The 60,948-nt window shown below is 45.3% G+C and overlaps 2 protein-coding genes across 2 annotated transcripts in view; one reads left to right on the top strand and one right to left on the bottom strand.

Moving 5' to 3' along the window:
* Positions 1–13,577: 13,577 nt before the first annotated feature.
* On the bottom strand, positions 13,578–44,795 carry LOC106568229 (leucine-rich repeat-containing protein 75B). Its single transcript, XM_014138385.2, has 3 exons — positions 44,223–44,795; positions 15,308–15,436; positions 13,578–13,905 (listed from the first exon to the last, which is right to left on the bottom strand). Exons 1-3 carry the CDS (start codon positions 44,565–44,567, stop codon positions 13,789–13,791), a joined length of 591 nt encoding a protein of 196 aa, XP_013993860.2. The 5' UTR covers positions 44,568–44,795; the 3' UTR covers positions 13,578–13,788.
* An 11,714-nt stretch (positions 44,796–56,509) lies between these two features.
* The window catches only part of LOC106568230 (glutathione hydrolase 1 proenzyme), a 13,759-nt gene continuing 9,320 nt past the window's right edge, over positions 56,510–60,948 (top strand). The window contains exons 1-4 of the mRNA XM_014138386.2: positions 56,510–56,848; positions 59,026–59,196; positions 59,641–59,771; positions 59,934–60,023. Coding sequence (XP_013993861.1) covers positions 59,030–59,196; positions 59,641–59,771; positions 59,934–60,023 — 388 coding nt within the window. The 5' untranslated portion in view covers positions 56,510–56,848; positions 59,026–59,029. The remainder of the gene's footprint in view (positions 56,849–59,025; positions 59,197–59,640; positions 59,772–59,933; positions 60,024–60,948) is intronic.

The following is a 60,948-nucleotide window of genomic DNA, read 5'->3' as shown; positions in this document are numbered from 1 at the left end:
TTTGCACAATGCGATTCAAACCAGAGCATACCGGACCTATTTTCTCTCCATATCCCCGGATTCCTATCGCAAGCTGTGAACCTTTTCACCTGGATCATCGGAGCAAGCCAGGAGTAGCCACTCGGATAATGTCTCTGTCCCGAAGCAAGCACCAGTTAGCCTGGAGCTAGCCCATGCTAGGCCCATCTCCCGGCTAGCTGAAGAGGACCATCAGCCACTCCGGGGCTACAATACCAATTTGGCCAATTGGCCTGGACCCCTTTTACTGCCGGTACGGAGCTCCTTCACGACTGGACTACCGATGTAATCTGCCCGAGGGGGTTATTCAACTGGCTCCTACATCATGAAGTCCCCTGAATGCCCATCTGCTAGCCTGCTAGCCGCGGCCCGCTAGCTGTCTAGAGCATATTGGACTGTTTAGCTGAAGAGATCCATCGGCCAATTTCTTGCGCCACTATACCTATTTTGCCAATTGGCTTGGACCCCTTTTACTACACGAAGCCCTGCTTATCCATCACGACTGGACTACCGATGTAATCTGCCTGAGGGCTGTTTTTTTTCCAACAGGCCCCTCCGTCGCGACGTCCCCTGAATGCCCATCTGCTAGCCTGCTAGCCACGGCCCGCTAGCTGTCTAGAGCTAGCTGAAGAGATCCATCGGCCAATTTCTTGGGCCACTATACCTATTTTGCCAATTGGACTGGACCCCTTTGATACACGGAACCTTACTAATCCACACGAGGAGGCTATAACAGACATCCTCCGTCACGACGTCCCTCTAAGGCCCTTCTGCTAGCCCCGGCCTGCTAGCTGTCTGAATCGCCGTGTATCCAGCCAGCCTAACTACTCACTGGACCCCTATGATCACTCGGCTACGCATGCCTCTCCCTAATGTCAGTATGCCTTGTCCATTGCTGTTCTGGTTAGTGATATTGTCTTATTTCACTGTAGAGCCTCTAGCCCTGCTCAATATGCCTTAGCCAACCCTTTAGTTCCACCTCAAACACATGCGGTGACATCAGCTGGTTTAAATGTTTCTAGAGACAATCTCTCATCAATCAATAAATGCCTAGGTTTACATCCAATATATTCACATCCCACCATACCTTTGTCTGTACATTATGCCTTGAATCTATTCTATCGCGCCCAGAAACCTGCTCCTTTTACTCTCTGTTACGAACGTACTAGACGGCCAGTTCTTATAGCCTTTAGCCGTACCCTTAGCCTACGCCTCCTCTGTTCCTCTGGTGATGTAGAGGTTAATCCAGGCCCTGCAGTGCCTAGCTCCACTCCTATTCCCCAGGTGCTCTCATTTGTTGACTTCTGTAACCGTAAAAGCCTTGGTTTCATGCATGTTAACATTAGAAGCCTCCTCCCTAAGTTTGTTTTATTCACTGCTTTAGCAAACTCTGCTAACCCGGATGTCCTAGCCATGTCTGAATCCTGGCTTAGGAAGACCACCAAAAACCCTGACATTTCCATCCCTAACTATAACATTTTCCGACAAGATAGAACTGCCAAAGGGGGCGGAGTAAGCCTGCAGAGTTTTGTCTTACTATCCAAGTCTGTACCCAAACAATTCGAGCTTCTACTTTAAAAAAATTCACCTTTCCAGAAACAAGTCTCTCACCGTTGCCGCTTGCTATAGACCACCCTCGGCCCCCAGCTGTGCCCTGGACACCATATGTGAATTGATAGCCCCCCATCTATCTTCAGAGCTCGTGCTGCTAGGTGACCTAAATTTGGACATGCTTAACACCCTGGCCATTCTACAATCTAAGCTCGATGCCCTCAATCTCACACAAATTATCAATGAACCTACCAGGTACAACCCCCAAATCTGTAAACACGGGCACCCTCATAGATATCATCCTAACTAACTTGCCCTCCAAATACACCTCTGCTGTTTTCAGCAAAGATCTCAGCGATCACTGCCTCATTGCCTACATCCGTAATGGGTCTGCGGTCAAACGACCAAACGACCACCCCAAACGCTCCCTAAAACACTTCAGCAAGCAGGCCTTTCTAATCGACCTGGCCCGGGTATCCTGGAAGGATATTGACCTAATAGCTTCCCTGTGGTAGAGCATGGTGTTTGCAATGCCAGGGTTGTGGGTTTGATTCCCACGGGGGGCCAGTACAAAAAAGAAAAAATGTATGAAATGAAATGTATGCATTCACTACTGTAAGTCGCTCTGGATAAGAGCGTCTGCTAAATGACTAAAATGTAAAATGTATATCCCGTCAGTAGAGGATGCCTGGCTATTCTTTAAAAGTGCCTTCCTCACCATCTTAAATAAGCATGCCCCATTCAAAAAATGTAGAACCAGGAACAGATTTAGCCCTTGGTTCACTCCAGACCTGATTGCCCTTGACCAGTACAAAAACATCTTGTGGCGTACTGAATTAGCATCGAATAGCCCCCGTGATATGCAACTTTCAGGGAAGTCAGGAACCAATATACACAGGCAGTTAGGAAAGCTAAGGCTAGCTTTTTCAAACAGAAATTTGCATCCTGTAGCACAAACCCCAAAAAGTTCTGGGACACTGTAAAGTCCATGGAGAATAAGAGCACCTCCACCCAGCTGCCCACTGCACTGAGGCTAGGAAACACTGTCACCACCGATAAATCCACTATAATTGAGAATTTCAATAAGCATTTTTCTATGGCTGGCCATGCTTTCCACCTGGCTACCCCTACCCCGGTCAACTGCCCTGCACCCCCCACAGCAACTCGCCCAAGCCTCCCCATTTCACCCAAATCCAGATAGCTGATGTTCTGAAAGAGCTGCAAAATCTGGACCCCTACAAATCAGCCGGGCTAGACAATCTGGACCCTCTCTTTCTAAAATTATCTGCCGAAATTGTTGCAACCCCTATTACTAGCCTGTTCAACCTCTCTTTCGTATCGTCTGAGATTCCTAAAGATTGGAAAGCTGCCACGATCATCCCCCTCTTCAAAGGGGGAGACACTCTAGACCCAAACTGCTACAGACCTACACTGAGCACCATAATTAATTGGACAGTGACCATTTTTTTGTTATTTTGGTTCTGTATTCTAGCACTTAATGTTGAAAGGATACAATGACAATGAGGGTGAAGTGCAGACTGTCAGCTTTAATTTGAGGGTATTTTCATACATATCGGATGAACCGTTTAGAAATTATAGAAGCTTTTGTATATAGTCCCCCCCATTTTCGGGCATCAAAAAACATTGGACAGTTTAACATAACGTAGAATAAAGCAATCATTATTCATATTTGGTCGCATATCCTTTGCATGCAATGACTGCTTGAAGTCTGCGATACATCGACATCACCAGACGCTGGGTATCTTCCCTGGTGATGCTCTGCCAGGCCTGTACTGTAGCCATCTTCAGTTCCTGTTTGTTTCGGGGACTTATTGCCTTCAGTCTCCTCTTCAGCATGTAAAATGCATGTTCAATTGGATTCAGATCCGGTGATTGACTTGGCCAGTCAAGGATTTTCCACTTTTTGGCCATCAAAAACCCCTTCGTTTACTCTAGCAGTATGTTTAGGGTCATTGTCTTGTTGCATGATGAAGTGCCATCCAATTAGTTGAGGCATTTGGTTTTATCTGAGCAGATAAAATATTTCTGCAGACTTCAGAATTCATTGTGCTACTTCTGTCTGCAGTCACATCATTGATGAAGACAAGTGAGCCTGTTCCACTGGCAGCCAAACAGGCCCAAGCCATAACACCCCCTCCACCATGTTTCACAGATGAGATGGTATGCTTTGGATCATGGGCATGTCTTTTTTTTTCTCCACACTTTCCTCTTTCCATCACTCGGGTACATGTTAATCTTTGTCTCATCTGTCCACAATACTTTTTTCCAGAACTCTTGGGGCTCTTTCAGGTGCTTTTTAGCAAACTGTAATCTCGCCTCTCTGTTCTTCAGGCTTATCAGTGGTTTGCATCTTGTAGTGTACCCTCTGTAGTCCTGCTGGTGTAGTCTTCTACGTATGGTAGACTTCGACACATCTACAACTGCATCCAGGAGAGTGTTTTTGATCTTTTGGGCTGTTGTCAGGGGGGTTTTCTTCACCATAGAGAGTATTCTCCGGTCATCCACTACAGTGGTCTTCCTCAGTCTGCCGGGTCTTTTGACATAAATGAGTTCACTGGTTGTTTTTTTCTTGTTAATGATGAACCAAACTGTTGATTTGGGTATTGTGACGGCCCTGAATGTTTCTGAACCGTCTCAGTGCTTCTCCTTCCAATAGGGCGCTTTCCCTTTAATTCTTAATTAATTTGTGCTTCTTCCAATAGGGCGCTTCCCCTTTAATTCCCAATTAAATAGCCAGCAGCAGCTGTGCAAAAGAGGAGTTGTGATGGAAACATGAATGAGGATGTGCTCGACCCTCAGTTTTGAAGTGTCTCTCTTCCGTTTGTTGTGCTGCTTTAAAAGTGTGCTTTGTGTAGCCTAATAGAAAATCTACCCAAGATCGGCTCCACTCTTGCATCTGTGGACTACACCTCTCCGTTGGTTTTCGTGGCCTTTCTCCGCTGGAGATCTGTCGGCGGATTGGCTTCTCTGACTGACCGACGGACTACAACCTTTTTTGTATACGGTATTTCATTTGTTTTGGTGTGATGTATACTGTGATGATTTAGGTAGTTAGTTGTAGTTGAGGATTTATTGAAATGTGTGGTAAAATATTTGTTCTTTTCATTGTATGATTGACACTGGGTTTACGCTACACTGTATGAACGGACAACCATTGCGTGACTAAGGTCACTTGAGTTCCCTGAACTTGTTTACCGGGCTGGACTCTTTTTAGGCCCGAGGTACAGGACATTTCTGGAGGAACCAGAGCTGTTTAAAGCTCATTATTGTTATATTGTTGTGTGTGTGTGTGTGTGTGTGTGTGATCATTTAGGTTGTTAATACAACCACGCAAAAGAATACAGTTGTTTTGAAGTTATTTCCATTGTTTTAAGGGTTTATGAAAAGTGTATTTCCATCCTGACTTTTACATGAGTCCTTTGTATTGGTGTAGACTTGACGGACCAGATGGGACTCATTCCCTATCAAACTAAAAGGAGAAACTAATATTTTCTCTGGTAGGCACAACCTACCTGGCACCCCTATAAATTATAACCTCAAGTCAAAACCGTTACAGTATGCTCAGGGTTTTTGCAATGCTCCTGCTTATGCATGCTTTTGCATGCTTTTGCAATTGATTTTCATTTCTGAGCCATATGACGGCCAGCTTCATTTGCATCGACACTGCTCATGTTGTCACACCCTAACAACAAACTCCAAAGGCATTAGCAAAGTCTAGAATCAATACTATTTATCAACAGCTCTCCTGCATTCACTAACGACACAAATGAATACACCTGCCTAACGACACACATCTGTGAAGCCAATTCAACAAATACTTGTAGTACCTTAAAATGGGGGGCCGATGTACAAAAGGTGCTGTCATTTCTAAACGGGTTCATCCGATATGTATGAAAATACCCTCAAATTAAAGCTGACAGTCTGTACTTCACCCTCATTGTATCTTTTCAAACTCAAAGTGCTAGAGTGCAAAACCAAAATAACAAAACAATGGTCACTGTCCAACGAATTATGTTGCTCACTGTATATCTATCCTACCCTGGCCTTCTAAGGTCTTCGAAAGCCAAGTTAACAAACAGATTACCGACCTTTTCGAATCCCACCGTACCTTCTCCACTATGCAATCTGGTTTCAGAGCTGGTCATGGGTGCACCTCAGCCACGCTCAAGGTCCTAAACGATATCATAACCACCATCGATTAGATACATTACTGTGCAGCCATACTCATCGACCTGGCCAAGGCTTTCGACTCTGTCAATCACCACATTCTTATCGGCAAACTGAATAGCCTTGGCTTCTCAAATGACTGCCTCGCCTGGTTCCCCAACTACTTCTCTGATAGAGTTCAGTGTGTCAAATCGGAGGGCCTGTGGTCCGGACCTCTGGCAGTCTCTATGGGGGTACCACAGGGTTCAATTCTCGGGCCGACTCTCTTCTCTGTATACATCAATGATGTCACTTTTGCTGCTGGTGATTCTCTGATCCACCTCTACGTAGACGACACCATTCTGTATACTTCTGGCCCTTCTTTGGACACTGTGTTAACTAACCTACAGACGAACTTCAATGCCATACAACTCTCCTTCCGTGGCCTCCAACTGCTCTTAAATGCAAGTAAAACTAAATGCATGCTCTTCAACCGATCACTGCCCGCACCTGCCCGCCCGTCCAGCATCACTACTCTGGACGGTTCTGACTTAGAATATGTGGACAACTACAAATACCTAGGTGAGTGGCTAGACTGTAAACTCTCCTTCCAGACTCACATTAAGCATCTCCAATCCAAAATGAAATCTAGAATTGGCTTCCTATTTCGCATCAAAGCATCCTTCATTCATGCTGCCAAACATTCCCTCGTAAAACTGACCATCCTACCGATCCTCGACTTTGGCGTTGTCATTTACAAAATAGCCTCCAACACTCTACTCAACAAATTGGATGCAGTCTATCACAGTGCAATCCGTTTTGTCACCAAAGCCCCATATACTACCCACCACCTCGACCTGTATGCTCTCGTTGGCTGGCCCTCTATTCATACTCGTCGCCAAACCCACTGGCTCCAGGTCATCTACTAGTCTTTGCTAGGTAAAGCCCCGCCTTATCTCAGCTCAATGGTCACCATAGCAGCACCCACCTGTAGCACGCGCTCCAGCAGGTATATCTCACTAGTCACCTCCAAAGCCAATTCCTCATTTGGCCGCCTTTCCTTCCAGTTCTCTGCTGCCAATGACTGGAACGAACTGCAAAAATCACTGAAGCTGGAGACTCTTACCTCCCTCACTAGCTTTAAGCACAAGCTGTCAGAGCAGCTCACAGATCACTGCACCTTTACATAGCCCATCTGTAAATAGCCCATCCAACTACCTCATCCCCATACTGTATTTATTTATTTATTAACCTTTGCACCCCAGTATCTCTACTTGCACATTCGAAGACCCAGAGTTAGCTCTGCTGCAGAGGAAAAGTTCATTAGAGTTACCAGCCTTAGAAATTGCAGCCAAATAAATGCTTCACAGAGTTCAAGTAACAGACACATCTCAACCTCCACTGTTCAGAGAAGCCTGCGTGAATCAGGCCTTCATGGTCGGATTGCTGCAAAGAAACCACTACTAAAGGACACCAATAAGAAGATACTTGCTTTGGCCAAGAAACACAGGCAATGGACATTAGACCAGTGGAAATCTGTCCATTGGTCTGAGTCCAGATTTTTATTTTTGGTTCCAACCGCTGTGTCTTTGTGAGAAGCAGAGTAGGTGAACAGATGATCTCCACAGTGTGGTTCCCACCACGAAGCATGGAGGAAGAGGTGTGATGGTGCTTTGCTGGTGACAGTGTCAGTGCTTTATTTATAATTCATGGCACACTTAACCAGCATGGCTACCACAGCATTCTGCAGCGATATGCCATACCATCTGGTTTGCACGTAGTGGGACTATCATTTGTTTTTCAACAGGACAATGACCCAACACACCTTCAGGTTGCGTATGGGCTATTTGACAAAGGAGAGTGATGGAGTGTATCAGATGACCTGGCCTACACAATCACCCGACCTCAACCCAATTGAGATGGTTTGGGATGAGTTTTACCGGAGAGTGAAGGAAAAGCAGCCACAAGTGCTCAGCATATGTGGGAACTCCAAGACTGTTGGAAAAGCATTCCAGGTGAAGCTGGTTGAGAGAATGCCAAGCGTGTGATTTGTTTAACACTTTTTGTTTACTACATGATTCCATGTGTTATTTCATAGTTTTGATGTCTTCACTATAATTCTACCATGTAGAAAATAGTAAAAATAAAGAAACCCTTGAATGAGTAGTTGTGTCCAAACAAACTGGTACTGTACATCATAACTGTAGCAGTGTTGACTAAATACATTTCCATTGGGGTGGAGGCAGAGTAAACTGTTGAGAGGGTGGGGGGAATGACTATAGGGGGAGCAGCATGACCATTGAGGTGGTTTGGGGACCAAGTGAAATTAAAAACAAAAATGGTAATAAAAAAAGTACTAATATATATTTTAACAACGACAACATTGATGCCTGTCGTTGGGGTGGGGGCAGAGTAAAAGTCAGTTGGGGGGAATGTCCATAGGGGGAGTAGCGGGGGGGGGGCGACGATGACGACAGAAGCTGTTTCTCTCTCCTATCTCAAGGCCACCAGACTTAACTAGCCGGCTTCCTCCCGGTTACGCAACCCTGCACCTTAGAGGCTGCTGCCCTATATACATAGACTTGGACTCACTGGCCACCTTAATAATGGAGTACTAGTCACTCGTAATGTTTACATACTGCTTTACTCATCTCATATGTATATACTGTATTCTATTCTACATTTTTTTTTGTCAATACCACTCCAACATTGAGCAATCTAATATTTATATATTTCTTAATTCCACTATTTTACTTTTAGATTTGTGTGCATTGCTGTGAATTGTTAGATACTACTGCACTGTTGGAGCTAGGAACACAAGCATTTCGCTACACCCGCAATAACATCTGCTAAATATGTGTACGTGACTGATCAAATTTGACTGTCGTCAGGGAACTTGATGATGAAGTTGGAACTGTGTCGTGGGTATACCCACACAGTCGTGGGTATACAGGGAATGCAGGAGGGGACTGATGACGCACCCTTGTGGGCCCCCGTGTTGAGGAGGTAATGTTGCCTACCATCACCACCTGGGAGCGGCCCGTCAGGAAGTCCAGGACCCAGTTGCATAGGGAGGAGACCCAGGGCCTTGAGTTTTGAAATTAGCTTATAGGGCACTATGGTATTGCAGGCAGAGCTGGAGTCGATGAACAGTATCCTCACATATGCATTCCATTTGTCCAGGTGAGTAAGGGCAATGTGCAGCGCAATGGCAATTGTGTCGTCATTGGATCTGTCAGGGCCGTAGGTGTGTCGGAGAGGGAGGAGGTGATATGGTCTTTGACTAGCCTCTTGAAGCACTTTATGATGACGTAAGTCAGTGCATCTGGTCGGTAGTCGTTCAGTTACTTTCGTTTTGGGCACAGGGATGATAGCGGATATCTTGAAGCAGATGGGATAGCGGCCTGAGCTAGGGAGAGATTTAAAAATGTCAGAGAACACAACAGCCAGCTGGTCTGAACATGCTCTGAGGGCATGGCTAGGGATGCCGTCTGGGCCTGCAGCCTGCGAGGGTTAACACGTTTGCATGACTTACAGTTGAAGTCGGAAGTTTACATACACTTAGGTTGGAGTCATTAAAACTAGTTTTTCAATCACTCCACAAATTTCTTGTTAACAAACTATAGTTTTGGCAAGTCGGTTAGGACTTCTACTTTGTGCATGACACAAGTAATTTTTCTAACAATTATTTACAGATTATTTCACAACTCCAGTGGGTCAGAAGTTTACACACTAAATTGACTGTGCCTTTAAACAGCTTGGAAAATTCTAGAAAATGATGTCATGGCTTTAGAAGCTTCTGATAGGCTAATTGACATCAGTTGAGTCAATTGGAGGTATACCTGTAGATGTATTTCAAGGCCTACCTTCAAATTCAGTGCCTCTTTGCTTGACATCATGGGAAAATCAAAAGAAATCAGCCAAGACCTCTATTTCTTTTTTAGACTTGGTAGATTGTAGACTGGTTCATCCTTGGGAGCATTTTCCAAATGCCTGAAGGTACCATCTTCATCTGTACAAACAATAGTACTCAAGTATAAACACCATGGGACCACACAACCATCATACCGCTCAGGAAGGAGACATGTTCTGTCTCCTAGAGATGAACGTACTTTGGTGCGAAAAGTGCAAATCAATCCCACAACAACAGCAAAGGCCCTTGTGAAGATGCTGGAGGAAACAGGTACAAAAGTATCTATATCCACAGTAAAACGAGTCCTATATTGACATAACCTGAAAGGTCACTCACTCGGTTTGCAACTGGACATGGGGATAAAGATCGTACTTTTTGGAGAAATGTCCTCTGGTCTGATGAAACAAATAGAACTGTTTGGCCATAATGACCATCGTTATGTTTGGAGGAAAAAAGGGGAGGCTTGCAAGCTGAAGAACACCATCCCAACTGTGAAGCACGGGGGTGGCAGCATCATGTTGTGGGGGTGCTTTGCTGCAGGAGGGACTGGTGCTCTTCACAAAATAGATGGCAACATGAGGAGGGGAATTATGTGGATATATTGAAGCAACATCTCAAGACATCAGTCAGGAAGTTAAAGCTTGGTCGCAAATGGGTCTTCCAAATGCCACTGTATATATTTCTTGTAAAAGTTTTGGCGCCAAACTAGTGGCAGTTGTGAACACATTCAATAGTTGCAGTTAATTGAAAATAATGCCATTGTTGATTAGATGCTTTTGTCATTAATTAGACAATTTTCTCTTAACCATCTACTAGAAACCCATGGAAAATATTGTCACAAACCTCTTCGTCAGAAGATATGTTGAAATCGCTGTCGGACAAAGTGGACCAATATGCAGCGGATTGCGTGCTCATCATCATTTATTTTAAATGTGACCACGAGGAAAAAACAAAAACAAAACTCACGACAGGAACAGTGTAGCAGGCTAAACAAAAGCAGTGCTAACATACAACTACCCACCATACAAAACAAACATACCTCTGCCACGCCCTGACCAAATAATACAAATAATCCTCTATACTGGTCAGGACGTGACAGTACCCCCAAAGGCGCCGGGCCTTACACAAAACCCAGTAAATACCCCCAAACAAACAGAAAAATCCCCCTAAACTAAAGGGAGTGAAGAGAGGGTGGCTGCCGTCACCGTCAAGGTGGCTCCGGCTCAGGCCTACTGCCCTCCAGACTGCAGACAGACTTGCTCCGTTTCGGGCCGTAGGCAGACCCCCCTTGTTCCGGATCTTTGGCAGACCTCTTCCGTTGCACACTGTAGGCAGACTCATTCAATACACAGTTAATCCTTTTTATTTTCAGATTGTAGGTAGACTCACCCGGTTCTGGGTCACAGGCAGATTCCCTTAGTCCCGGGTTGCAGGCCGACTCCCTCGGTTCCGGGTCACAGGCAGACTCCCTCGGTTCCGGGTCGCAGGCAGTCTCTCTCGGTTCCGGACTAGACACTGTTGCCGGATACTCTAGACTGCACACTGGTGCCGGATACTCTTGACTGCACACTGGTGCCGGATACTCTGGACTGCACACTGGTGCCGGATACTCTGGACTGCACACTGGTGCCGGATACTCTGGACTGCACACTGGTGCCGGATACTCTGGACTGCACGCTGGTGCCGGGCTCTTGAGGCTGGGCTGACGCACTGGAAGCCTGATGCGTGGTACTGGTACTGGATGTGCCAGTCTGGAGATACGCACCTCAGAACTAGTGCGGGGAACAGGCCGAGTCGGACTGGGCTGGCGCACTGGAAGCCTGATACGTGGTGCTGGTACTGGATGTGCCAGTCTGGGGACACGCACCTCAGGGCTAGTGCGAGGAGCGGGAACAGGCCGAATAAGACTAGGCTGGCTCATGGGAAGCTTGGTCTGGGTTGCTGGTACTGGTCATGCCGGACTGGACGTACCCACTTCCGGGTTAGCACGAGAGGCGGGAACTGGAAAGACTGGGCCATGGAGGCGCACAGGTGGCCTAGACCTCACCGCCTGCACAACCCGTCCTGGCTGGATGGAACTAGCAGCCCTGTACAAGCGGGGTGCTGGTATAGGGCGAACTGGGCTGTGCAGGGGCCTGATGGTTGCCGTACGTAGAGCGGGCGTAGGGTAGCCTGGTCCTAGGAGGCGTACCGGCGACCAGACGCTCTGCGCAGGCATCCTCCTACCAGGCTGGATGCCCACTCTAGCACGGCATCTGCGAGGGGCTGGAATGGCACGCACCGGACTGTGCGTGCGTATGGGTAGTGCGCACCTCAGCGAAACACGGCGCTCTCCACCTCCATAGGTCCTCCATGTACTCACGGGTAGCTGGCTTATGGCTCTTCCTAGGCCTAGCCAAACTACCCGTGTGCCCCCCCAAAAAATTATTGGGGGTGCCTCTCCGGCTTCCTCGCCAGACGTGTACCCCGGTAGCGTTTCTGGTCCACCCTGGCCTTCTTCCACGGGCCCTCTCCGGCCAGAATCTGTTCCCAAGTCCATCTCTCAGTATAGTCCATATATTCCTCGTGCCGCTCCTTTCTCCGCTGCTTGGTCCTGTTGGGGTGGGTAGTTCTGTCACATTCCTCTTCGTCAGAAGATATGTTGAAATCGCTGTCGGACAAAGTGGACCAATATGCAGCGGATTGCGTGCTCATCATCATTTATTTTAAATGTGACCACGAGGAAAAAACAATAAACAAAACTCACGACAGGAACAGTGTAGCAGGCTAAACAAAAGCAGTGCTAACATACAACTACCCACCATACAAAACAAACATACCTCTGCCACGCCCTGACCAAATAATACAAATAATCCTCTATACTGGTCAGGATGTGACAAATATGGACACAGATATAATAAATGAATACTATATACAAATATTTTTAAAGTTATTCAACAATAAATGACCAAAATGACGATACATTGCCATAGATTTTCTGTTAATTACTGAAGATTGCAGTAACTTTGGTAAATTACTGGTAGCTTTGCAACCCTATCCAAGACACTAACAAAATAGACTTGGTGGAAGCTGGTGCTGCTGTGTATTTATCTAACACATGAAATCATTGCTGTTATTGTACAGTAAAGCACCCAATATCAGGAGTGACTAATCTCTAACAAACTCACTGAACACGAGACTGTCCTGTTTCAGAGATGTTAGTGGGCTTAACCTCTATGGGCTAGGTGGGACGCAAGCGTCCCACCCGTGGTGCACTCCATCAACAGCAGGTGCATTTCAAGAGCGGCAAATTTGAATCCAAATAAATGTCAAAATTCAAATTTTTCAAACATACAACTATTTTACACCCTTTGAAAGATAAACATCTCCTTAATCTAATCACGTTTTACGATTTCAAAAAGGTTTTACGGCGAAAGCATAAATTTAGAGTATGTTAGGACAGTACATTTACAAGAGTTGTGTGTAATGTTTTGTCAATTCAAAGACAGGGTCACCAAAACCATAAAACCAGCTAAAATTATGCACTAACCTTTTACAATCTCCATCAGATGACACTCCTAGGACATTATGTTAGACAATGCATGCATTTTTAGTTCTATAAAGTTCATATTTATATCCAAAAACAGTGTTTTACTATGGCATTGATGTTGAGGAAATCGTTTCCCTCCAATAACCGGCAGTCAAGTCAGCACCACAAATTAAATAATTAAAATTTGAAAACATTGGTAAAATATTATATTGTCATTTAAAGAATTATAGATTTACATCTCTTGAACGCAATCAACTTGCCAGATTTAAAAATAACCTTACTGGGAAATCACACTTTGCAATAATCTGAGCACTGCGCCCAGAAAAATACGCGTTGCGATACAGACTAGCCGTCATGTTGGGGATATTCTAGTTACTGGGTAGGATTAGTAACCAGATTAAATCGGGTACATTTTTTTATCCAGCCGTGCAAATACTGCCCCCTAGCCCTAACAGGTTTTAAGTAGGTTTTGGGGCCGTGCGTACTGTATCACTCCTCTGACGTCAGTTTGCTGTTCGCTGTTCATTTCTTTGCAGTGGTGTTATGGCAGTAGCTGTCCCAGTTAGTGGATGTGCCAGCGATAGATGGACAGATCGGCAGACGGGCAGACTCACCAGGCCTGCGACTTCTTCCTGGGAAGGCTTTGTCTCATCCACTTGGAGTGAGGGGTCAGGTGGAATATCAGCTGTCTGCAGATCTTGTTGGATGACTTCAGGGTATCTGTTTCCTGTAATATATACACATACATACATACATACATACATACATACATACATACATACATACATACATACATACATACATACATACATACATACATACATACATACATACATACATACATAGGTTCAAAGTGTCTGGCTTTCAAACAGAGGAACAGTCAAAGTGACTGCTCTTGTTGACTCTCTGAACTGAATACATTGAATGAAAATAGGCCTATTTTCCTTTCCGACATCATGAACAATGGAATTAGACCACTGCATTTTCCTTCATATGATGTAAAATGCATCACACGGGGATGATTTTTGTATTTTGAAAGTTACATATCTTGAAAAAACATTTTGGGACTATGTCAACAATGCAGTAATGAAACAAATACCAAAATATTGTTTTTGGGTGGAATTTTCCTTTAAACCACATTTAGCACAACAGGTAACCTTGTGACACCTAAGAATTAATTGATACATTTTACAAGCCCAAGGCAGAACATCTTGGATACACATATTTCAATGGACCACTGTTTCACTTATGTCCTTGCAACCCCTATTATGCCACATTGAGCTGTCTAGTGATGGGGCTGTTTCCTTTGTTCTTAGAATGTTGGTTTAAAAGGTGAAGGTTATTTATATTGTCTGATCCCCTTCACTTATCCCACTACAAACAATCCAACCATTTGGGTGCTATCACCACATTATCTCAAGGCTCTTCTCCCTTGTCCAGCCAACATGGTTATACATCAAAATATACTTTAGCATCTGTCAGTCCCTCTCTCCTTGGTCTTGCTCTTGTTCCATTGCTCTTTCTCCCTCATAATAACATGTTTTTCTCTTTGATGTGAATTGGGGCATTGTCAACATGGAATCAAATTCAAACATGATTCAGAATATGCACAGGCAGTAGCCACCACAGGGCTCTTGAGATATAGATACACAGTACTATGGTTGAATGCACAATAAAAGTAATGTTTTGAAGCAGTGAAACTGGTTCTTCACGTTTTGATGAGTTGTTGTTGACATTGGATTGTACTTTTGACGGTTGTAGAAATGATACCACGCTGTGACTGACCTACTTCTGGTCATTAGTTATAAATAAGCGCCCCATGTCTCCAGCACCTCAAGAGTGAATACGTGCACACACACAAATGCGTCATTCAGAGCCTAATCATAACTGTATGATTTATGGCAGCAGTTGGAAGGCTGGAACCAAACCAAATGGCCATATTTCTAAGAGACTGACCATCATCTATTTGCTCTTGAATTGACCCTTGCAGCCGTGGATTCCTAAACGTTCTATTTTCTGTGCCTGATCTCATTTGATGTTCCCTGACAACAGCACGGCTGAGGTGGTTGAGACAAACAGACAGATGGACCAACAGACAGCTCAACAGTCAGACATTACGATGGGCTTACCCTCTTTGGACACTGCATGTCTTTGGCCAGGCTGAGCAAGAGCTCATGGGAGATTGGATCCACCAGGTTGAGAAAGGCTGCGTTCTTATAGAGGATATCATTGAGGGATGTTCCCTGGAGTCCCAAGTCCTGTGGGAACACAGAGCAAGAGAGAATAATCTATCATTGGTGTTTCTTTTCAATCATTCCAAGATCCAACAAGGGGTAAATTACAATATTTTTTAAGTGCAAGTCATGCATCATTAACTATTCAAGTGACGATGTGGACTGCTTGATGGTAACAGATTATCAATGTATTTACATAATCCTTTCATCATCCACTTTCCTCGTTATGTTCCTTTATCAAGCTGAGAGGATTTAACACTAAGAGTGCCACAGGGGACAAGGCACAGGATAGGCAGGGGTGTGGGATGGGGGGTTAAAGCAGGACAATTTCTCCCAAAATGACATTTCAAACACACAACAACTAAAGTGATGTGCTGTACCCTCAGTCACCCCTAGCAGTAAAATGACTGCATAACATGCACTCTAGGGACAGTGACTTTACTGCTGTGCTCTGCATGGGGTCTGCAATGTGCCTTAGGACACTTCCATCTCTAAAAGCCTTGGGTCTTTACACACACCACACTGAACATACTCCAGAGTTATCCAAAAAAGACCTCTAAAAACACCACGCAGGCACTTAGAAAAATGGTTCAAGTCTACAGCACTCCCGCTCCCCACCATCTTCTATGGAATTCAAAAGGCAGGCGTGTGTGATGTGCAGACGGGTTTAATAAAAATGAGGAATGAGAACCTCCCCAGACGTTGTTCTTACTTGTATCATCTGCAGGGCTGCTGCTATTTGCAGTTACAGTGTAAATAGAGTGAGGCAAAGGAAGCTGCAACGTCAGGTAATGCTCTGAGGGCTGCTCTGAGGGCTGCTGCTGGTGAGGGATTGATGTCATCGTGAGCCCGAGTTTGAGACGTAACGCTTTGTAACACATCAAAAGGCCTTTGATGCAGCCCTCACCAGCCTCCCATATCGAGGAGGATTGGATCAACCAAACACACACAGAAATCCCTGAAACAAATGAGCTGAAACCGCAGGCAAGCCGTGACAGAAAGGCTCAAAAACAAAACATCCACCACAATGAAAGGTTAAGGTGGAGTAGAGCAGAGGAGGACAAAACTAAATTCAGGAAAACATTTCTCCCCCTCTTATAATTAATTTGTTTCAGGACTTGGTTTATTAATGGGTTCTAAGTCAAATGGGGGCTATATGATATCAAGGTAAATCATACAAAATATGATTTTCTGCATTTCTGTTCTACAGTACGAGCAAAGCTGCTGCAAGTCTGTTTACTTGCTGGACTCCATGCAATGTGAAGATGGTAGTGTAATGAACACGAGGGGAGACAGAGATCTGGTTTCAAGCACAGGGTGCAGCAGGTGTTTATTGCAAAGGACCACCTCAGGAGGCAGGTAGCTGGGTCCAGGGGCAGGCAGAAGGTCATAAACGGGGTCCAAAAGGGCAACAGTACAGGCAGGGAAAAGGCTAGTAACGTAGTCTGGGAGATCAGGCAATAGGTAGATAACAGGAAAGTACAGGCAGGGAATAGGCAAAAGCGTAGCAGTCAGACGTCTTTGCCCTGTCGTGTCCCTTGTATATATCTTTTTACATCTTTTTCTTCGCATATCTTTTAAAAATATTTTCCTAAACCTCAACTTCTAAATACTCTCCTGCAACCCGCCTCACCCAATGTGGCGTGGATCTGTTTTTTTCGAAAGTATTTCTATTTACTTCGGATCTGGAATCCCTCAACTGAAGCTAGCCAGCTAACTACCTACCAGCTATCAGTCAGCAAACCATTGCTAGCGGTCATCAGCTAACCTTTAGCTCGGAAAGCACTCGCCAGTTTGAACAACGTGACTCAAACCAGAGCATAATGGACCTATTATTATTTATTCTATTTTCCCCCATATCCCTGGATTCCTACCGCAAACTCTGAACATTTTCATCTGGATCTTCGCAGCTAGCTAACCGCAATCCCGGGTGACTACTCCTGACTAGCGTTTCCATCCCGGAGCAAGCACCAATTAGCAAGCACCACCGAAGCCCACTCCTGGGCTACAATATCCGGACCCCCTCTACTGCCGGTACGGGGCACGGAATCCCGCCGATCCTCTACGACTGGAATACCGACATAATCTGCCTGAGGATTCCAACATGCCCCTCAGGCGAAGGCCCATTCTGCTAACCGCGGCCTACTAGCTACCTAGAGCTACTTGGAACCCTAATAATTCCACGACTGGTCTATCGCCGTCAACGCACGAAGAGGCAAAAACAGACTTACCCCCATCGCAACGTCCCCCAAAGGCTAACTTGCTATCACCGGTCTGTTAACTGCTAGCTTACCTGCCCCGGTCTGCTAATTTCTAGCCCCGGTCTGCCAACTGCTTGCTTGCTAACCCAGTCTGCTAACTGCTAGCTTGCCAGCCCCGGTCTGCTAACTGCTAGCTTGTTTAGCCCCGGCCTACTAACTGTTAGCTTGTTAGCATTGGCCTGCTAACTGTCTGAATCGCCGTGTCCCCAGTCAGCCCAACTACTCACTGGACCCATATGTTCACTTGACTAAGCATGCCTCTCTCTAATATCAATATGCCTCATCCATTACTGTCCTGGTTAGTGATTACTGTCTTATTTCACTGTAGAGCCTCTAGCCCTGCTCAATATGCCTTAGCCAACCATGTTGTTCCACCTCCTACATATGCGATGACATCACCTGGTTTAAACATCTCTAGTAGACTATATCTGTCTCATCATTACTCAATGCCTAGGTTTACCTCCAATGTACTCACATCCTACGTTACCTTTGTCTGTACACTATACGTTGAATCTATGCTATCGTGCCCAGAAACCTACTCCTTTTACTCTCTGTTCCAAACGTGCTAGACGGCCAGTTCTTATAGCCTTTAGCCGTACCCTTATCCTACTTTTCCGCTGTTCCTCTGGTGATGTGGAGGTTAATCCAGCTATAGACCTCCCTCTGCCCCCAGCTGTGCCCTCGATACCATATGTGAATTGGTTTCCCCTCATCTATCTTCTGAGCTCGTGCTACTAGGTGACCTAAACTGTGAAATGCTTAACACCCCGGCCATCATACAATCTAAGCTTGATGCCCTCAATCTCACACAAATTATCAATGAACCTACCAGGTACAACCCCAAATCTGTAAACACAGGCACCCTCATAGATGTCATCCAAACTAACTCGCCCTGCAAATACACTTCTGCTGTTTTCAATCAAGATCTCAGCGATCACTGCCTCATTGCCAACATCCGTAATGGGTCTGCGACCAAACGACCACCCCTCATCACTGTCAAACGCTCCCTAAAACACTTCTACGAGCAGGCCTTTCTAATCGACCTGGCCGGGGTATCCTGGAATGACATTGACCTCATCCCGTCAGTAGATGATGCCTGGCTATTCTTTAAAAGTGCCTTCCTCACCATCTTAAATAAGTATGACCCACTCAAAAAATGTAGAACTAGGAATAGATATAGTCCTTGGTTCACTCCAGACCTGTCTGCCATTGACCAGCACAAAAACATCCTGTGGTGTTCTGCATTAGCATCGAATAGCCCCCGTGATATGCAACGTTTAAGGGAAGTTAGGAACAAATATACACAGGCAGTTAGAAAAGCTAAGGCTAGCTTTTTCAAACAGAAATTTGCATCCTGTAGTACTAACTCAAAAAGGTTCTGGGACACTGTAAAGTCCATGGAGAATAAGAGCACCTCCTCCCAGCTGCCCACTGCTCTGAGTCTAGGAAACACTGTTACCACTGATAAATCCACTATAATTGAGAATTTCATTAAGCATTTCTCTACGGCTGGCCATGCTTTCCACCTGGCTACCCCTACCGCAGTCAGCTGCCCTGCACCCTCCACAGCAACCCGCCAATGCCCCCACCATTTCTCCTTCACCCAAATCCAGATAGCTGATGTTCTGAAAGAGCTGCAAAATCTGGACCCATACAAATCAGCCGGGCTAGACAATCTGGACCCTCTCTTTCTAAAATTATCTGCCGAAATTGTTGCAACCCCTATTACTAGCCTGTTCAACCTCTTTCGTACCGTCTGAGATTCCCAAAGATTGGAAAGCTGCCACGGTCATCCCCCTCTTCAAAGGGGGTGACACTCTTGACCCAAACTGCTACAGACCTATATCTATCCTACCTTGTCTTTCTAAGGTCTTCGAAAGCCAAGTTAACAAACAGATTACCGACCATTTCGAATCCCACCGTACCTTCTCCGCTATGCAATCTGGTTTCAGAGCTGGTCATGGGTGCACCTCAGCCACGCTCAAGGTCCTAAACGACATCATAACCGCCATCGATAAGAGACATTACTGTGCAGCTGTATTCATCAACCTGGCCAAGGCTTTCGACTCTGTCAATCACCACATTCTTATTGGCAGACTCAACAGCCTTGGATTCTCAAATGATTGCCACGCCTGGTTTACCAACTACTTCTCTGATAGAGTTCAGTGTGTCAAATCGGAGGGCCTGTTGTCCGGACCTCTGGCAGTCTCTACGGGTGTGCCACAGGGTTCAATTCTCGTGCCGACTCTCTTCTCTGTATACATCAGTGATGTCGCTCTTGCTGCTGGTGATGCTCTGATCCACCTCTACGCAGACGACACCATTCTGTATACTTCTGGCCCCTCTTTGGACACTGTGTTAACTAACCTCCAGACGAGCTTCAATGCCATACAACTCTCCTTCCGTGGCCTACAACTGCTCTTAAACGCAAGTAAAACTAAATGCATACTATTCAATCGATCACTGCCCGCACCTGCTCGCCCGTCCAGCATCACAACTCTGGACGGCTCTGACTTAGAATACGTGGACAACTACAAATACCTGGGTGTCTGATTAGACTGTAAACTCTCCTTCCAGACTCACATTAAGCATCTCCAATCCAAAATTAAATCTAGAATCGGCTTCCTATAGCGCAACAAAGCATCCTTCACTCATGCTGCCAAACATACCCTCGTAAAACTGACCATCCTACCGATCCTCGACTTCGGTGATGTCATCTATAAAATAGCCTCCAACACTCTACTCAACAAACTGGATGCAGTCTATCACAGTGCCATCCGTTTTGTCACAAAAGCCCCATACACTACCCACCATTGCGACCTGTACGCTGTCATTGGTTGGCGCTCGCTTCATACTTGTCGCCAAACCCACTGGCTACAGGTTATCTACAAGTCTCTGCTAGGTAAAGCCCCGCCTTATCTCAGCTCATTGGTCACCATAGCAGCACCTACTTGTAGCACACGCTCCAGCAGGTATATCTCACAGGTCACCCCCAAAGCCAATTCCTCCTTTGGTCATCTTTCCTTCCAGTTCTCTGCTGCCAATGACTGGAACGAACTGCAAAAATCTCTGAAGCTGGAGACTCATATCTCCCTCACTAGCTTTAAGCACCAGCTGTCAGAGCAGCTCACAGATCACTGCACCTGTAAACAGCCCATCTATCTACCTACCTCATGCCCATACTGTATTTATTTATTTATCTTGCTCCTTTGCACCCCAGTATCTCTACTTGCACATTCATCTTCTACACATCTACCATTCCAGTGTTTAATTGCTATATTGTATTTACTTTGCCACCATGGCCTATTTATTGCCTTAACATACCTCATTTGCACTCACTGTATATAGACTTTTTGTTTTCTTTTGTTCTACTGTATTATTGACTGTATGTTTTGTATATTCCATGTGTAACTCTGTGTTGTTGTATGTGTTGAATCGCTATGCTTTATCTTGGCCAGGTCGCAGTTGCAAATGAGAACTTGTTCTCAACTAGCCTGCCTGGTTAAATAAAGGTGAAATAAAAAATATTAAATATATATATATATCATACACGGGAGGAGACACAGCGCTCCGTAAGACGTGTGTCACAAAACAAACAATACCTCATAGTAATGGGGTGCAGAACTGAACTAAATAGTGTGTGATAATGACATCCAGGTGTTTGAACAGGTGATTAGCATTCAGGTGATTGGGATCTGGAGAGTGAGCTGCGTTCAGGGGATCTAGGTGTTTGAGTGTGTGAGCTGCATTCAAGGGATCTACGTGTTTGAGGGTGTGAGTTGGAAGCAGATGTTACAGCACCCCGGCTCTTGACTGCCTCGGAAGCTGAGCAGGGGACATCCCCCGGGGACATGGAGCTGGGCGGTCAGGACGGTTACAGTGGAAAGCCAGGATCATGGCTGGGTCAAGGATGTCCTGGGCGGAGACCCAGGACCATTCTTCTGGTCAATACCCCTCCCAATCCACCAGGTAGTGGATGCGACCACCCAGGTGCTTGGAATCAAGGAGGGCTTGGAAGGAATAAGCCGGTGCACCACCGACGTCAAACAGGGGAGGTGCGTCGAGGTGCGCCACAGGAGGATGGAGAGGGCTGTACCTCACAGGCTTGAGAAGGGACACATGGAAGGATGAGGAGACTGTAGGTGACAGGACTGATGCGGTGTATTATTTTGAAGGGACCAATGAACTGTGGACTGAACTTTTTGCATTGGTCACGAAGCCGGATGTCCCGTGTAGAGAGCCACACACGTTGCCCAAACCGGCTCACTCTGTCGAAACCACTCATTGACGGCAGGCACAGTTCCCGGGCTCTGTCTCCCATGGGAACACGGGGGGTTGGTATCCGAGGACACACTGAAAAGGAGTGAGCAATGCACCAGGGAGTTCTGTGCGTATTCGGCCCAGGCTAGATAGCGACTCCACTTGTGTGGTTGGTGGGTGCAGTATTGGTGAAGGTACTTCCCTATTTCCTGATTCAGGTGTTCCGTCTGCCTGTTGGTTTGGGGATGGTATCCGGAGGACAGGCTGATGGAGACCCCCAGTCGGTCGCAGAACGCTCGCCACACCCTGGAGACGAACTGGGGTCTCTGAACCGATGTCTTCCAGGATCCCATACAGACGAAACACCTGTTGGAACATGCACTCAGCCATTTCCATGGCATTAGGTAGATGCGCAAGAGGGATGAGTCGGCACATCTTGGAGAACCTGCGTTCAGGGGATCTAGGTGAGCTGCGTTCAGGGGATCTAGGTGTTTGAGAGTGTGAGCTAAGTTCAGGGGATCTACGTGTTTGACGGTGTGAGTTGGAAGCAGACATTACAAGTAGCAGGCGAGGGCATAGAGCTATACACGTACAGTGCCTTTGGAAACTATTCAGACCACTTTACTTTTTCCACATTTTGTTAGGTTACAGCCTTATTCAAAAATGTATTAAATAGTTTTTCCCCTCATCAGTCTACTCACAATACTGCATTATGACAAAGCAAAAACTGTTTTTTAGACATTTTTGCTAAACTATTAAAAATGGAAAACAGATATCACATTCACATAAGTATTCAGACCCTTTACTCGGTACTTTGTTGAAGCACCTTTGGCAGCAATTACAGCTTTGAGTCTTCTTGGGTATGATGCTACAAACTTGGCACACCGGTATTTGGGGAGTTTCTCCCATTCTTCTCTGCAGATCCTCTCAAGCTCTGTCAGGTTGGATGGGGAACCTTGCTGCACAGCTATTTTCAGGTCTCTCCGGAGATGTTTAATTGTGTTCAAGTCCGGGCTTTGGCTGGGCCACTCAAGGACATTCAGAGACTTGTCCCGAAGCCACTACTGCGTGTTACACACGCCTCTAGAAAGAGGGAACGCAACACCCTGCTACAACTTAACTCTCCGTGGTGTGAAAAAGGTATGGAAGTGTAGGTGTGAGCAAGGATGACAAATAGGCAGAGAATACCATTAACAGGGAATTTATTCCTTCATGCTGTAAGTTTGGGGAAAAGGGGCTGGACGGAACCAAAGCAAAGAAACTAAATATCAAAGCCCCCTCTCCTACCTTACCTGCCTACCCACTACTTACCTAACTAGCACCACCTGGTGCACTAACCAAAATACAGGGGATGGTCCGCCCAGGTCTTTCCTAGTGTGCATAGACAGTAAACTACTACGGGTAATGTCTGCCTGCGGGCCTCTTGCCTAAGCACTCCCTAGGTGCCTTCCCTTTCCCCCCTGGGAACAAATGAAACAGAGTAACACAAATGTACAAACTACTTTACAACAAAACCTGTGGCCCGACGTCCACAGGTGGGGGTTGTGCTTACAGCCCAACACCGTGCAGGACGTTTGGCATTTGCCATAGAACACCAAGATTGGCAAATTCGCCACTGGCGCCCTGTGCTCTTCACAGATGAAGCAGGTTCACACTGAGCACGTGACAGACGTGACAGAGTCTGGAGACGCCGTGGAGAACGTTCTGCTGCCTGCAACATCCTCCAGCATGACCAGTTTGGCGGTGGGTCTGTCATGGTGTGGGGTGGCATTTCTTTGGGGTGCCGCACAGCCCTCCATGTGCTCGCCAGAGGTAGCCTGACTGCCATTAGGTACCGAGATGAGATCCTCAGACCCCTTGTGAGACCATATCCTGGTGCGGTTGGCCCTGGGTTCCTCCTAATGCAAACAATGCTAGACCTCATGTGACTGGAGTGTGTCAGCAGTTCCTGCAAGAGGAAGGCATTGATGCTATGGACTGGCCCGCCCGTTCCCCAGACCTGAATCCAATTGAGCACATCTGGGACATCATGTCTCGCTCCATCCACCAACGCCACGTTGCACCACAGACTGTTTAGGAGTTGGCGGATGCTTTAGTCCAGGTCTGGGAGGAGATCCCTCAGGAGACCATCTGCCACCTCATCAGGAGCATGCCCAGGCATTGTAGGGAGGTCATACAGGCACGTCATACATACACACTACTGAGCCTCATTTTGACTTGTTTTAAGGACATTACATCAAAGTTGGATCAGCCTGTAGTGTGGTTTTCCACTTTAATTTTGAGTGTGACTCCAAATCCAGACCTCCATGGGTTGATAAATTGGATTTCCATTGATTATTTTTGTGTGATTTTGTTGTCAGCACATTCAACTATGTAAAGAAAAAAGTATTTAATAAGATTATTTCATTCATTCAGATCTAGGATGTGTTATTTTAGTGTTCCCTTTATTTTTTTGAGCAGTATATAACCCTCTGCCATCAACCTCCTCTCTCAGCAAAAATCTCTGTGTCTCTCTCTCTGAGCAACAGCACACTGGCTTATATAGCTTTAGGTGGGGTTGTTAATTGGAGACAGCTGCGTCCTGACGAGGGGGCGGGGTCAGCTCTCCAATCAGCAATGGGGCCGACCAATCAGCTGCTTGGAGAACTTCAGGAAGCCATTACCTGAAACACAAACTACAACACAGAAACTGGGGAACGTAACACGCCCACCACAAAATATGCAAACTTACAGTTTGCAATAACAAAAATCAACGCTTCCCCAGTTATTCAACCCGTGATAGAGCGTCGGCAACCACATTTGCCGAGCCCTTCACATAGGCTATCTGTACATTATATCTTTGTACAATCAGAGCCCACCGCATAAGGCGGCGGTTCTGATTGTACATTTGTTTCAAGAACACCAAAGGTTTATGGTCCGTGAAGACCATTACAGGCAAGGCACTGGAACCCACATATACCTCAAAGAACTGTAATGCTAGCAATAAGGCCAGCGTTTCCTGTTCAATTGTGGAGTACCTTGACTGACATGAGTTGAACTTACGGGAGAAGAAACTGACGGGTCGATCCACTCCATCTTCATCTTCTTGCAAGAGAACCGCACCCACCCCCACTATACTAGCGTCTACCTCCAACTTAAAAGGTTTGTCAAAGTTGGGGGCCGCAAGCACTGGGGCACTACAAAGTAGCGCTTTAGCGGACTCAAAAGCATAGTTACAGTCCTGGGACCACTTAAATGGTACCTTCGGACTAAGCAGAGATGAAAGGGGAGCTACTACCGTCGAGAAATTCTTACAGAAAGTACGATAGTAACCTACCATCCACAGGAATCGGCGCAACTGGCGGCGAGTCTTGGGAGCAGGAAAAGCAATAATTGCTTCCACTTTGCCAGTTACTGGGCGCACTTGACCTCGTCCCACTTGTTTCCCTAAGTAAGTCACTGTAGCCTTTCCAAACTCACACTTGGCCAAATTGAGGGTTAAAGAAGCATTCTCCAACCGCTGAAACACACTTTTCAAGGAGGCGAGATGATCAGACCAAGTAGACGAATGAATCACCACATCGTCAAGATAAGCAGTACAATTCGGCACATCCGCGAACACAATGTTAACTTCTTGGGGCTATGTGGGACGCTAGCGTGCCACCCGTGGTGCACCCTATCAACAGCAGGTGCATTTCAAGAGCGGCAAATTTGAAACCAAATAAATGTCAAAATTCAAATTTTTCAAACATACAACTATCTTACACCCTTTGAAAGATAAACATCTCCTTAATCTAACCACGTTGTCCGATTTCAAAAAGGTTTTACGGCGAAAGCATAAAGTTAGATTATGTTAGGAGAGTACATTGACAATAGCTTTGTGTAATGTTTTGTCAATTCAAAGACAGGCGTCACCAAAACCATAAAACCAGCTAAAATGATGCACTAACCTTTAACAATCTCCATCAGATGACACTCCTAGGACATTATGTTAGACAATAAATGCATTTTTAGTTCTATCAAGTTCATATTTATATCCAAAAAACAGCGGTTTACTATGGCGTTGATGTTCAGGAAATCGTTTCCCTCCAATAACTGGCAGTCAAGTCAGCACCACAAATTAAATAATTAAAATTAGAAAACATTGGTAAAATATTATATTGTCATTTAAAGAATTATAGATTTACATCTCTTGAACGCAATCAACTTGCCAGATTTAAAAATAACCTTACTGGGAAATCACACTTTGCAATAATCTGAGCACTGCGCCCAGAAAAATACGCTTTGCTATACAGACAAACGGCCATGTTGGAGAGATCTAAAATCGAAAATACTATGTAAATAATCCATTACCTTTGATTCTCTTCATCAGATGTCACTTCCAGGAATCCCAGGTCCATAACGAATGTAGTTTTGTTCAAAAAAGCTCATCATTTATGTCCAAAAAGCTCCGTGTTGTTAGCACATGATCTAAGCCAGCCGGACTTCTCGTCATGAACGAGGGGAAAAAATATATTTACGTTCGTTCAAACATGTCAAACGTTGTATAGCATAAATCATTAGTGCCCTTTTTAACCAGAACATGAATAATATTCAAGGTGGACGAATGCATTCTCTTTTATAACGTATTGGAACGAGGGTACCCAACATGAACTCGCGCCAGAGTCTAATCGGCCATCACCGTTCCAAGGCTCTTGTTCGGTCAGATCTCACAGTAAAAGACTCAAAACACTTTGTAAAGGCTGGTGACATCTAGTGGAAGCAATAGGAAGTGCCAAAACATTAATCAACCCCTGTGTGTTTCAATGGCATAGGCTTAAAGGTAATTCAACACATCAGGTATCCACTTCCTGTCAGAAAATGTCTCAGCGTTTTGCCTGCCAAATGAGTTCTGTTATACTCACAGACACCATTCAAACAGTTTTAGAAACTTTAGGGTGTTTTCTATCCATATATAATAAGTATATGCATATTCTAGTTACTGGGTAGGATTAGTAACCAGATTAAATCGGGTACGTTTTTTTATCCAGCAGTGAAAATACTGCCCCCTAGCCCCAACAGGTTAACTAGCCGCTGAAAAGTAGCAGGTGCATTACACATTCCAAAGGGCATCACAGTATATTGTACGAAGTTATCTGGCGTAACAAAAGCCGAGATGTCAGAAGCTCGAGAGGTCAGAGGCACCTGCCAATAACCTTTTAGCAAATCTAATTTACTAACGTAAGCAGCAGAGCCAATTCTATCAATGCAGTCATCTAAGCGAGGTAGAGGAAAAGAATTAGACTTTGTAACGGCATTTACTCGACGATAGTCCGTACATAAGCGAGAACTCCAGGAGCTGTTACTGGGTTTCGCCATGTCATTCTGTAATAAATAAGCTACCTCACTTTTCATTACTTCCCCTTTCTTTGCATTAACCCGGTATGGATGCTGACTTATAGGAACAGCGTTCCCCACATCCACGTCATGTTCCAAGATGGACGTGCGACTTGGAACATCCTGAAACACAGTGAGAAAACTGTTTATCAATAAGATAAGATCCTTAGTTTGATCTTTATCCAAATGTTCCATTTGAGAGGGTAACTTTTTCAGCATCTCTGAATTACATAAGCGTTCACACTGCTGTAGCGTATGGCGTAACTCCAACCCGTCCTCCTTATCCTCCTCTAGATCCCAGCCAGGCTTCAGCACCACCGCAGCCACACTGGAGACGGCGGACTGGACCGGTTTACTTGAGGAGCTGTTGGGAGAATCACGCACATAATATGCTTTCAGCATGTTAACATGACACATTCGGGAAGAACGCCTCTGATCTGGGGTCTTTATCATAATTGGTGTCACTGAGTTTCTTTTCCACAAGATATGGTCCAGAAAAACGTGCTGACAGAGATGAGCCAGGGATTGGCAACAAAACTAAAACTTGATCCCTGGTGCAAAAGAACGGCCTTCAGCCTTTTTGTCATAATGCAAATTCATGCGTTTTTGAGTAGAGGAGAGAGACTTTTGGGCTAACGCACATGCAGCGTGCAGTCTCTCCCGCATCTTACTGACATAATCCAACACATTTTTAGGGGCGCTACTGGGTGTAGGAGATAAGATATGCTCCTTCAAAACTTTTAGCGGACCCCGTGGGGTGTGTCCAAACACAAGGTCAGCAGGGCTGAACCCTAAGGACTCTTGTATTGTTTCCCTAATAGCAAATAGGACAAAGGGCACCCCCTCATCCCAATCGGTACTGGTGTCCATGCAATACTTGCGTAGCATTGCCTTCAGCGTCTGATGCCAGCGTTCGAGAGCGCCTTGACTCTCCGGATGATACGAACTGGAGACCTGATGGGAAATACACAGCGTCTTTAACACATAAGAGAACAGCTTTGACATAAAGTTGGATCCCTGATCAGTTTGGATTACTTTAGGGAGTCCAAACGTAGAGAAGAACTTCACAAGTGCCTTCACCACAGTCTTAGCCGTTATTGTACGGAGAGGAATAGCCACTGGGTATCGAGTAGCACTGCACATTATTGTTAGTAAGAACTGGTTACCTGACCTGGTTTTCGGCAATGGACCTACACAATCAATTATCACTTTTTCAAACGGTTCCCCCACCACAGGAATCGGGCAGAGCGGCGCACGAGGAACTGTTTGATTCGCTTTCCCAGTAAGTTGACATACGTGGCATGTTTTACAAAATTGGACAACGTCAGACTTCAAACCTGGCCAAAAAAAAATGTCGAAGGACTCGGTTATAAGTCTTCGTGATCCCCAAGTGTCCGGACCACGCCTGGTCATGGGCGAGTGACAACACCTGCTGTCGGAACGGCGTAGGGACAACCACTTGACACACTTCACTCCAGTCACTAACGGTGTCATGAGCTGCCCATTTACGCATCAAAACTCCTGCTTCCATAAAGTAGGCAGTCTCTTTAGTTTTAGCTTCCTCAATGGAAATTACCGAAGCAAAACACTTGCGAAGACTGATGTCTCCCTTTTGACATTCAATCACCTTCTCGGGGGTGACAGACAAAAGAATGTCATGTAATTGGGGCGCGATTTCGCTTTCCCCTGCCTTAGTTTTTACGGGGGTAAAAACTGTCGGCATTTCAGAAGGAATACTCGGTGCATTGTCTTCTACCTCAACCTTCTCAAAAATGGAACTAGCCAAATCCACCACATCTCCTAGCTTGCGAGATTGTGCCCTCGTTAACCTCTTACATCTAGACGTTCCGCTAGCGGAACACCTGCTCCAATATCCAATGATAGGCGTGGTGCGAATTACAAATTCCTCAAAAATACAAAAACTTCAATTTTTCAAACATATGACTATTTCACAGCATTTTAAAGACAAGACTCTCCTTTATCTAACCACACTGTCAGATTTCAAAAAGGCTTTACAGCAAAAGCAAAACATTAGATTATGTCAGCAGAGTACCCAGCCAGAAATAATCAGACACCCATTTTTCAAGCTAGCATATAATGTCACAAAAAACAAAACCACAGCTAAATGCAGCACTAACCTTTGATGATCTTCATCAGATGACACACCTAGGACATTATGTTATACAATACATGCATGTTTTGTTCAATCAAGTTCATATTTATATCAAAAAACAGCTTTTTACATTAGCATGTGACGTTCAGAACTAGCATACCCCCCGCAAACCTCTGGTGAATTTACTAAATTACTCACGATAAACGCTCACAAAAAACATAACAATTATTTTGAGAATTATAGATACAGAACTCCTTTGTGCAATCGAGGTGTCCGATTTTAAAATAGCTTTTCAGTGAAAGCACATTTTGCAATATTCTGAGTAGATAGCCCAGCCATCACGGCTAGCTATTTAGACACCCACCAAGTTTAGCCCTGACCAAACTCCGATTTACTATTACAAAAGTTTGATTACCTTTGGTGTTCTTCGTCAGAATGCACTCCCAGGACTGCTACTTCAATAACAAATGTTGGTTTGGTTCAAAATAATCCATAGTTATATCCAAATAGTGGCGTTTTGTTCGTGCGTTCAAGACACTATCCGAAGTGTAAATAAGGGTCACGAGCATGGCGCATTTCGTGACAAAAGATTTCTAAATATTCCATTACCGTACTTCGAAGCATGTCAACCGCTGTTTAAAATACATTTTTATGCCATTTTTCTCGTAAAAAAGCGATAATATTCCGACCGGGAATCTGCGTTTAGGTAAACAGACGAAAGAAAATAAAGCATGGGGTCGACTCGGGCACGAGCCTGAGTCTCACAGTACTGTGACCAGCCACTATCCAAACGCGCTACTTTTTTTCAGCCAGAGCCTGCAAAGCCACGATTCAGCTTTTTGCCGCCTTCTGAGAGCCCATGGGAGCCGTAGGAAGTGTCACATAACAGCAGAGATCCCCTGTAATGGATAGAGATAATCAAGAAGGGCAAGAAATTGTCAGACAGGGCACTTCCTGCATGGAATCTTCTCAGGTTTTGGCCTGCCAAATGAGTTCTGTTATACTCACAGACACCATTCAAACAGTTTTAGAAACTTTGGAGTGTTTTCTATCCAAAGCTAATAATTATATGCATATTCTAGTTTCTGGGCAGGAGTAATAATCAGATTAAATCGGGTACGTTTTTTTATCCGGCCGTGAAAATACTGCCCCCTAGCCATAACAGGTTAACACACAAGCTGGAAAAACATGTGGAAATGCTTGAACCAATTTCTCATCTGTAGTCCTGATTTCTGGGTTGTCTACTACCTCTAACACAGGAGTGACGTTACCACCAGCGATATCATTCCCTAGTAACAATGTGACTCCTTTTACTGGCAGTGTAGACACTACACCAACACGGAAACGTCCTGATACCAAGTCTGACACTAAGTGAACCCAGTGTAATGGTACAGGTACTGTTTTTGTCTCTATCCCCTGTAATATGACATGAGAGCCACAATACGTTTCAGAGGACCAGGGTAAAGCATCAGTAACGATTACTGACTGCGCTGCCCCGGTGTCTCGTTAGATTCGTATAGGCTTTTGATCAGCTTGTTCTCCAGTTAAGGAAACACAACCGGCAGATATAAACGGAGCATAGACAGGATCCGGTTTCTCAACTGCTGAATCAATATCTCGGTCCAACGGACGAGCCATAGACTTGACTAAACCCACACTTTTCATTTTTGGGGACGGTGACAGGGACTGTTTCGGTTTATTTTTCAAAACCGGGCAGTCCGCAATCACATGACCCTTTTGGTGACAGTAAAAACATTCACGGATTTCATGAAAAGGCTTAGAGTTGTCAGAGGAAAAGCGACCTGAACGAGGCACTGATGACGTAATTGTTCGGCCTTCAAAACGAGGTGCACCAAAGACAGTCTTGTGTGTCAAAGCGTACTCATCTGCCAACACTGCTGCCTGGGCCAATGTCACCACTTTCTGTTCATTTAAATCAACTACAATTCTATCAGGGAGGTTGCTTTTAAAGTCCTCCAACAGCATCAACTCCCCGAATATCAGCAAAGGTGTTAGCTTTGCTGGCTGAACACCAGCGATTAAACAGAGACTCTTTGTCCCTTGCAAACTCAACAAAAGTACGTTGAGATGTTTTTTTGTGGTTCCTGAAGCGCTGTCTATAAGCTTCAGGCACTAACTCATAAGCCCGCAACACGGTAGTTTTAACTATATCATACTGTAAACTGTCTTCCAGGGAGAGAGCAGCTACTACTTCCTGGGCTTTCCCAGACAATTTACATTGTAGCAGGAGCGGCCAAACCTCGGGTGGCCAATGTAGCGCAGCGGCCACACGCTCAAAAGCAGAGAAATAGGAATCAACTTCCGACTCTCGGAATGGAGGGACTAAAGCTATATTTTTACTTATATCAAAGTGGGCTTGATGATAAGCAGCTTGTGGAGTCGCACTGGAGCCAGCGTCTAGCTCCAGTTGTCGGATCCTCACCTCCTTGTCAATTTCCATTCTCCTAATTTCAAGTTCAAACTTCATCTGTCTCTCTTTATCTTTTTGCTCCACTTCTAACCGGGCCAGCCTCGCCTTCAGCCTAGCGGTCCCGCCTGAACGACCTGAAGCAGAAGATAAAGGATCGAATCGGGGCAATGTAAAGGGGGTACAAGCAACCCCTTCTTTCGCCCTGTCCGCCGACTTGGCATCGGAAGGTCTACCCGTCTCCTCTCCTGAAGCCTCCCTCTCATCATCTTTCAACGAAAGAATGTGTTCTCTCACTAAACCCTCCCTGACTAGCACCAAAAGCTCAGCCTTTAGGGCTTTCTCAGGGATAACAAACCCATAATGGTCAGCTACAGCTAAAAGGTCTGCTTTCCGAAACCTCACCAAAGAATCAATAGAGGGCGCTTCAAAAAACTTGGAGATGGCTGAGGCAGCCATCTTGTACACAGAAGTCCACTGAACACACACAAACTAAACTAGTCACCCAAACTCACAACCTACCATCACACCTCAATCACAAATCACTGAGAGCTCAGTGCAGCAGGGTTCGTTGGGTTTAATGGAATCCCGGATGAGCCCCCATTATGTTACGCACGCCTCTAGAAAGAGGGAACGCAACACCCTGCTACAACTTAACTCTCCGTGGTGTGAAAAAGGTATGGAAGTGTAGGTGTGAGCAAGGATGACAAATAGGCAGAGAATACCGTTAACAGGGAATTTATTCCTTCACGCTGTAAGTTTGGGGAAAAGGGGCTGGACGGAACCAAAGCAAAGAAACTAAATATCAAAGCCCCCTCTCCTACCTTACCTGCCTACCCACTACTTACCTAACTAGCACCACCTGGTGCACTAACCAAAATACAGGGGATGGTCCGCCCAGGTCTTTCCTAGTGTGCATAGACAGTAAACTACTACGGGTATATGTATGCCCGCGGGCCTCTTGCCTAAGCACTCCCTAGGTGCCTTCCCCTTCCCCCCTGGGAACAAATGAAACAGAGTAACACAAATGTACAAACTACTTTACAACAAAACCTGAGAAAACACTAACCCAGGACATTAAAGAAAACTTTGAGCACTAAACACAGAACATAACAATAAGCTTACTCAGCAACAACTAACTAAGTACATACCCAATTCTCTTTCTGAGAAACAACCAACATATATAACCCTCTGCCATCAACCTCCTCTCTCAGCAAAAATCTCTGTGTCTCTCTCTCTGAGCAACAGCACACTGGCTTATATAGCTTTAGGTGGGGTTGTTAATTGGAGACAGCTGCGTCCTGACGAGGGGGCGGGGTCAGCTCTCCAATCAGCAATGGGGCCGACCAATCAGCTGCTTGGAGAACTTCAGGAAGCCATTACCTGAAACACAAACTACAACACAGAAACTGGGGAACATAACACTGCGTTGTCCTGTTAGAAGATGAACCTTCGCCCCAGTCTGAGGTCCTGAGAGCGCTGGAGCAGGATTTCATTTAGGATCTCTTTGTACTTTGCTCCATTAATCTTTCTCTCGATCTTGACTAGTCTCCCAGTCCCAGAAAAAAGTCCCCACAGCATGATGCTGCCATCCCCAAGCTTCACCGTAGGGATGGTGCCAGGTTTCCTCCAGACGTGATGCTTGGCATTCAGGCCAAAGAGTTGAATCTTGGTTTCATCAGACCAGATAATCTTGTTTCTCATGGTCTGAAAGTCTTTAGGTGCCTTTTGGCAAACTCTAAGCTGGCTTTCATGTGCCTTTCACTGAGGAGTCTCTTCCGTCTGGCCACTCTACCATAAAGGCCTGAACTCTAGAGCTCTATCAGAGTGACCATTGGGTTCTTGGTCACCTCCCTGACCAAGGCCCTTCTCCCCCGATTGCTCAGTTTGGCCGGGCGGCCAGCTCTAGGACGAGTCTTGGTGGTTCCAAACTTCTTCCATTTAAGAATGATGGAGGCCTCTGTGTTCTTGGGGACCTTCAATGCTGCAGACATTTTTTGGGAACCCTTCCCCAGATCTGTGCCTTGACACAATCCTGTCTTGGAGCTCTACAGACAATTCCTTCGACCTCTTGGTTTGGTTTTTGCTCTGACATGCACTATCAACTGTGATACCTTATATGGACCACAGGTGGACTCCAATCAAGTTGTAGAAACAAGATGCACCTGAGCTCAATTTTGAGTCTCATAGCAAAGGGTCTGAATACATACGTAAATACGTTTTTTTCCATTTTTAATTTTTTATACATTTGCAAACATTTCTATAAACCTGTTTTTGCTTTGTCATTATGGGGTACTGTGTGTAGATTGAGGCAAAAAAATGATCAAATCAGTTTTAGAATAAGGCTGTAACACAACAAAATTTGGAAATGTCAAGGGGTTTGAATACATCCCGAAGGCTCTTTAAGCTGGTGTAAAGATGCTGAGGACTCCTATGTTAAGCAGACCCTACAGTCTGACAGGCTGAGTACTGACGCCTACAGTGAAAGCTCCAAGAAAAACTCCCATCAGAACTTTCTCCTCCTCCTCCAGCTTTCTAGCTTAAGTATTACACTAGAGCTCTGTGGGATTACCTGACTCTGGGCCACTCTCCAGCTCTCCCTTTTGACAGGGAAACATAACCCAACATACATAACACAACAGAATACAGTAAGCAAGTCTCAAACAACAGCATAGAGATAGGCCTAGATTGTGGATAATTTTCTGATTAGTATGTAAAAAAGTTGTCACACCCTGATCTGTTTCACCTGTCTTTGTGCTTGTCTCCACCCCCCTCCAGGTGTCGCCTATCTTCCCCATTATACTCAGTGTATTTATACCTGTGTTCTCTGTTTGTCTGTTGCCAGTTTGTTTTGTTTCGTCAAGCCTACCAGCGGTTTTCCCATGCGCCTGTCTTTCTGTAGTTTCTGTTTTCTAGCTTTCCTGGTTTTGACCATTCTGCCTGCCCTGACCCTGCCTGCCGTTCTGTACCTTTCGTACTCTGCTCTGGACTACTGACCTCTGCCTGCCCTTGATCTGTCGTTTGCCTGCCCCCGTTTCTGTAATAAACTTTTGTTACTTCGAAACTGTCTGCATCTAGGTCTTCTCCTGAGCCTAGATACAACTATGACTAACAACTATGATCAATGTTGTATAATATTGCATACAGGCTGTATTTTGAAAGTTATATGTCTTGAAAACTTGATTGCTGACATGCAAAACATTTAGGGACTATATCAACAATGAACTAATTGAACATCTACCTAAATATAGTTTTTGGATGGAATGAGACTTAAAAGGAAATTCCAAAGGTAATTTTAGCCTATTATAACCTCCAGGGCACTTTAGTATTTGCTTTCACGCATCACTAAACATATTCTGTGTTTATGCCTTTTAAGCTTAATGCTTGCTTGGTGATTTCTTGTTACGGATGAACATAGAGAATAATCCAAAGTAATGAACGTTAATAGCCCAGAAGGGAGATTGGTCTCATTGCTTCCTCTGTGCATCTCCTCTGTGTAATAACTTCCTGTGTGCTGTGATAGAGGCATCTGGCATGCCGCACCACCATTTCAAGGAGATGAACTCCAAATCCAGCCTTCCCTGAAAGAAAAAACACCTTTTCCACCCACTGAGGAAAAACAGGAGAGCTACAAGTACTAACTCTGTTGTTAAAGCGGCTCAGTGGAACGGTTCACTCTTAAAAAAAGGATTCCAAAGGGTTCTTCAGCTGTCCCCATAGGATAACCTTTTTTAACCCTTAAGGATTCTACATGGAGCCCAAAAGAGTTCTACCTGGAACCAAAAGGGTTCTACTCGGAACCAAAAATAGTTATTCAAAGGGTTCTCCTACAGGGACAGCCAAAGAACCATTTTTGGTTCTAGATAGCAGCTTTTTTCTAAGGGTGTGAGTGAGTCGATATAGTCTTCGCCCGGACCAATGGTAATGTTCTGTGTGCTTCCTAAGCGAGCTATTGGAGGACTGACTGATCTGTGTTTGGGAATCTTTCCAAATGGCTGGATACTATATGTATTCAATGGAATGCCAACTCTGGTCCCCATCATCCCTTTTGATATCTCACATCTCTTCAAAGTATGTACCATTCAATCACCCCTTATGAAATCGGGAAGCTACAGTACAGCCTATTTAACCGTTGCATGTATTCATCAAAATGATCTATCACTGCGCAATTGTCTTCAGATAGGGATATATACCATACGGCAGTACACCTCTAGTTAATCTTCTCTGTGGTATGTTAATAATGGGAGGGAGTCTTCTCAACAGTCCTCTTAATCAGGAAGGTGTTTCTCTGAACTTCAAGAGGCATTCATGTAAGATCAATATAAGTAGCTGTCCAAGGGCACTAAACCCCACAGCAAGGCCCAGCTTCATTCATTACAGACACACACTTTTCATTCCCTCTGTTAGTTTGGTGAATCTGTGAAAAGTAAGGACTTGACAAGAGCAGGGCCGGACCACCATATCTGTGGCCCCATGGCACCTACCTCCAACACCCCCCTAATTTCATGCTGTTTTACATATTTTGCAATGAGGCTGAGAGAAGAATGTGCAGTTTTAAAGCTAATTTCCTGCAATTCTATAAATTTTGCCATGGGCCAGAGAGAAACATTTAGAGATTTATAGCTGACATGCTATTCTACACATTTTTTCCATAAGGTTGAGAGACAATTTTGCAGTTTTAAAACATATGTTCTGCTATTCTACACATATTGTTATCAAATTTTATTTATCACATGCGTCAAATACAACTGGTGTAGACTTTACTGTGAATTGTTGCTTACGAGCCCTTCCCAACAATGAAGAGTTTGCCGGACAGTAGCAGAGTGAACAGTCTATGCTGGCTTGGGTGGCTGGAGTCTTTGGCAATTTTTTGGACCTTCCTCTGACACCGCCTGATATAGAGCTCCTAGATGTCAGGGAGCTCGGCCCCACTAGGATGTCCGCACCACCCTCTGTAGCGCTTTGTGATCAAGGGTGGTGCATTTGCCATACAAAGTGGTGATGCAGCCAATCAAGATGTTTTCAATGGTGCAACTGTAGAATTTTGGGGGGATCCGAGGGCCCATGCTAAATATTTTCAGCCTCCTGAGGGGGAAGAGGCGTGCCCTCTTCACGACTGTGCATGTGTGTATGGACCATGTTAAGTCCTTAGTTATGTGGACGCCAAGGAACTTGAAGCTCTCCCCTCTTTTTCCTATAGTCCACAATCAGTTCCTTGGTCTTACTGATGTTGAGGGAGATGTTGTCCTGGCAACACACTAGTAAGTCTCTGACCTCCTCCCTGTAGGCTGACCGATCGCCATCAGTGATCAGGCCTACCACCGTTGTGTCGCCAGCAAACTTGATGATGGTGTTGGAGTCGTGGATGTCCCCACACACACCCCTGAGGGGCCCCCGTGTTTAGGGTCAGCGTGGTGGAGGTGTTTTTCCCTACCCTCACCACCTGGGGCCGGCCTGTCAGGAAGTCCAGGATCTAGTTGATTTGATTAGGATCTCTTTTAGTCCTCATTTGGACTAATTTTCCAAGAGTCCTTAACCATTAAAATAGAATGAATAATATGATCACATTTTCACAAATAACACACTGTTACAAACATGTATAATACACTGATATATTGACCAGATAAATACTCTAACAGTCTGAAAAGATAGATTGATTCCTTAATCTACCATACTCCCGCACAGCCTTCCAATTTTTTATATTTAAATGGTTCTAAAGTATTGTTTGAATTTATATATTGAAAGGTTTCTGGTTTGCTCAGATAAATTATTCAATTTCTTTATTGCTCTAAATCCAAATGTTATTTTGCCTATTTCTCTTTTCTGTCTGGATAACACATAGATGGTGGACAATCTATTCCTAGTATTTACTGAATGTCTGTCTATTATGTCATGTCTGACTATGATTCAATTATATGACATGCTATTTTATCAAATCGATTACCTAACGTTTAATTTATTATGTTATTGAATTAAACCATGCAACAATTAAACCATTAATAACCTGGGGTACCACGGAATAATTAATTTATATAGAGTGGTTATCTCCCAAATCCACTCTCTGAAGATCTTTTATATCAATAGCAGTCAATTATTAATGGTCACCTCGATCGGTCTCATTCTGATTGTCGTAAGTACTCGGTTATCTGCACGAACCTTAGCTAATAAGTTAAATCAGCAATACACAAATTGGCTTAATTATTTATTTACTAAATACCTAAATAATCACACAGAATTACATATATATATATGTGTATCCTGTGTATGTATATATATATATATATACACACAGGATAGATCACACATCGATTACTAATCATATGACGGCCGGTTACACAAAGGAAGGGGGTTGGGTTTAAATGAAAGAGCGGGAAGACTGAGGGACAAAGGGATTGGGTCTATCGGAACTTGAGTCTATGCTACCGTGAATACAGAATCTCATGCATTCTAATAACCGCCCATTTGAAAAAGGCAAATGCAAGATATATATATATATTTACTCTGAGCTGCGCTCCGATAGATGGGTCTAAGATGGAAGACTGGTTTACCCAGCAGAGATCGCCATTGTCCTTTGAAGAATCTTAGTTAAAGTACCCTGTCATTCTTCAGAGATGGTCTGTTCTTTCCTAGGCCACGTACGTTTACAGTTGCAGCTGTTAACTCGACGTCTAGGATGTATCACTTCTTTAGTGAATAATCGTTCAAAGTTCATACCAAGTTGGCATAATCAGCTCGTGCTGTATTCTGGCTGGTCTAGTCGAAATTCACCATTCCAGCGTGGTGATCGTCACCTCCACGTTGAAATTCGCCCTTTTAAACGTTAGCACAGCAGTCCTAACATTTCTGGAACTAAATGTTAATGTCGTTAGGTTGTAGTTGAAATTAGCCCTTTTAAACGTATGAACACCAGTCCTCACGTCATCGTGAACTGAGTTTGACTTCCGTCAACGGGCTTTTGTACTGGGGGAGGTACCACTGAAGGTACCACGTCCATCTGTACAAACAATAGTACGCAAGTATAAACACCACACAGCCGTCATACCGCTTAGGAAGGAGATACGTTCTGTCTCCTAGAGATAAACGTACTTTGGTGCTGTCACGACTCCCACCGAAGGTGGTTCCTCTGCTTGTTCGGGCGGTGCTCAGCCATCGGCGTCGCCGGCCTACTAGCCATCACCGATCCACTTTTCTTTTTCCGTTTGTCTTGTCTTTGGTTCATTCACACCTGGTTTTCATTTGCTTAATTTCTGTGTGTATATTTACCCCTGTTTCCCACTTAGGTTTGTGCGGGATTATTTTCATGTAGCTCGTTGAGGTTTTCCTCAGTTTATTTCACGTGTGTACAGTGTTTGTAGGATCTGTAAGGAGCGTGGTTTTTTCCTCCTTCTGTGAATGACTGTTTGTTCCTATGTCTCGGGCGTTTATTGGTATTATACCTGACCCATTTTTGGAGTTGCCTATCAAAGTCGCTACAGGTGCGAAAAGTGCAAATCAATCCCAGAACAACAGCAAAGGCCCTTGTGAAGATGCTGGAGGAAACAGGTACAAAAGCATCTATATCCACAATAAAACTAGTCCTATATCGACATAACCTGAAAGGCCGCTCAGCAAGGAAGAAGCCACTGCTCCAAAACCGCCATAAAGACAACTGCACATGGGGACAAAGATTGTACTTTTTTGAGAAATGTCCTCTGGTCTGATGAAACAGAAATAGAATTGTTTGGCCATAATGACCATCGTTATGTTTGGAGGAAAAAGGGGGAGGCTCCCAAAAAGGGGGAGGCTCCCAACCGTGAAGCACGGGGGTGGCAGCATCATGCTGTGGGGGTGCTTTGCTGAATGAGGGACTGGTGCACTTCACAAAATAGATGGCATCATGAGGAGAGAAAAGTATGTGGATATATTGAAGCAGCATCTCAAGACATCAGTCAGGAAGTTAAAGCTTGGTCGCAAATGGGTCTTCCAAATGGACAATGCAAGCATACTTCCAAAGTTGTGGCAAAAAGTCAAGGTATTGGAGAGGCCATCACAAAGCCCTGACCTCAATCCCATAGAAAATTTGTGGGCAGAACTGAAAAAGTGTGTGTGAGCAAGGGGGCCTACAAACCTGACTCAGTTACACCAGTTCTGTCAGGAGGAATGGGCCAAAATTCACCCAACTTATTGTGAGAAGCTTGTGGAAGGCTACCCGAAACGTTTGCCTCAAGTTAAAATTTAAAGGCAATGATACCAAATACTAATTGAGTGTATGTAAACTTCTGACCCACTGGGAATGTGATGAAAGAAATAAAATCTGAAATAAATAATTTGCTCTACTATTATTCTGACATTTCACATTCTTAAAATAAAGTGGTGATCCTAACTGACCTAAGACAGGGAACTTTTACTAGGATTAAATGTCAGGAATTGAGAAAAACTGAGTTTAAATGTATTTGGCTAGGGTTTATGTAAACTTCCGACTTCAACTGTATGTGATGAGATGTATAGATATTGTGGATAGAATATGTACACTGAACAAAAATATAAACACAACATGTAAATTGTTGGTCCCATGTTTCATGAGCTGAAAAAAGAAATCCCTGACATTTTCCACACGCCCAAAAAGCACACTTCACTCAAATGTTGTGCACAAATTTGTTTACATCCCTGTTAGTGAGCATTTCTCCTTTGCCAAGATAATCCATCCACCTGACAGGTGTGGCGTATCAAGAAGCTGATTATACAGCATGAGGAGTATTTCTGTCTGTAATAAAGCCCTTTCGTGGGGAAAGACTCATTCTGATTGGCTGGCCCTGGCACTCCAGGGGGTTGACCTGGCTGCCAAGTGAGTGGACCTATGCCCTTCAAAGCCCACCCATGGCTTCACCCCTGCCCAGTCATGTGAAATCCATCAATTGACTGATTTCCTTATATGAACTGTAACTCAGTAAAAAGGTTACATTTGTTGCATGTTGCGTTTTATATTTTTGTTCAGTATAGTATATCTGAAGAAAACGTAGGATAGTACATGTACAGCAAAAATGTAATAGGATGGCCTTGACTAGAACCCAGTATATACATATGAAATGGGTAAAAGTAGTATGTAAACATTATTAAAGTGACCAGTGTTCCATGTCTATGTACATAGGGCAGCAGCCCCTAAGGTGCAGGGTTGAGTAACCAGGTGGTAGCCAGCTAGTGACAGTGACTAAGTTCAGGGCAGGGTACTGGGTGGAGGCCGGCTAGTGATGGCTATTTAACAGTCTGATGGCTTTGAGATAGAAGCAGTTTTTCAGTCTCTCGGTCCCAGCATTGATGCACCTGTACTGACCTCGCCTTCTGGATGATAGCGGGGTGAGCAGGCTGTGGTTCGGGTGGCCGAGTCAAATTTCTTCAGCCTCCTGAGCTGTTGCGCCTACTTCACCACACTGTCTGTGTGGGTGGATCAGTTCAGGATGAGAACTCTCTTGGTAGATAAAATGGTCTGCAGCATACCATGAGCTATTCTATATCAGGTGAACAAAAGCTTGAGATTTCCTTCACATTTGAAACCGCACACCAGTTGTTATTTATGAAAAAATATACTCCACCCGCTTTTGACTTCTCCGAAGTCGCTGTACGATCCTGCCGCTGCATGGAGAATCCACTGAGTACTACGTGCATAGCGTCATCATCTAGCCAACTTTCAGTAAAACACAATATTGCAACTTTTCAAGTCTCTCTGATAGCAAACGCTCGAACAAAGCTCATCCATCTTATTCTCGAGTGATAGGACATTTGCCAATAGAACGGAGGGGAGCGCCGTTCGGTTTTCTCTTCGCCTCAATTTCACCAGGACATCATCTCGTCTCCCATGTCTACGCCTGCAGCGTTTTGGTAGCCAATGGAACAAAGGAATAGGGTCCAGCATGAATGGTGGAACAGCTGAGTCAGAGTTGAAGACGTATTTGAAGTTGAAATCGAGGTTAGTAACTGTCGATCTGATGTCTAGAAGTGCTTGGTGGTCATATGTGAAAATCGTATTAACTTTCTGTACAAAAAAGGTAAGGATAAACACGATAAAAGTCACTATAAAGCACAGTTTGGTTGGAACTCGTAAGATGTTCGGCGCTATCTTGTCACACATCTTGTCATGAGGCTGAGAGAAAAAATTTAAAGCAAGTTTTCTGCAATTCTACACATTTTTCCATGGCTTATGACGTGTTCATATGCTATCTGGGGGGGCAGCCAACTTGTTCATATGCTATCTGGGGGTTTCCAACGTCCAGGGGGACCGCAACCGATGTGTTCATATGCTATCTGGGGGGTCCGACCTCCAGGGGGACTGCAACCGACTTGTTCATATGCTATCTGGGGGGGTTCGACCTCCAGGGGGACCGCAACCGACGTGTTCATATGCTATCTGGGGGGGTTCGACCTCCAGGGGGACCGCAACCGACGTGTTCATATGCTATCTGTCGGGGCACCGACCTCCAGGGGGCCCACAACCGAACATGTTTATATGCTATATATACTATTTGTATTTTTTGAGGGGTTGGGGGCCCCCTGGTAGTCAGGGTCCCAGGGCTCGTGCCCTGCATACCCGGTCGGTAATCCAGCCATGAACAAGAGAAGGTGGAGCTGAGCAAGTTTTCATTAATGTAACTTCAGGGCTACAGGGAAGCGGAGCAGTGCAAGGTTACGCCTTTTGCTGCTGTTTAAATTTGATGATTGGCACGTGGCTCAGATAATTCACTAATTTGTGTGCAATTCACAAGCACCATCCAGCATGGCAGGATAAATATGTGAACACTTTTAATGTACACTATGTAGAACTGTGGAATGCAGGAAAACATTGCATTTCTGTGTCCCTGAGAATAATATCTAAGGAATAGAAAATTGGCCTTTCGTTTAACATATTCAGTGGTTGCCCTCTATATACTCTATTTCAGTCTCCGTTTGTCACCTGTCTGAAATGTGATATTCCAGGAAGAGCCTGAAGACCTACACCTCAACAGCAGTGAAGGTGTTACCATACATACCTGAGCCAGACAATCTGACACAGCAGTTACAATTTTGATCTGTGATTATGTAAGGGGCAAGCCACTGAATAATTGTACCCTGAACTAAATTACACTATATATACAAAAGTATGTGGACACCCCTTCAAATGAGTGGATTCTGCTATTTCAGCCACACCTATTGCTTAAAGGTGTATAAAATCGAGCACACAGCCATGCAATCTCCATAGACAAACATTGGCAGTAGAATGGCCTTACTGAAGAGCTCAGTGACATTCAATGTGTCACTGTCATAGGATGCCACCTTTCAAACTAGTCCGTTCATCACATTTCTGCCGTGCTAGAGCTGCCCGGTCAACTGTAAGTGCTGTTATTGTGAAGTGGAAACGTCTAGGAGCAACAACGGGTCAGCCGTGAAGTGGTAGGTCACACAAGCTCACAGAATGGTACAACCGAGTGCTGAAGCGCGTAGCGTGTTAAAATTGTCTGTCCTCTGTTGCAACACTCACTACCGAGTTCCAAACTGCCTTTGGAAGCGATGCCAAGTGTCTTCTGGAGTGGTGTAAACCTCGCTGCCATTGGATTCTGGAGCAGTGGAAACGCGTTCTCTGCAGGGATGAATTACGCTTCATCATCTGGCAGTCCGACGGACAAATCTGGATTTGGCGGATGCCAGGAGAATTGCACCTGCCCCCAATGCATAGTGCCAACTGTAAAGTTTGGTGGAGGAATAATGGTCTGGGGCTGTTTTTCATGGTTCGGACTAGGCCCCTTAGATCCAGTGAAGGGAAATCATAATGCTACAGCATACAGTGACATTCTAGATGATTCTGTGCTTCCAACTTTGTGGCAACAGTTTGGGCAAGGCCCCTTCCTGTTCCAGCATAACAATGTCCCCTTGCACAAAGCGAGGTCCATACAGAAATGGTTTGTCGAGAATGGTGTGGAAGAACTTGACTGGCCTGCACAGAGCCCTGACCTCAACCCCATCGAACACCTTTGGCATGAATTGGAACACACACTGCGACCCAGGCCTAATCACCCAACATCAGTACCCAACCTCACTAATGCTCTTGTGGCTGAATGGAAGCAAGTTCACGCAGAAAATAAAGAGACTGTGACATACCGTAAATAATTTTAAAGGGGAAACCCCAAAATATGAAGTAACACGCCTAATTTACAGACAAACCTACAGTCGCTTACACATGCATAATAATCTAATACAAATAATAGATGCAGCATTCTACCAGTGCATTTCACATTTTTGATCAGGCTGACTTGAGTGACAACCTGTGGATACTGCTGTTCTAACAGCATCAAATTCTGCAGGTGCACCAGATAACTTACGGACCGCCACATCTTATGAAGTTTAGGAGAAGTAAACTATTATTCAATGTTAAACATCCTCTCTTACCTTTCTTAGCAATTTGAGCACCTCGACTGCTTGTTCTTGTTTCTGTTCTCGAAGAAGCTTCTGTATTTCTCGGATCCATGCCACCCGTCTCACATAGGGGCTGTGGTTGATTTTCCACAGCATCCCTGGGAGCTTGTCTGACTTCAGCATCAGGGATGTAAACAAGAATTCCCCACCTCCCCTGCCACCACTCCGCTCTGCTTCTCCGGAGCTGTCATGCTGCTGGCGTCTCCTCTTAGAAAATGTGGTTTCTATTTGGTCCAGACTACTTTGCCTGGTCAATTTAGAACCCATTACTTCACAGAATGTTTCAGTTGAACAATGGTTCCTAGACGTTATATACATGTACCTGACAGAATGTAGCCATAACAGTTACACAGTAGCCTAAACTTGGATATTGAGTAACGCACGCACGTATTTTTTTTATCTGAACAGTATGAAAACAAAGGGAGAAAATATGAGCGGAGGTTGATAAATTACTATATTACTATATTCTCTATTAGATTACATTTAGAGCATTACACCAGCAGTATTGCATAGCTTTCTATTCATATTCAAATCGTTTCCACTGTCTTGCCGTTATAACCATGCACTGCCACAACAGTGCTCGAGCAGTCAGGGTAGCCTACTACAACATCACGTGGAGATCCTGGTCTTTGCTTCCAATAAGAATCCGCGCTGCCTAGATCAGTCATGCGATTACTCTCTCGGTATCAGTGACTGTCCAAGACCAGTTATGTTGTTTAGCAGCTAATGATGGTTTAGCTTTCTTTTGAGAGGGATGATTTAATGCTAATACATTTTGTACACAGTTTGTCAATTATCATAGTAATTATCATATCACATACTATCAGTCTGAATAATGACGCAGGAGGAGATGGCTGCCGTTTTACGATCCCCTAACCAATTGTGCTATGGTGTGTTATTTGTAACTTATTTTGTACATAATGTTTCTGCCACCATGTCTTATCACCAAAAATAGCTTCTAGATATCAGGACAGCGATTACTCACCCCATACTGGATGAATACTTTTTCTTTATTAACAAGTCGGAAGGGAAGGATTTACTTCAGACGCCCGACGAGACCCTCATCCCTGTCATTCGGAGGAGAAAGAGACGGAGATATCGGGACAAAGGTCTGGGTGCCTTGTAAGGATCCGATGATGAGTGGGTAATCTCCCTTTACCATTGGTCCTATTAGCCAATGTACAATCAATGGATAATAACATAGACAAACTATGATCACGTATATCCTACCAACGGGACATTTAAAAACTGTAATATCTTATGTGTCACCAAGTCGTGGCTGAACTACGACATGAATAACATACAGCTGGCGGGTTTTACGCTTTTTCGGCAGGATAGAACAACGGCCTCTGGTAAGAAAAGGGGTGGCGGTCTATTTATATTTCTAAACAACAGCTGGTGCACGAAATCTAAGGAAGTCTTGAGGTTTTGCTCACCTGATAAGCTGTAGACCACACTATTAACCAAGAGTTTTCATCTATATTCTTCGTAGCTGTCTATTTACCATCACAAACCGATGCTGGCACTAAGACCGCACTCAATGAGCTGTATGCGGCCATAAGAAAACAGGAAAACGCTCACCCAGAGGTGGCGCTCCTAGTGGCCGGGGACTTTAATGCAGGGAAACGTAAATCCGTTTTACCTAATTTCTACCAGCCTGTTAAATGTGCAACCAGAGGGAAAAAACTCTTATATGCATATTCTACTTTCTGGGCAGGAGTAATAATCAGATTAAATCGGGTACGTTTTTTATCCGGCCGTGAAAATACTGCCCCCTAGCCATAACAGGTTAAACAGGTCAACATTCACAAGGCCGCAGGGCCAGATGGATTTCCAGGACGTGTACTCCGAGCATGCGCTGACCAACTGGCAAGTGTCTTCACTGACATTTTTAACCTGTCCCTGACTGAGTCTGTAATACCAACATGTTTCAAGCAGACCACCATAGTCCCTGCACCCAAGAACACTAAGGTAACCTGCCTAAATGACTACCGACCCGTAGTGCTCACGTCTGTAGCCATGAAGTGCTTTGAAAGGCTGGTCATGGCTCACATCAACACCATTATTCCAGACACCCTAGACCCACTCCAATTTGCATACCGCCCCCAACAGATCCAGAGATGATGCAATCTCTATTGCACTCAACTCTGCCCTTTCCCACCTGGACAAAAGGAACAGCTATGTGAGAATGCTATTCATTGACAACAGCTCAGCGTTCAACACCATAGTGCCCTCAAAGCTCATCACTAAGCTAAGGACCCTGGCACCTCCCTCTGCAACTGGATCCTGGACTTCCTGACGGGCCACCCCCAGGTGGTAAGGGGAGGTAACAACACATCCGCCACGCTGATCCTCAACACGGGGACCCTCAGGGGTACGTGCACAGTCCCCTGCTGTACTCCCTGTTCACTAATGACTGCATGGCCAGGTACAACTCCAACACCATCATCAAGTTTGCCGACGACACAACAGTGGTAGGCCTGATCACCGACAACGATGAGCTAGCCTGTAGGGAGGAGGTCAGAGACCTGGTTGTCTAGTGCAGGACAACCTCTCCCTCAACGTGATCAAGACAAAGGAGATGATTGCGGACTACAGGAAAAGGAGGACGAGCACGCCCCCATTCTCATCGACGGGGCTGTAGTGGAGCAGGTTGAGAGCTTCAAGTTCCTTGGTGTCCGCATCACCAACAAACTATCATGGTCCAAACATACGAAGACAGTCGTGAATAGGGCACGACAAAGCGTTATTCCCCCTCAGGAGACTGAAATGATTTGGCATGGGTCCTCAGATCCTCAAAAGGTTCTACAGCTGCACCATTGAGAGCATCCTGACTGGTTGCATCATTGCCTGGTACGGCAACTGCTCGGCCTCCGACCGCAAGGCAATACAGAGGGTAGTGCGTACGGCCCAGTACATCATTGGGGCCAAGCTTCCTGCCATCCAGGACCTCTATACCAGGCGGTGTCAGAGGAAGGCCCTGAAAATTGTCAAAGACTCCAGCCACCCTAGTCATAAACTGTTCTCTCTGCTACCGCACGGCAAGCGATAACGGAGCGCCAAGTCTAGGTCCAAAAGGCTTAACAGCTTCTACCCCCAAGCCATAAGACTCCTGAACAGCTAATCAAAGGGCTACCCAGGCCCCTCTTTTATGCTGCTGCTACTCTCTGTTTATTATCTATGCATAGTGTCAGAGTCTAGGTGATGTGGGTAAGGCGGAGTTAAGGCGCAGGACACAGAGATGAGTACTAATAGTAACTTTACTCAAAATCAATCTTCCAACAATGAGAACGAAAATCCAGAATCACATAAACGAGACAACTGACAACAATAAACACGCACAAAACCATGATGGCTCCAGAGGGTTAAATAGGGAAATAATTAAAACGTAATGGGAACCAGGTGTGAACAATACAGACAAAACAAATGGAAAAACAAATGTAGATCGGTGGAGGCTAGAAAGCCAGTGACGTCGACCGCCGAATGCCGCCCGAACAAGAAGAGGCACCAACTTCGGCGGAAGTCGTGACAGTACCCCCCCAGTACCCCCCGACACCAGCCTCGAGGACGACCCGGAGGACGAGGCGCAGGACGATCCGGGTGGAAATGGTGAAATTCCTGCAGTAAGGAAGGGTCCAGGATGTCCTCCACTGGCACCCAGCAACTCTCTTCCGGACCGTACCCCTCCCACTCCACGAGGCACTGAAGTCCCCTCGCCCGACGCCTTGAGTCCATAATGGCTCGCACAGTATACGCCGGGGCCCCCTCGATGTCCAGAGGGGGTGGAGGAACCTCCCGCACCTCAGACTGCTGGTGCGGACCAGCCACCACCGGTCTGAGGAGAGACGCATGGAACGAGGGGTTAATACGGTAATCAGGAGGGAACTGTAACCTATAACAAACCTCGTTCAGTCTCCTCAGGACTTTAAATGGCCCCACAAACCGCGGACCCAGCTTCCGGCAGGGCAGGCGAAGGGGTAGGTTTCGGGTCGAGAGCCAGACCCGATCCCCCGGTGCATACACCGGGGCCTCACTGCGGTGGTGGTCGGCGCTCGCCTTCTGCCGCCTAATGGCGGCAGAAGGCCATGTTTCTTCCGAGCGCCGAAACCATTCGTCTACCGCAGGTGCTTCAATCTGGCTATGATGGAACGGTGCCAGGACCGGCTGATAACCTAATACACATTGAAAAGGAGATAGGTTAGTGGACGAGTGGCAGAGGGAGTTTTGGGCCATCTCTGCCCAGGGGATGAAAGCCGCCCACTCCCCCGGCCAGGACCGCAGAAACCTACCCACATCCTGGTTAACTCTCTCCACCTGCCCGTTACTCTCGGGGTGAAAACCTGAGGTGAGGCTGACCGAGACCCCTAGGCATTCCATAAACACCCTCCAGACCCTAGATGTGAACTGGGGACCCCGATCAGAAACTATATCCTCAGGCACCCCGTAGTGCCGGAAGACGTGGGTGAACAGGGCCTCCGCAGTCTGTAGAGCCGTAGGGAGACCGGGCAAATGAAGGAGACGGCAGGACTTAGAAAACCGATCCACAACAACCAGGATCGTAGTGTTTCCCTGTGACGGAGGAAGATCCATCACGAAATCCACCGATAGGTGTGACCACGGCCGTTGTGGAACGGGTAGGGGTTGTAATTTCCCTCAAGGCAGGTGTCTAGGTTCCTTGCACTGGGCGCACACTGAGCAGGAGCAAACATAAACCCTCACGTCCTTAGCTAAAGTGGGACACCAGTACTTCCCACTAAGACAGTGCACTGTCCGACCGATGCCAGGATGACCAGAGGAGGGTGACGTGTGAGCCCAACAGATCAAACGATCATGGACATCAGACGGAACGTACAGACGCCCAACTGGACACTGGTTGGGAGTGGGCTCTGTACGTAACGCCCGCTCAATGTCCGCGTCCACCTCCCATACCACCGGTGCCACCAGGCAAGAAGCCGGAAGTATGGGAGTGGGATCCGTTCCTCTGTGTCATACATCCGTGACAGTGCATCTGCCTTAGCGTTCAGGGAACCTGGTCTGTAGGAAAAGGTGAAAACAAAATGGGTGAAAAACATGGCCCACCTTGCCTGACGAGGGTTCAGTCTCCTCGCCGCCTGGATGTACTCCAGATTGCGGTGGTCAGCCCAAATGAGGAAAGGTTGTTTAGCCCCCTCAAGCCAATGCCTCCACGCCTTCAGAGCCTTGACAAAAGCCAACAGCTCCCGATCACCCACATCATTGTTTCGCTCCGCCGGGCTGAGCATCTTTGAAAAAAAAGCACAGGGGCGGAGCTTTGGTGGTGTACCCGAGCGCTGAGACAACACAGCTCCTATCCCAGCCTTGGACGCGTCCACCTCTACTATAAATGCCAAAGAGGGATCAGGATGAGCCATCACGGGAGCCGAGGTGAACAGAGCCTTCAGGTGACCAAAAGCCCTGTCCGCCCCAGCTGACCACTGCAGTCGCACCGGTCCCCCCTTTAGCAAAGAGGTAATGGGAGCCGCTACCTGACCAAAGCCACGGATAAACCTCCGGTATTAGTTGGCAAACCCTAAAAATCGCTGCACCTCCTTTACCGTGGTTGGAGTCGGCCAATTATGCACGGCTGAAATGGGGTCCTTCTCCATCGTCCTTCTCCACCGGGAGGGGGATGAGTGGAAAACAGCATTTAGTACCACCTCTGGGCACTATGAGTACCTTGTCATGCCGTACGGGTTGATGAATGCTCCATTAGTCTTTCAATCATTTGTAGATGCGATTTTCAGGGACCTGCACGGGCAGGGTGTAGTGATGAATATAGATGACATTCTAATATACTCCGCTACACGCACCGAGCATGTGTCCCTGGTGCGCAAGGTGCTTGGTCGACTGTTGGAGCATGACCTGTACGTCAAGGCTGAAAAATGTCTGTTCTTCCAACAGTCCGTCTCCTTCCTAGGATACCGTCTGTCCGCAACAGAGGATACCACCTGTCCGCGCCACCCCTGTCGCGAAACAGGAAGCTCTGGGTAAGTCGGGTGCTTACTCACCTGGGATGATCCACCAGTGCCCTGCCTGCTGCCTCGACTCCCTGGAGAACCTCCCCAGCACCGACCAGCAGTGTGTCCTCTGTGACCACAGGTGGTGCAGGGAATGGTCCCCCCTCCGGTCCCCCTCATAGCAGCACCTCCTAGCTCCATTGGTGTCGGATCTGAGGTGCTGGGGGATGGAACTGACGGACCCCGATCTGGACGTCCGCGGAAGGCCAACAGGTTATCCAGCCTGATGGATAGGTCTACCAGCTGGTCAAAGGTAAGGGTGGTGTCCCTGCAGGATAGCTCCCTACGAACGTAATGGGAACCAGATGTGAACAATACAGACAAAACAAATAGAAAAGAAATGTAGATCGGTGGAGGCTAGAAAGCCGGTGACGTCGACCGCCGAACGCCACCCGAACAAGGATAGGCACCAACTTCGGCGGAAGTCGTGACATATAGTCACTTTAACTGTACCTACCTGTACATATGTGACTCGATTCAGGCATATGTTTACACATTCTGTCTGTGTAAACTGCCTGCGGTTTCTTCACTAACTAGCGCTTGTGTATGCAAATCAGGGCCACTGAATATAAACTTTTGTCTGCGTGTGTGTGTGTGTGTTTGTGTGTCCACTGTAAATCTCAGAGACACGTTGCAGAAAGGGGGCTCTGCAGTGGATGCATCTATTGCTGTCTTGCTGTGTGTTGGGCTGGTGAATGCCCACAGCATGGGCATTGGAGGAGGTCTCTTCTTCATCATCTATAATGCCACAACTGGTAGTCTATGCCCTAATCCTTGACTTAAACCTATACCAACTGTATCTTTAATGATGTCAACAAATCCAACATTGACTGGCACAACTGAACTAAAAACAGGAAATGTAATAGCTCACTCCATTGTAACTTGGTGTGATGTAATGATGATTTTGTCTTCCTTCACAGGCAAGGTAAAGACCATTGATTCCAGAGAGACGGCTCCCGCCAAAAAAAAGATGCACATTTACAATGAAAGATGGCCTTGCAATAGAGTCAAAAGACACTGAGATTTATTGACACATGCACTAGTACAGTGAAATACCTTTCTTGCTAGCTCTTTCCCAACAATGAAGTAATCAATATCAGTAGTACTATTAAATAAAGTAAAGTACTATACTGAACAAAAATAAAAACGCAACATGCAACAATTTCAAAGATTTTACGGAGGTCCAGTTCATATATGAAAATCAGTCAGTTGAAATCAATTAATTAGGCCCTAATATATGGATTTCACATGACTGGTCACCTTTAGCCATCAGAGTATTACAGAGTATTCTATACTTAAATAATATACACTACCGGTCAAAAGTTTTAGAACACCTACTCATTCAAGAGTTTTTCTTTATTTTTTACTATTTTCTACATTGTAGAATAATAGTAAAGACATCAAAACTATGAAATAACACATATGGAATCATGTTGTAACCAAAAAAGTGTTAAACAAATCAAAATATATTTTATATTTGAGATTCTTCAAATAGCCACACTTTGCCTTGATGACAGCTTTGCACACTCCTGGCATTCTCTCAACCAGGTTCACCTGGAATGCTTTTCCAACAGGCTTGAAGGAGTTCCCACATATGCTGAGCACTTGTTGGCTGCTTTTCCTTCACTCTGCTTTCCGATTCATCCCAAACCATCTCAATTTGGTTGAGGTCAGGGGATTGTGGAGGCTAGGTCATCTGACGCAGCACTCGATCACTCTCCTTCTTAGTAAAATAGCCCTTACACAGCATGGAGGTGTGTTGGGTCATTCTCCTGTTGAAAAACAAATGATAGTTCCACAAAGCCCAAACCAGATGAGATGGTGTATCGCTGCAGAATGCTGTGGTGACATGCTTGTTAAGTGTGACTTGAATTCTAAATAAATCACAGACAGTGTCACCAGCAAAGCACCCCCACACCATAACACCTCCTCCTCCTTGCTTTACTGTGGGAACCACACATGCTGAGATCATCTGTTCACCCACACCGCATCTCACAGAGATGCGGTGTGAACCAAAAATCTCAAATTTGGACTCCTGACCAAAGGACAGATTTCCACCGGTCTTGCTCATGTTTCTTAGCCCAAGCTAGTCTCTTCTTCTTATTGGTGTCCTTTAGTGGTGGGTTCTTTGCAGCAATTCGACCATGAAGGCTTGATTTACAGTCTCCTCTGAACAGTTGATGTTGGGATGTGTCTGTTACTTGAACTAGGTGAAGCATTTATTTGGGCTGCAATTTCTGAGGCTGGTAACTCTAATGAACTTATCCTCTGCAGCAGAGGCAACTCTGGGTCTTCCTTTCCTGTGGTGGTCCTCATGAGAGACAGTTTCATCACAGCACTTGATGGTTTTTGCAACTTCACTTGAAGAAACTTTAAAAGTTCTTGAAATGTTCCATATTGACTGACCATCATGTCTTAAAGTAATGATGGACTGTCATTTCTCTTTGCTTATTTGAGCTCTTCTTGCCATAATATTAACTTGGTCTTTTACCTAATAGGGCTATCTTCTGTATACCACCCCCATCTTGTCACAACACAACTGATTGGCTCAAATGCATTAAGAAGGAAGAAATTCCACAAGTTAACTTTTTAAGAATGCACACCTGTTAATTGAAATGTATTTCAGGTGATTACCTCATGAAGCTGGTTGAGAGAATGCCAAGAGTGTCCAAAGCTGTCATCAAGGTAAAGGGTGGCTATTTGAAGAATGTCACAAAAAGAGCCGTGTTGAATAGACCAAACTGCAGCGGGAATATGGATGCTCATGTTTTAATTCAAAAAAGGAGTAACGCATCCACTGGAAAACAATATACACGACAGGAACAGTTTTGCAGGCACACAACACGCGTGCAAAAACAACTACCCACGAAAACCAAACAAACACACACCTACTTATGGGACTCCCAATCAGAGGCAACTAGAAACACCTGCCTCCAATTGAGAGTCCAGCACCCAAAACTACACATAGAAAAACAAACCTAGAACCTATACCAAAGTAATACACCCCACTACACCACACACAAAACCCCATAATACAAAACAAATATACCTCTGCCACGTCCTGACCAAATATAATAGAAATAATACCTAAATATTGGTCAGGACGTGACATTACCGTGCAGACCCCGGAATGCACCTTAAAAGAAAACACAAAAAATCCCCATTACCCCAACAAAACCAAAAAGCAATACCCCCTAAACAATAAGGGAGGGAAGGGAGGGTGGCTGCCGTCAACGACGGCACTGTGCTACACCCTCCCTCCCCAACCCACCTATCCTGGAGGTGGCTCCGGTGCAGGACGTGGACCCTGCTCCACCCTCGGCGTCGCCCACTTCGGTGGAGCCGATAGCTGCGCCAGGCAGACGGACCCCTCGGGCTGGGCCGGAGGACAGGAGGGCCCCTCGGGCTGGGCCGGGGGACAGGAGGGCCCCTCGGGCTGGGCCGGGGGACAGGAGGGCCCCTCGGGCTGGGCCGGGGGACAGGAGGGCCCCTCGGGCTGGGCCGGGGGACAGGAGGACCCCTCGGGCTGGGCCGGGGGACAGGAGGGCCCCTCGGGCTGGACCGGGGAACAGTCTGGCCACTCCGGCAGTTCAGCGCAGTCTGGCCACTCCGGCAGTTCAGCGCAGTCTGGCCACTCCGGCAGTTCAGCGCAGTCTGGCCACTCCGGCAGTTCAGCGCAGTCTGGCCACTCCGGCAGTTCAGCGCAGTCTGGCCACTCCGGCGACTGTTGACTGGCGGGCAGCTCTGACGACTGTTGACTGGCGGGCAGCTCCCACGACTGTTGACTGGCGGGCAGCTCCGACGACTGTTGACTGGCGGGCAGCTCCGACGACTGTTGACTGGCGGGCAGCTCCGACGACTGTTGACTGGCGGGCAGCTCCGACGACTGTTGACTGGCGGGCAGCTCCGACGACTGTTGACTGGCGGGCAGCTCCGACGACTGTTGACTGGCGGTGCTGGGCTGACGCACTAGACTCCTGATGCGTGGGGCTGGTACTGGACGTGCCGGCCTGGAGACACGCACCTCCATGCTAGTGCATCTAGCGGGAAACACCGGACCGAAAGGGCGCACTGGCGGTCTTGAGCGCAGGGTTGGCATCACCCCTTCCGGCTCGATGCCTACTTCGCCCTGGCACATGCGGGGCGCTGGTACCTTGCCTACCGGCCTGAAAATCCCAGGCCTCACCACAGCCCCAACCCCAAAGCACGGGACCTGTCCAGTCTGCCCTACAAGGGTACGGGGAGCTGGCCTGGGGCTGTAATCTCGCCCGCCAAATAACCCTTGTGCCCCCCCCTAAAAAAATTATTGGGGCTGCCTCCAACATTCCTCCCTCACTTGCCTCTGTCCTCTTCTCCGCTGCTTGGTCCTTTGATGGTGGGTAGTTCTGTCACAAAAAGAGCCGTGTTGAATAGACCAAACTGCAGCGGGAATATGGATGCTCATGTTTTAATTCAAAAAAGGAGTAACGCATCCACTGGAAAACAATATACACGACAGGAACAGTTTTGCAGGCACACAACACGCAGTGCAAAAACAACTACCCACGAAAACCAAACAAACACACACCTACTTATGGGACTCCCAATCAGAGGCAACTAGAAACACCTGCCTCCAATTGAGAGTCCAGCACCCAAAACTACACATAGAAAAACAAACCTAGAACCTATACCAAAGTAATACACCCCACTACACCACACACAAAACCCCATAATACAAAACAAATATATCTCTGCCACGTCCTGACCAAATATAATAGAAATAATACCTAAATATTGGTCAGGACGTGACAGAGAATCTCAAATATAAAACATATTTTGATTTCTTTAACACTTTTTTGCCTACTATAGGATTCCATATGTGTTATTTCATAGGTTTGATGTATTCACTATTATTCTACAATGTAAAAGGAAAGATAAACCAAAGGATAAAATACATTATGGAGTTGCTGTATTGTCAAGAAATAGCCTACTGAAAGTCTGGTGTGAAACCAGGTGATGTTTTGTCATTCTAGAATAAAAAATATGCATATTTATGAACCTCAGCAATATAGGTGTGGTAAAAATGTATACCATTTCAACCATTGTTGCACTCTTTAAAGTTAAACATTACATTTGAAAAAAGTCAAACCAATCCATATGTGATGTTCCTAGCAGAGAATATAGATCTACTACAAATCATGGCTGGGGACAATTTGAATTGAAGGCAGTCAATTCAGGAAGTGATTTTATAAAAAAATAAATTTTAAAAAGGACACTTTAAAAAAAAAAATAGCTTCTACACCTCAGTTTATTGAGGAGTCATTGAAAATAGATGTATTCTTTTGTTTCTGTTATTGTTATTTAAGTATACTAACTGAATTGACTGCCTTCACTTCGAATTGACCTCTGTTGCAAATAATGTGCCACTACCTTTTCGGGTGTTAGCGATTATGTGCAACAAGATGTGCAACAAGATGTGCAACAAGATGGTGAAGGGGTGGCAGGTAGCCTAGTGGTTAGAGCATTGGGCTTGCTGGATCGAATCCCCGACCTGACAAGGTAAAAATCTGTCGTACTGCCCCTGAGCAAGGCAGTTAACCCACTATTCCCCGGGTGCTGTGGATGTCGATTAAGACAGCCCTCGCACCTCTCTGATTCAGAGGGGGTTGGGTTAAATGTGGAAGACACATTTCAGTTGAAGGCATTCAGCTTTACAACTGACCCCTTTCCCTCATCTAGCATGGTTTTACAGGTGTGCAACTCTCACTGAGGACATTCTGAAATTGCATTTTTGTCCCCCCAGTTTTATAATTGCAATGTGATACAAAACGAGGCAACGGTGTGCTTTAGGACCATGTAGACTTCTCTGAGCGGTCGGGTAGGCTGTTTGGAGTGTTTATCTGACTGGAAAAATAAAAAATTGGTGTCTCCCAACTTCTAAAACCAAAGTTACGCCCCTGTGGTTTTCTACCCTGGAGTCATGTCAGTTCACCTCTTTGAAATCATCTCCAACAACCATGTTGTTTGATGTGGTTAATACTACAATAGCAGTCTATTTGTTAATAAAGAGATCATTTATTCCATTGTTTAGACATCCAGTCTCTGGTGCAACAAAATAACATCATAGAAGGTCTTATGTTGGTGTTAGTTTGTCAATTATTTCCCTCATAAGCGAGATGGGTTTTATGTTAATGTTTTCTGAATGTGCTCCACTGTTCCTACATTTTTGTAGACACTCTTATCCAGAGATACTTACAGGAGCAGTTAGGGTTAATTAAGTGCCTTGCTGAAGGGCACAGTGACAGATTTTTCACCTAGTCGACTCAGGGATTCAAACCAGTGACTTTTCAGTTTCTGGGCCAATGCTCTTAACCGCTAGGCTACCTACTTCTGTTCCTGTCTGCTTTTTCCAGAGTAACACCAATCGTGCTTTTATGGAGGTGTAGGTTAAAGTTGAACAGCATTGTAATAGTTACACATTGAGAGCTATTGCCTAGATGGTGCTATGTACTGCTCAACTTACTGAGAGGACCGTGACAAAGCCACTGTCAACCAGTCTGTTCCAGAGGCCTGAGAGACACCAAGGTAAGAGGAAGATCTGATCTTTTACTAGTTAGGTGATGGATAGCTAAAAAAAAAGAACGCTATTAAGGCACTGAAGGGAGGAGGTATTATCTGATTCCATTCTTTTGTGTTGTTGGTTTAATTTTTTTGACATCAGGCAGGATGAGCTTCACAGAGGAAGGTTATCGTTTTTTTGTCATGAATCTTGTTCTGGAGGCATCTCTGGAGAGTGGCCACTAGCTGGCACAGCCACAAAGTCATAAAATCTGATTTTAAACCGAACCCTTACCCTAACTTTAACCACACTGCCAACCCTAATGCCGAAGGCTAAACTCAAATTAAAACCAAAAAGGGGAAATCGCTTAGTGCTGTCTCCAGAACAAGACGCATGACAATAAATGTCAACCTGCTTCACAGAGGGGGATTTGCTGCATTAGAGTTTTATGTTTTATGCTTACTGTTCTGATATTGTACACTCTGTATGATGTCTATATGAACTTGTGTCTGTATTCTGTTTGTATGTTGTCTATTGCTGGCAGCACCTTCTCACTACGGAAAATTCTTGGTATGTGTAAATGTTCTTGGAGAATAAAGGTGATTCTGATTCTGATTACAGTGTGCTCACATATACTGTTGCTACAGTTCTGCAGTGAGGTAGGGTTTGATGCAGGCAACACAACAGTGCTTGTAAAAAGGAACAGGTATCTCTGTTATTGGGGAACAGTCAAGTCAATAAATGATTCAGTGTCAATATACACTATATATACAAAAGTATATAAATGAGTGGATATGGCTATTTCAGCCACACCCGTTGCTAACAGGTGTATAAAATTGAGCACACAGCCATGCAATCTCCATAGACAAACATTGACAGAATGGCCTTACTGAAGAACTCAGTGACTTTCAACGTGGCACCGTCATAGGATGCCACCTTTCCAACAAGTCACTTCGTCAAATTTCTGCCCTGCTAGAGCTGCCCCGGTCAACTGTAAGTGCTGTTATTGTGAAGTGGAAACGTCTAGGAGGAGCTGGCCCTGTGTAGATTTAGACTTATGGAATATAAGGAAATTCATTTGGAGTTGGTTTCAGATACTAAAGTAAAGATTGCTAAAATCAAGAAGTTGTTGCTGTCAAGAAGTTGCAGCTCAATACAGTTGTCGCTACTGTGACTGTTGTAGTTACTGTACTCTGTCCAATATCTGTACAGTACACGTTTAGAATAACATGGTGCTATCTAGAACCTAAAGAGTTCTTCGGCTGTCCCCATAGGAGAACCCTTTGAAGAATCCCTTTTGCTTACAGGTAGAACACTTTTGGTTCCATGTGGAACCAGTTTTCTACATGGTTCCATGTAGAACCAATTTTCTTCATGGAACCCAAAAGTGTTCTACCTAGAACCAAAAATGAATTCTACATGGAACAAAAAAACGGACAGCTGAAGAACCCTTTTGCAACCCTTTTTTCTAAGAGTGTACAGTGCAAGCTCTGGAACATTCTCATTAAGGACATCAAAAGGCTCTTATCTGAATTTAAATCACCAACCGGCTAGATTAGATTTATGCAGATCCCCTTTTCAAAATGCGGACACTACCCTCTCATCAATGACACATCTGTGTGACTATACATATTTCACTTTGTTATCGCAACATGTCAAAGCTTGCTATTAGCGTTACTCCAAGGGAAGAATCAAAGTGTTATTATGAAATGTTTTGCTGACTTGTATCAATAATCAAAACCTCTAAGGGTACGTTTACAATGGCAGACAAAAATCTTTCACCAATAATTGGACCCAGATCAGATCTTTTGCCAATAATTGGGCACAGAAATCAGAGTTGGGCTGCCTGTGTAAACACAGTCTCAGATTTCAACAAAATAAACTAGTTAGGAGGAATGTGTATCTTATTGGGTTGAAATACCGAAAGGATTACTAATGAGTTTACTCTCTAGGTAAGGTTAGGAGGACACACTGTTGAGTGAGGTGAGTTGTAATGGCCTGATTTTTATATCTGAACAGAATGTTAGAGAACTTAGCGACAACTCACATTTCATAATTGTGATACACAGTTTGAAAAAATCGTCTTTGCTGTTTTTGTATTTTGAGGGTACATTTGTGTGGGAGTGTTTCTGTGTGTTTATACTTGTCTAACTCCCTTCAATTGAGATTGACTCTACTATGATGTCCTGTGTTTTCCTGACAGAAAGATGGTCCATAAGTCCATAGTGGTGGGTCTGGTGGTGCTGCTGGTGGCAGCCGTGAGCACTTTTGTGGGAGTTTTCTGTGGTTTGGGGAGTAGGAGGTCCTCGAATGACCATTCCTACTCAAGGGCTGCCGTGGCAGCCGATGCTGGCCAATGCTCAGAAATCGGCAGGTTAGAATTCTCTCTCACACACAAACACAAACATACTGTACATGTACATACAGTACTAGTCTCAAACGTTTGCACACCGGTGAAATTACTAATTGAAATGTTGTTGTAAACATTCAGATACAATACAAAGATCCCTGTTTCAAAGCACGCTGTCTCAAGCAAGCCTTTAAATAGCAGATACCAGGCTCAAATGTTTCTTTGTCTGAACATAAAAATATGCTCCTTCTTCTGAGTTTATGTATATTCATCCATCATCTCAAATCCTTATGATTTTGTTATCATAATTCATTCTGTCTGTGTAAACTGCCTGCGGTTTCTTCACTAACTAGTGCTTGTGTATGCAAATCAGGGCCACTGAATATAAACTTTTGTCTGTGTGTGTGTGTGTGTGTGTGTGTGTGTGTGTGTGTGTGTGTGTGTTTGTGTGTCCACTGTAAATCTCAGAGACACGTTGCAGAAAGGGGGCTCTGCAGTGGATGCATCTATTGCTGTCTTGCTGTGTGTTGGGCTGGTGAATGCCCACAGCATGGGCATTGGAGGAGGTCTCTTCTTCACCATCTATAATGCCACAACTGGTAGAGTCTAAGCCCTAATCCTTGACTTAAACCTATACCAACTGTATCTGATGTCAACAAATCCAACATTGACTGGCACAACTGAACTAAAAACAGGAAATGTAATAGCTCACTCCATTGTAACTTGGTGTGATGTAATGATGATTTTGTCTTCCTTCACAGGAAAGGTAGAGACCATTGATTCCAGAGAGACGGCTCCCGCCAACGCAACAGAGGACATGTTTGGGAATAGCACCCAGTTAGCCAAGAAGGGTAATATTTTATCAGTTACCTAACAAAAAGATGAAAGATGCACGTTTACAATGAAAGATGGCCTTGCAATAGAGTCAGAAAACACTGAGATGTGCACTAGTACAGTGAAATTCCTTTCTTGCTAGCTCTTTCCCAACAATGAAGTAATCAATATCAGTAGTACTATTAAATAAAGTAAAGTACTATACTGAACAAAAATAAAAACGCAACATGCAACAATTTCAAAGATTTTACGGAGGTCCAGTTCATATATGAAAATCAGTCAATTGAAATCAATTAATTAGGCCCTAATATATGGATTTCACGTGACTGGTCAGGGTTGCAGCCATGGGTGGGCCTGGGAGGGCGTAGGCTCAGCCAATCAGAATGAGTTTTTCCCCCACCAAAGGGCTTTATCCTCAGCCCGCCCCCATCCCCCCTCAGACGATCCCACAGGTGAACAAGCCAGATGTGGAGGTCCTGGGCTAGTGTGGTTACACATGATCTGCGGTTGTGAGGCCGCTTGGATGTACTGCCAAATTCTCTAAAACGACATTGGATGCAGCTTATGGTGGAGAAATAAACATTAAATTCTCTGGCAACAGCTCTGGTGGACATTCCTGCAATCCGCAAGCAAATTGCATGCTCCCTCAAAACTTGAGACATCCGTGGCATTGTGTTGTGTGACAGAACTGCACATTTTATAGGGGCCTTGTATTGTCCCCAGCACAAGGTGCACATGTGTAATGATCACGCTGTTAATCAGCGTCTTGATATGCCACACCTGTCAGGTGGATGGATTATCTTGGCAAAAGAGAAATGCTCACTAGCACAGACATAAACAAATTTGTGCACAAAATTTGAGAGAAATAAGCTTTTTGTGTGTATGTAACATTTCTAGGATTGCTTATTTCAGCTCAAAACTTTACATTTTTGTTCAGTGTAG

Source organism: Salmo salar, chromosome ssa13, assembly GCF_905237065.1.
Source record: "Salmo salar chromosome ssa13, Ssal_v3.1, whole genome shotgun sequence".
NCBI classification, from domain to species: domain Eukaryota; kingdom Metazoa; phylum Chordata; class Actinopteri; order Salmoniformes; family Salmonidae; genus Salmo; species Salmo salar.
The sequence above is the reverse complement of the archived record's forward strand: the minus strand, read 5'-3'. Positions and strand labels throughout refer to the sequence as shown.

Excerpts from the sequence above, each read along its gene's own strand:
- LOC106568229 (XM_014138385.2), bottom strand. The coding sequence starts at position 44,567 with ATGTATATAACGTCTAGGAACCATTGTTCAACTGAAACATTCTGTGAA. Across the intron at positions 15,437-44,222 it reads TGCTCAAATTGCTAAGAAAG|GACTTGGGACTCCAGGGAAC; the intron begins GTAAGAGAGGAT and ends GTGTTCCCACAG. Across the intron at positions 13,906-15,307 it reads ACATGCAGTGTCCAAAGAGG|GAAACAGATACCCTGAAGTC; the intron begins GTAAGCCCATCG and ends TATATATTACAG.